General features: G+C 55.3%; 1 protein-coding gene across 2 annotated transcripts; it reads left to right on the forward strand.

Moving 5' to 3' along the window:
* The first annotated feature begins 1,304 nt into the window (after window positions 1-1,304).
* On the forward strand, window positions 1,305-59,348 carry Wscd2 (WSC domain containing 2). 2 transcript variants are annotated; one of them, XM_048342757.1, is made up of 9 exons: window positions 1,305-1,701; window positions 34,002-34,873; window positions 39,760-39,874; window positions 41,509-41,693; window positions 48,470-48,591; window positions 49,683-49,857; window positions 52,697-52,861; window positions 53,274-53,474; window positions 57,562-59,348. In XM_048342757.1, exons 2-9 carry the CDS (start codon window positions 34,492-34,494, stop codon window positions 57,912-57,914), a joined length of 1,698 nt encoding a protein of 565 aa, XP_048198714.1. In that variant the 5' UTR covers window positions 1,305-1,701; window positions 34,002-34,491; the 3' UTR covers window positions 57,915-59,348. The 2 variants fall into 2 exon arrangements, with proteins under 2 accessions (XP_048198714.1, XP_048198715.1); XM_048342758.1 differs by lacking the exon at window positions 52,697-52,861.
* The last annotated feature ends 2,835 nt before the right edge of the window (window positions 59,349-62,183 follow it).

Genomic DNA, 62,183 nt, shown 5'->3' on the forward strand with positions numbered 1-62,183 from the left:
GTCATCTTAGCTACTCAGGAGGCTGAGCTCAGAGGATCAGGGTTCAAAGCCAGCCCGGGTAAGACTCTTTATCACCAACAAACCACCAGAAAACCAGAGGTGGAGCTGTGTCCAAAGTGGTAGAGCCTTAGCCTTGAGCAAAAGAGCTCAGGGACAGCACCCAGGCCCAGAGTTCAAGCCCCAAGACCGACAAAATAGAAAAGTAAAGTAGGCATCCTACATTTTACCTGTGAGTCTCCCTGAAGGTTCAGCTCATCTTCCCCTGGTTTGTTCCTTCCTCCCTCCCTCCTTTCCTTCCTTCTTGGGCTTGAACTAGGGACCTGAGCATTGTCCCTGGCTACTTTTTGCTCAAGGTTAGCACTCTACCATTTGAGTCACAGCGCCACTTTGGCCTTTTCTGTGTATGTGGTGCTGAGTCGAACCCAGGGCTTCACCCATGCTAGGCGAGCACCCTACCACTGAACCACATTCCTAGCCGTCGTTATCCTTATATGTCCTGGGTCGGGCGCATGGGGCACGCAGTGGTGGCTGAGCCGGGCCTCGAGCTTCCCACAGACCAAGCTGCCGCCAGCGCCGCCCGAGGGCCCAGCCCGCGCGGGCACCTGCTGTTTTGTGGGAGAGACAAGAAGGCTCACCTAGAGAGGGTAACCTGGGCTCTGGCACAGCCAGGGTGGCTGAGGTCGAGTTTGAACTCACTTCTGCCTTGCACAAGGATTACCACGAGGAAAGTTTGCAGAGGCGTTGATCGGTAGCCTCGCAGAGCGCCTCACCCGTGTATCTGGAGGACGGGCGGAGAAGGAAACGAACCCCCCTGTGTTTTCCAGGAGGCCCCCCGCCACCATGAGACGACCTCCATCCCCAGAGGCCCTCGAGGGTGAGCAGCCCGTGCCCTCCCCAGCTGACGGAGGGCAGCACAGCGATTCGGAAAAGCCAGCCAGCGCAGAGAGGGCAAGCGACCGCGCAGAGGTCACAGGGCTGAGACCCGCGCAGGCCGCCACCGCCCTCGGGTGGGCTCTGCTGTTCCCCGAGCCCACGGCGATGCCAGGCGCGCCGGCACGGGGCGCAGTCACTCCGATAATTCTCCCCGCAACCCCCTCCGCGTGGCCTGAGCCCGTTTTGCAGAGGAGGAGGCGAGGCAGGGCGGCGGCGGCCTCCGCCGAGGGAGACCGGCGAGGCCCGGCGGCGGCGCGGAAGGAGTTAAGCGCAGGCGGCGCGGAGCCTGGCGAGGAGAGGAGCGCGCGGGGCCGGGCGCGCTGCTGGCGGCGGAGGCGGCCGCGGGGGCGCGGGGGAAGCCGGGGCTGGAGACGCCGCGTCCCCAGAGCGGTCGGGGCCGCTGCGAGGACCTCGAGCCGCAGGCGATCGCGCGCTGAGCCGCGGCGTCGCGCCGGGCCGGGCGTCCCCGGCGTGGGGGCCTGGGTGGCGCGGGCACCGCAGTGTCGTCCGCAGCGCGCCCGGGCTCGCGGATCCCCGCGTCCTCCGCCGCCCCCGGCTCCGCGGCCCCAGCCTCCCCGGGGCCACGCGCGGCTCCCCCGGGAAGTCGCCGCCCCGGGCCCGGCGCGGCGCGCAGCCAGGGCGGCGGGCGCCAACGCCGCGCTCGGCTCCCGCGTCCCCGGATGGCACTGCAGCGGCCGGCGCGGCGCGCGGACCCCGGCGCCCGCCCCGATCGGCCCGCGGGGCTGCCTGGCGCCCGACACCCCGCAGGTAAGGACGGGGGCCCCGGCGGGGAGAGCCGCGCGGCCGGGCGGCTTCGAGGGGCCGCGCGCCCCAGACCGGCGCTTCTGGCCCCACTGCCATCCTGCGGGGATGTCGGCTGCGGGGGCGCACGGTACCCCAAACCCAGTGCGGGGAGGACCGGGGTGGCGACAGCTGCCTCCCGGGCCAGCGACAAACTTTGCTATGGTGTGCCGGAGACGGACCCGCGGTTCATCCTACCGGTGACTGGGAGTCGGGCCATCCCTCTGCCCCGAGAAGCATGCGATGCACTCCCTGGCTGGGGTGGGGGAAGGCGGGGGTCCTGCCCTCTTGATGGACGATGCTAGGGGGCAAGCGGGGGAGGGGCTGCCCTATTGATTGATGTGGCCAGGGGGTAGGTGGGGGTCTCCTGCTCTCTAGATGAACACGGCCAGGGGGCGGGGTGGGGGAGCTCCCCTGCCTTCTTAATGGTCGCGGCCCCCTTCTGGCAGCTCGGAGTTCTGAGGGACACAGCGACAGTGAGAGTTACAAGTTGGCTTTCCAAGGTGCTGGTTGCTGAGTACCGCTGTGGGACGAGAAGCAGGCGGGGGAGGAGGACACGGGGGGGGGGGGGCGTCCTGGGGCTGCGCTTCGGGCCGGCCCGTGCACGCTGCAGGCTCATCCCGACCCCATCCAGGGTGTGTGGGATGAGGAGAGAAATGGGGGGGTGTGGACACGTGGAGCCATGGTTGCAGGGCTCAGAGTGAGCCCAAGAGCCCCATCTCCTCCTCGGCTGGACCCCAAAGGGTTTGGAAGCCTTGTAGCTGCCATGCAAAACAGGGGGTGCTGAACTGCTCAATGAGATCCTCCAAACTCCGTCCCCCAGAGGCCCAATTCCCCCCCCCCAAAAAAATCCTATTGGAGGGGGCGTTGTGCAGGGCCTCTCCTCAGCTCTGGGGCCTCCTGTCCTCCCCTCTCCAGGCCCAGGAGGCCGTGTGGAGCTGGGCGCACAGTGTATGAATGTGGCGGGTTTGCTCCAGACCTGGCAGGGGCTAGCCTGGCCCGCAGTTCCCCCTGGAGCCCCGGTCGCTGCAGTCCATCTTGCCCCCTTGTCCTAGGCACGTGGTGCTTGCTGGAATTAAGTTCCTAGAGCCCAGGGAGCCAGGTGCAAATGTGGACCATGACTGAGGGATCCTGGAACAACCCCTCTCCCCCACCTCATCAGGGGTGGGCACCCACCGCTAGCCAATGTTCCACATATGGTGGGCTTCAGAGGCCCTGTCATCCTTGCTTGCCATACTAGTCTGGGCCCAGGTTAGGAACTCCTTCCTAAGGCTTCCAGAGCCAGGAATTCCTCCCTGGTGTCAGAAATCACTGCTTGGTGGTGGGGTGGGGGCGCTAGGAACTCCCCAGCTCTGGGTCAGGAGGCTGAGCATCTGCCCTCCATTTACTGTGTGGCTTTGGGCAATGCACTCGACAGTCCTGGGCTCTGGTGGCTGCTTCTCTGAAATGAAGAGGTTTCTACTTGGATACTCTCCGAGCCCTGAGCAGGGTCTCAGGGGAGAGTTTCAGCGTCTGGGGTGGGATAAGGGGGGTGAGGTTAATGCAGTTTGGTGCTGAAGAGCCCTACGTCCCAGATCCATGAAAGTTTGGCCAGAGGCTTCATTCCCTCACCCTCCAGGAAAAGTGGGACTGTACGGGCCACAGCGCATGCGCCCTGCGTGCCAGGACTTGGTGTAGTCAAGGCAAAGTGTGGTAGCAGCAGGACTATCTGTTTGGGGGTCTTGAGTGTGGACATGGAAGGGGGCTTTTTCCCCCTGAAAGGGGAGCACCGTGTCTCCCCAGCATCAGGTGACCCGCGGCAGCTGGGCCCTTGTCCCACCAATCACCTGACACCTGCAGTCCCCGCCCCCCTCATCTTTCTCATAAAAGCACCCCTGGAGCAGCGCGGTTCCAGTGGGGAGCCCAGGGCAGTCTGGGAGGGCTGGAGGCATCCTGCTGCTGCGTCGCCATGACGACGGGCAGAGCAGTAAGGTAAGCTGTCTCCATGGCTCCAACTTCGCAGGGCTGAGGAGGAGTTCCATCCACCTTCCTGGGCCTGGCGTCCAGACCGACCAGCGGCTGGTGTGAAGCCTGGCTGGGGGAAGAGGAAAGACTGGGGCTTGGAGGGGGGTGGATACAGTGCATACTCTAGCTTCTCTTCTGGTTCTGATTACTGGGGCCCCCCAGATCCCTGCTGACACCAGTGGGGAGGGCAGTGCTGCCTCTGGTGTGGGCTGGCGGGGGGGGGGGGGCGCGGGGAGGGGAGGGAGCACAGGAGGCTGGGACGGAGCAGAGCTACTGAGTCTGCAAACGTCTGCACTTGGATCCCAGGACTGAGATGGACAGTTCACTCCCCAGGGGAAGGGGAGTCGCACACACGGGCCATTTGTGCACATGTGCTCGTTCCCCAGAGTATGGCTCCCATGGGGCCTTTGAGTGTGTGCCACACGTGTGTGAATTGTGTTCATATAACTTGGCTTCTGCAGGTGCATGTGTAGGCATGTGCATGTGTGTGCGGCACTGTGTTCCATGTGTGCATGAATACGTGCGTGTGTGTGCATATGTGTGACCACACAGTTGTGTGTGCTGGCAGGACCTGCGTTTGAGAAGCTGTGTGTGTCTGCCAGGGGTGGCGGCGGTGTTTTAGTAGTGTCTGTGCTGTCCCATGTGTCTCGGGGGCGTTCCTGTGCACCGTGTGAGTGTGCAGGTGTGTGCAATGATGTGTGACTTCACACTTGGTTTTGTGTGTACTCTGTGCATCTCTGTAGTGTGTGTGCATTGCTCTGGGTGAGCGTGTACACCTGTCAGTGTGGCAGTGAGACTCTCCTGCGTGTCCCGTGTGTGTGTGTGTGTGAGAGAGAGAGAGAGAGAGAGAGATCATGCCCTGTGTGTGTGTGTGTGATTGTGTGGACTCATCCTGGAGGATGCTTTCGAGCAGAAGCTGGCCCAGAGCCCCAGAACGAGGATGGCACTGCCCCTGGCTCTCTGGGTCTCCACCAGCTCTGGCCTTTCCTCCCCAGGTTGCCTTCACCCCGACCTCTGTGCTCACCCCACTCTCAAGCCCTGGGGATTCCCAGCCTCTCTGGCCCTCTGGCCCCCTGCCCAGCCTGTGTTTCTCTCACTCAAGACCATTGCTGACCCAACTCCCAGATGTTACAAAGCTCAGGTATCATTTTTAGGCAGAAGGACTGAAAATAGGCAGGCTGGGATGTGCCAAACAGCCCGACAGCAGTGTTTCTAATTAGGAGCAACTTGTTTTCCTTAAATAAACAAATCAAGTGAGGGAAGAAATTGCTGGAGATTAATGGCTCCCCGGAGCAGGCCCAGATGTTAGGAGAGGAGAACTGGGGTAGGGTGGGCGGGCGAGAGGGACTGGCGCCCAGGGTCCTTCCAGATGCAGACGGAGGGCGTAGGGGTGGTGCTGATGAGGAAGGCATCACGGCCCTTGCCAGGTGGGGGCGCAGTTGATGGCTGGTGATGCCCCGACTGTGGGAAGTGGCCATTCTTGACCTCAGAGGACAATGGGGCGTATGCTCTTGCTCTGAGAACAGCCGTGTAACACGTGCTGGCTCCCACATGTGCAGGCGACAATACTCCTGGCCTGTGCTTAGCTCTTGGGGGGCCTACTGAGTTTCTACTGAGGCCGAGAAGAGCTGCTCTTGGGGCACTGTTACCTCAGAGACGGGCTTGAGAATGAGCCCAAATCTCAATGAAGAGCTGAGCCCAGCCTAGATCAGCAGAACTCCAGCTGGACATAGGTAGATTAGCTAAACCATTGGTTTTTTCTTCCCTATCTCTGGCATTGGGGCCTGGTCCTTATGCACCACTAGCATGGCATAGCTAACTGATGCATTTACCTGTAAACCATCTTCACCTCCTTCTTCTGCTTGGCCTTGGTGCTCATTCGGGGCCACATGTCGAACACTGGTATCACACTCCATTGCCATCCTACCCTTCCCATGCTTTCTTCCCCTCCCCAAACAAATGATAACAGTAGTGGAGGCCAACACACAAAGCCATCAGCTTCACACGTGTGTGTGTGTGCACGTGCACGTGCACATGAGATACATGTGAGATAGATGATAGATAGATGGATGGATAATGGATAGGTAGATAGATAATATATGGATAGACAGTAGATGATGGATGATCGATGGTGGGTGGGTAGATAAATAAACCATAAATAGATAATGGATGGATAGCTATAGATGATAGATGGATGGTAGATAGATGTCACTCATAGTAATCCTGTGAGGCAGTTTCTGTTATCATCTCAGAGGTTCAGGGATGAATAGATTTACCTGGGTCTCACAGCTTAATGTTACAAACCATGCTTTTTAAAAACTTAGCATGTAGGGGCTGGGAATATGGCCTAGTGGCAAGAGCGCTTGCCTTGTATACATGAAGCCCTGGGTTCGATTCCCCAGCACCACATATATAGAAAATGGCCAGAAGTGGCGCTGTGGCTCAAGTGGCAGAGTGCTAGCCTTGAGCAAAAAGAAGCCAGGGACAGTGCTCAGGCTCTGAGTCCAAGGCCCAGGACTGGCAAAAAAAAAAAAAAATAGCATGCATCAGTTATATGAGGGAGGGGCATTTCCTTGGAGATGTTTCTGAGCCATGATGTCATGTTGCATTCCCCCTGCTGGCAGATATGCATGAATGGAAGTCCCAGTTCATACCCCATACCTGCCCCTTAGCTCACCTGGACATTGTGAGGTCAGGAGTGTCATACTATAGGAGGGGGGGAGTGTGTGTGAAAGTGGGAAGCTTTGCTCAAGTGTTCATGAACTCATCCACTCACCCATCCAACCACCCACCCATCCATCCACCTACCCATCCATCCATCTACTACCCACTTATCCATCCACTCATCCATCCAGCCAGCCATTCATCTATCCATCCATCGACTTACCACCCATCCACTCACCCACCCACCCACTCATCTATCCATCCATCCATCCACTACCCATCCACCCACCCATCCATCGACTCACCCATTCATTTATCCATCCACTCACCACCCATCCTTCTACTAACTACCCACACATTCATCCACCCACCCGCTCATCTGTTCATCCATCCATCCACTACCCACCCATCCACCCATCCCTCCATCCATCCATCCGCCCATCCATTCATCAATCTATCCATCACCTATCAATCCATCCATCTATTCACTCACCATCCATCCATCAACCTATTTGTTCACCTACTTATCTGTCCACATCCACACATCAGTCTTTCCATCCATCCTTCCATCTACCCATTGATTCATCAATCCAGCCATCACCCCACCTACCCATCCAGCCACCTACCCATCCAGCCATCCATTATGCCACATACCTACCCATCACCTACCTGCCACCTCCACCCACCCGTCACTCCTTCTGGCCCTCCATCTATCATCTATCCATCATCCATCCACTCACATTCATCAATTCAGCACCAGTAGGGGCTGTAACTGGTGTTTTTGCAGAGTCTGAAAAAGTGGTGTGCTCTGTGTTTTCAATAACTCTTGGTCTGGAGAGGAACAGGGGGCCTGGGCTCTGGGAGTACCCTGGATGATGCCCATTCCAGCCCTTGCCCCTTGCTAGGGTCAGCTTCAGTCCTCACTGGGCTGCGAGGATTGCAACAAAGTCCTTCGCAGTGGCTGGAACAGTGGGAGCCCCAGTGGGTGTCAGCCCCCCTCCTCCTGTCCCCTCCTAAGGAGGGGACAGTTCAAGGTCAGAGCCAGGCAAAGCTGCCACAGGAGAAGCCGAGGCCTGGGGATCGTCAAGCAATGTGGCCTGCCCAGTTTGTCTGAAACCAAGGAGGATTTTCTCAGATGCAGAGCTGCCCAGGGCAAACCCCGGAGAGTTTTACTCCAAGTAGGACAGGCTGGTCACCTGAATCCCAGAGGCCAGGCCCAGACCATGAGGACTGAGAAGTGGCCAATCTGGCTCCCTTTATACCTGCTTTTGTCAATAAAGTTTTATTGTTACAACACCACACCCACTTGTTTGCTCACTGCCCAAAGGCGGGGTGAGGTAGCTGTGATTCTCAGTGTTCAGGCTGGCCCAGAGACAGCAGGGAGACTGAGGCAAAAAGTCACTGATTGGTTTGAATCCCTGGATCAGGTGAGATGTCTAGGAGTTCCCGAGGTGATGAGCTGAAGAATTCTTAATGGGGATGCAGGGAGGTAGGCGATGCGACGGCCTAGGAGCTGGATGTCGGGAGGACAAGTGTCCCCTGCTGGCCCTAATTCCAAGAAATGCATGCTGGAAGCTGTGGGCAGCGGGGCCCAGCTCAGCACGGTATGTTCCGGCTCTAAATGGTCGTGTGTCTGGCTTGGCTGTACTGCTTGCCAATTTCTGTGTGTGTGTGTGTGTGTGTGTGTGTGTGTGTATACGTGCGTGCATGCTGGGGCTTAAACTTGGGGCCTGTGTGCCATTCCTGAGCTCAAGGCTGGCACTGTACCACTTGAGCCATAGTCCCACTTCTGGCTTTTTGGTGGTGAATTGAATACAAGAGCCTCACAGAGTTTTCTGCCTAGACTGGCTTCCGTGTTGAAGATGACAGCCCAAGGCTCAGAGAGGTTTATCCACTTCCCTAGGGCACATAGCCAGCTGGTAATGGAGCTAAGATTTGAACTCAGGTCTGTCTGAGCCCAAAGCCTGCATCCCAGCTGTTCCTCTCTGCCTTGATGCTGTTGTCTAGCAGGGAGGATGTGGTGGAGGGCATCCTTCCCTCGTGCAGCAGCGGGAGATGGCCAGGGATGGCCGGCTTGGGTGGCTGCCATCAGCAAGTGCCAGGTGATGTGGGGTGGGGAGTGGAGGCTGAGCTTTTTGCAGGTTGTGGCCACCCCACCCCTCATCCCCGGGACCCCAGGGGGCCGGAGCCACCGCTGGCCACCATTTCCTGCCATCCTCCAGGCCGGGAAGCGATTGGCTCAGGTCTTAGGGCCGCCTCCCGGGCCGAGCTCACTGTGCCCACATGGCACCATGTCCAAAGCAGAAGCCATCTATCCTGGAAGTTCCAAAAGGCAGGACCAGCCAGGAACTGGTGCCCCCTCCCCGGCCCGGCTCCCAGCCGCTCCTGCCTCTCCTACATGGCTGCTCCCTAGAGCTCCATGACCTGATTTCCCAGGATGGTAACACACAGAAGGAGCAAGCAAGCGAACGAGCAAGGAGTGTGTGGGACGCTGGAGAGAGAGAGAGAGAGAGAGAGAGAGAAGCACTGACAGCCTGAGGACCCAGGGGCTTAGAGGAAGAGCTGTGGGCAGGGCGTGGTGGCTCAAGCCTGTAACCCCACGTTCTCCAGAGGCTGAGATCTGGGTAGGACTGGGGGTCTCAGACGCAGCACAGGGAAGGTCCCATGTGTTCAATCATGTGATATCCTCGATCTCCCCACCCATCCAGCTTGGCCCACTTCCTTCCTCAACACATTTTTTATTGAGTCCCTAGTATATGCCTAAAGCCCTGTTAAAGGTGGGTCTGTCTGTAATTACAACTTGGGAACCTGCTCCAGGAAAAGGAATGTACATGAGGTTAGGACATTTGAAAAGCAAATCACCCAGAAAGGAGGGGGAAAAAAACAAGCAAGCTGAGGTCTGAAGGATGAATAAATAGGTTTAAGCAGGTGAAGAAAGATGGGAAGAAAAACATCAGAGGGACCAGCCTATGCAAAGGCCCTGAGGTAGGTGAGTAGGCATGAGCCATAAAGCCAAGGACATGGGGTTGGAAAGAGCTGGGGTCTCGTGGGGTTCTGGTGGTGGGAACCTACCCAAGGAGCCTGAATCCATGGGCAGAAATGATCCTTCTAGAGCCTGCCCAGGGTAAGAGCTGGTCACCAGTAGCCACCCTGGCCATGTCCATCTCCTTATGCAGAGCACTGGGCCAGGAGCCTGGCAGAGTGGGCACCTGGCTTCCCACACGCCTGACATTTCTCAAATGCCCGGCCTCTTCCACCACCGCCACTGAATGGTCTGGAGCGATTTTAACTTGGATTCGGGGTCTCATTCATTCATTTATCCATTCATTCATTCATTTATTAGAGGAACGTTTTTTTCTTCCTTGCTTTCTTCTCATTCTCGAAAAACGAATTCCAGCTGTGTTTTGATAAGACCGAATCAGAAGTGACACTGGGAAAATGCCACCAAATGCTTTGATTTTTTTTCTTTTCTCCTTATGGCATCAAGACTGATTTTAAACAATAATTATAGATTTTCTCTCAATGTGCCCTCCCTCCTTCCCTCCCTCCCTTTCCAGCCTCCCAAGTACAACCCAAGGCTTGGGTGTTTGTGAGTGTACACGATGTTTTCTAAATACCCACCTCTCAGCTTCTGGACATAGAACCCTGGAGACTAAGGTTTCTAACCTCACCGTTTTGGGGGAAAGGGGGTGAGGGTGGGGGCTTTCAAGGCTGTGATTTGCAGCTGGGTGGTTTTCAGTCCTTCAAAGGCCTAAACCCCTGTCTGGATTCTCTGGGTCATGAGCGATAGAAAACTCCACTTGAATATCATCACATTGTTTTGTTCTCAGGCAGAGAAAGGAATGTATTGGCTTATGTTACCAGCAATCTAAACTTCAGGTGTGGCTGGATCCAGGAGCTTGAGGATATAGATCTCGCCGCCCCCCCCCCCCCACACCATCCTGTGTTCTCTCTCTCCCTACCCCTTTCCTCTTTATCATCTCTTTGGCTCTTTTCTCTGGTGGCCCCCCTCATTTCTGGGGGGCCTCTTTCCTCTGGTGGCTGGATGCCCAGGCAGCATGGGGCGTGGAGTTCCCGGGAGACTTTGGCCCAGTGAGTCAACTCTGCAGCTCAGCAGACAGAGCTCTTTTTGTTTCCTGAGGTGATTCGGGGTCTCTGATTCCAGTCTTCACCTCACTGATTATCTTGCATAGGTGAGTTGTGAGTTCCCATAAGGGTTCCTGTCTCCCCAGATTCCTCACCTCCGCCCTCTCTGGCTCCCTGTGCATCTGACTTGTGGCTGGAAGGGCTATCCGGGGCTTGTTTATTCCTTGGAGCTCAGACTAACTCCCCACCTCTTGACACAGGCACCACCAGGCTGCCGTTTCATGTCTTGTTTCCCCACCAGATGGAGGGTGGCAAAGTCTCCTGAAGGGTAGCCCCCTTCTATCTGGTGAGACCCCAGGATCCAGACATGAGGACCCTGGCACTGGCTGCCTTGAGGCCTTGGGTTCAGCTCCCACAACCTGCCCTTCTTCCAGAAGGTGATAAGACTGAGGGGCCGGTCGTTCCAGAACAAAGAAGGAAGGAGGGAAGGGAAGGGAAGGGGAAGGAAGGAAGGAAGGAGTCAAGTCCCCGCTTCCATGGGCTCAGGGGATAGTATATACACTGTCTGGGGGAGGAGGGGGGGTCAAGTGACAGGCCAGGCAGGGCTTGAGTGAGGACCTGGGCCCTGGGGTGGGGCAGAAACTCCCGCCTGGGAGACCTGAGGCTTGGGGCTCCCGGGTTGCTTCTCCCCCACCGGGACCCAGGCCCCTCATCTCTAGAAGATGGGAGAGAGGGGTCTGGGCTCTGAGCTCTGGGGTCTGAGGCCTGAGCTCAGGCCAGGCAGCACAGTTTGCATAGATTCTCATAGCTTGGTTCATGCAGGATTGGAGCTGGAGTCTTGCTGAGATTTCCAGAAGGCTGGCTACCCAGTGAGCCATCCAGGAAACAGCTCTCGACTGGCACCATAGTTCACATCTACAATCCCAGCTGCTTGGGGTGGGGGGAGCCAGAGGACCATGAGTTCCAGGGTAGTCTGGTAAAGGTAGCCAGATCCTGGCTCAAAGAGTGCAGAGAGGGTCTCCGTGGTGGAGGGATCACCTGCCGTGTGTGAGTGAAGGAAGGGGGAAAGGAGGAGGGGAGGGAGGAGGGAGGGCTTCTCAACCTCTGGTCTCTGTTTGTGTTCATTGTGAGCTGGCTCCTGCACAGCCTCCGGTGTAATTGGAGGAACCATCTGGTTTGGGCTGGTCTGTCATTTCCCTAGTCTTAATTCTGAGTGGTGAGTGGGGTGCTCTGCCACCCAGCCCCACAGCCTGGCGAGAAGGCAGGAACCCGCACAGCAGCCCGGCTAGCTTCACGGCTGGGGGGCCCAGAAAACCCACGACACCGAGGCCAAGTTGAGCAGCTGCAAGATGCTGGCCACTGGCACCAGCCATGTCCACTGTTCTGGCTGTGCCGCTGCCGTGTGTCAGCCGGGCTCAGAGGTTCCAGCGCAGTCCACTAGCAAGCATGGGGACATCGTGACACAGGTGTTGGGGTGTCCCTGTTTGCAGAGGGTGAAAGGTCAGCTCTGGTGCTCCATCCTTCTGTGCCCCTTGACTCCGTGCCAGCTCTTAATCTTCATCTGCGTTCTGGGCAGCGCCCCAGCTGCCCTGCCATCCAGCCTCAGAACATGGGCCTTGAGGCCAGGGTGGGTGCCCTCCAGGTGTCAGAGGTCTCCAGGCTCACCCCACTTCCTAGAGGCTGTCTACAGGAGGCTGGCATATGGAGGCCAGCCAGCTCACCCCCTCCCCTGCCCAAAGCACAGAGCCGAGGAGAAGCAAAGCATGAATTCAGATCTGAGCCTAAGCTCCGCCCTCTGCCTCCAAGCAGCCCTCCAGGCACCACCTCCCAGAATGCCTCATACACAGAAGCCCCCATAACTAGGCCAGCTGGGCGTCCCCCCCCCCCCGTCCCTGTTCCCCCCCCCCCCCGCCCCACCGCGGCTGCAGCCCAGGACAGCCCACTTCCCTCTGGTCTCAGGGAGCTGTTAGAGATGAAAACCTACTCCGGAGGGTAATGGCCAATTAATTGCTCTCCTTGGTGAGATCATACTTCTGGTTTTCTTGAGTGTGTTTGGCCCCCTGAGGTCAGGCCTGCTCCTCAGCAGTGCTCTCCGCCCGCCTGTCTCCGGGCCTCCCTCCCACCCGCACAGGGCCAGATAAGAGGCCATTGATCGCTGGCCCTGGCTTTGATGCCCTCCTGGGTTTGTCTCAAGGTGGCAGCCACTCGGGTTAGTCTCACAATGAGAGCATTTAGCAGAGCCAAGGGAAAAAAAGATTTTTTGGGGGGTGGCGGTGGGGAGGAGGTGGGGAAAACAGGCGCCCCAGCCAGCTCTGGTTTCACAGATGTCAGAAGGCTCCCTGAGTGGCTCCACTTCCCCCCAGAGGGGGAGGCCAAGAGCAGAGGATGGCCAAGAAGGGAAACCTTAGAGTCCCATGGAGCCCGAGGCGCGGCTCCAGACGGAGCAGGGCAGGCAAGGTGGGAGGCAGGAGGACACAGGCCCAGCCTTCCCATGGGCAGATGCAGCCCTAGACGTGGCCTCTCAAGGCTGCAGCCAGGCACTGGCTGAGATCGGGGTCGGTGGTGTGGGCAGAGGAACGTGGGTGGGTGGCTGCTGGGGCTGCAGAATTGAGCCTAGATGGGGCCTGGGGAGGATGAGCCACACATGTGGGGTGAAGATAAAAGAGCCTTTAGGGTGGCCGAGCCCCAGAAGGGGCTGCACGCTGGAGGCTTCGAGGGTCCAGGCTGAATGTCATAGGGTTTTGTCACATAACCTTTAGGGGGTGCAGACACCCCGGACTGAGCCAAAAGCTTAGGGAATCAGCCCGCTCTTTCCGCCTTAGGGACCTCACTTGCTAGCTGAGGCAAGTCATTCCAGCTTTGTGCCTCAGTCTCTCCATTTTTTGGCGCATGTCCTGGGGCTTGAACTCAGAGCCTAAGCGCTGTCCCTGAGCTCTTTTGTTCTAGGCTAGAACTCTACCACTTTGAGCCACAGTGCCACTTCTGGTTTGCTGGTGGTTCATTGGACATAAGAGTCTCTTGGACTTTCCTGCTGGGGCTGGCTTTGAACCATGACCCTCAGATCTCAGCCTGAGTAGCTAGGATGACAGGTGTGAGCCACCAGTGCCTGGCTATGTTTTCCATACGTAAAATGGACATTGTGCTAGGTTTACCTTGTAGAGTTCCTGAGAGAGCACAGGATTTGATCGTCAAAGCTCTCAGAACTGCACCGGGTCACTGGACTGAGATTCTGGGTTTGGGTTGAAAATCTCCCAATGCCTCCATGTTAGCAATGGATCCAATATAAAAATCAACCACTGGCATGGTGCCCTACAGATACCAATCACGTTTTGGTGAGCTCCGGGCAGGACCACGTCTTTCTGGAGGCTTCTGGGGAAGACTGTGTTTTTGCCTTTCCCAGCTTCTAGGAGTTTGCCACACTGCTGGGCTGAAGACCCCATCTCTAGCTCTAATCTCCATCTCCGGAGCTGGAAGCAACCTTTGTCTAGTCCCTGTTTCTTCTCATTCGGACCTCAGGGCCTCCTTTTCCCTTCAGAGGCTTTGCGATGGCTGGGAGCCTGGGCCAGGCTCCCTGATCTCAAGTCCCTGGGCTCAGTCATGCCTCCACAGTTCCGGTTGTGTGGAAGGTAACACAATTGCAGGTTATGGGAATTAATTCGGAAATGACAAGGGGGTGCCAGGAAGCCTCTGGAGTGGGAGCAGGACATCCTTAGGTATGTGCTACGGAGCCTGGACCGTCGCTTGGATTCAAGATGCCCCCCGGCCCTGGCACTCTGTGAGCTGCCATCAAGGTTCCCAGAGCTCTGTGTTGTTCCTTAAATGGATCTTAAGTCAGCCCGCTCTATAACTCAGCCACTCTGCTTCTAAGTGTTGACCCGTGTCAGGTGGAGGCCTCATGCTCACCTGCTTGCTCACAACCACCATTAAAAATCACTGTGCATGCCCGCCCCCCCCCCCCGGGCCTGAACAGCCTCGGCAGCCCCTGAGCCCAGATGCGTGGATCCTGCCGGGAGGGGTGGGGAGAGGGAGGAGGAGGAGGAGGAAGAGGAGGAGGAGGAGGAAGAGGAGGAGGAGGAGGAGGAAGGGAAGGAGGAGGAGGAAGAGGAGGAGGAGGAGGAGGAGGAGAGGCGGGGCTAAACAGAAGAATCGGGAAAGCAGATAAGGGGAAGTGGCTGCCAAAATTAAATCACAGATACCTGGGCAGCCAGAAGAATTCAAAAGAGAGGCTGACCAAAAGAGTGAGAGGAAATGATGAGGAACATGCAGGACAGAAGAGAGGTCATCAACAGAGCAACGGAGCACAAGGAAGCACGAAGAACTCACACTTGAAAGCACAGACCACCTGGTAAGAGGAGTTGAAAATGGGCCCTGGGAGTAGGAGATAAAAAGCTGAGGAATAAGAACCAACCATCCAAAGCGTTGGAAAAACACTCAGAAAATGTCCAGAGGGACGTTAAAAGAATGAGCAGACTTGGCCCAGAGACCAAATCTACATTTAATTGGAGTAGACGAGGGAGAAGAATTCAACACAAAAAGCATTAAAAACCTAGTCACCAAAATAATAACCAAAAACTTCCTCTGCCTCAAGAAAGAATCTCATCCACCCGACAGAGGCATTCAAACTCCTAGCAGACAGGACCAGAGAAGAAACACTCACAGACACATCGTCATGAAAACTCGGGACCTAAATAAACAAGGAATTAGTTTTAAAAGGAGTAAAATCGAAGAAGGAACAAAACCACACCAAGAAGACGAGAATAACTGGATTTGCATGCAAGCAGAGCCTGGGGAAGTGTAATTCGAGTTCCGAATTACAACGGTTGACAGCCTGAGCTAGTGCACCCAGCAGAAGCCATCACTCACAACTGATGGAGACTCTAAAACCCTCCAGGATAAGCAAATTCCCTGCACAGCCATTGACGTCTAAGGCTGGCAGGCCAGGCACCACCCAGGAAGTTTGTGTGTGTAAACTGAGGATGTGGACACCACCGCCCAACAGAGGCGATGCACCCCAAGCCCCGGCCTGCAGCTGTAGGGTGCAGTTGTGGACTCCTGAGAGGAGGACTGGAAGCTGACCCACGCCTCTTGATTCTGCACCGGCCCTGGGACCTCAGCCATGCCATTTTCTTCCCTAGGCCTCGGCATCCCTCCTTTCCTCTGAAGCTCAGATGTGATGTAATTTTACCAGTTGCCCATTTGGGTATCAGTCATGAGAGGCAGGGCCACGGCTCAGGTGGGTTTTGATGGCAGCTAGCCTATGAGCCCCCAGTCAGAAGCAGATGAGGACCCACCTCACCCCCCAAACCAGGATCAATAGTATTCTTCCCAGTATATAACTAGCACCATATGCATATGCCGGGCTCGGGTCGCCTCCCCTGGCGCGAGGATACAGGCTCTGCTCTGCTCTAACAGCTCCCTTTCTCACCCTCTCCCCTGGTCACCCGACCCACAGGTAAGGCCAGAGTGGAGTGGAGGGCTCAGGAAAGACCTCAGGTGCACGTGGCCTACGAAATCACTTTACCCCCTCCTTACCCATTAAGAAAGCCAGGCGTACGAGGATCTCGGAGACACTTCAAGAGCAAATCTGATTTAATAAGGGAGGGGCTAAGGCTGATATGGTAGAAGGTGACGAGAGAAGGGGTCATCGACCAGAGAGCTGACGATAGGCTGGGAGCTTGTCATAGGACCCCCTCATGAGCTAACGCCACCTGGATAGCGCCACCCCGGGGGCGAAAGCCCACGAGACTGGGGGGCACATGGGCTGGCAAGAAAGTTTGGGGGCTGGTTGCAAAGCCAGTTCTTCTGGTTCCGGACCCAGAGAATTGTGGCCTGCTTCCGCATTCCCCAGGGCTGGGGGAAGGGTGGCGTGTCGGGCACGCTCTCCAATGCCCTTCCCCCTCAAGGCCAAAGCTGAACCCCAACATCCATATGCCACACAGGGGTCTTTGGCAGAGGCTGAATAAAGCTCAGCCTCAGCGTCATACACCAATCCTAGAATAAGGGCCACACCTATTATCTGGTTGTTGAGCGACTGGTTGACCAGCAAACAGATGGTATTCTGATCTACATGGTAATCCTAGAGGTCAAAGCTAACAGCCTACTACTAGAAGGCCTAGGAAACAGTAATAGAAATAGTATTTATGAAGTAATTATGAATTCATGGCCATAGGAAGTGACATGTCGGGATTTTCTTGAAATGTATATTTGAAATACACATTGGCCCTCTCCATTCTCTCTCTGTCTCTGTCTCTCTGTCTTTGTCTCTCTTTCTCTCTCTCTCTAATCTGTAGCAACAAACCACATGCTTCAGCTCAATTACATGTCCCCCTGTAATATTTTCAAACTGTTTAGAGATGCTTCCTGGATGTTTGTCAAAATATGGAAAGTTTCACACACAAAGAAAATATAGATTTTTCTTTTTTAATTGTCTTTGGGTTGTGTGCTGGGTTGTCGGACGGGAAGGAAATGAAGGTGGCAGAGTTGATTCATTATCCAGAGGGGAGGGAACCAGGAAGGCCTGTGTCGCCTCCTGGCCCTGCCACTAGCCAGCAGACAACTGAGTTCAAGAAAAGAGCACTTGGGGCTGGGAATATGGCCTAGTGGCAAGAGTGCTTGACTCATATACATGAAGCCCTGCGTTCGATTCCCCAGCACCACATATATAGAAAATGGCCAGAAGTGGCGCTGTGGCTCAAGTGGCAGAGTGCTAGCCTTGAGCAAAAAAAGAAGCCAGGGACAGTGCTCAGGCCCCGAGTCCATGGCCCAGGACTGGCAAAAAAAAAAAAAAAAAAAAGAAAGAAAGAAAGAAAAGAGCACTTGGGCACCAGGCTTCTGTGGCTTGTGTCTGTAATCCTTGTTCTTCAGGAGACTGAGGTCTGATGGATCACAATTGGAGGCCAGCTCAGGGAGAAAAGTTCTTTAAGACCCTCTCTAAACTAACCAGCAAAAGAAAGAGAAAGGAAGGAATGAAGGAAGGAAGGAAGGAAGGAAGAAAAGAGGCCATAACCAGTGGGGAGGCTCATGTGATAGAGTGCCAGCCAGTGGGTATGAGGCTCTGAGTTAAAGCACCAGCACCACCTCCTAAAGCAAACAAACAAACAAAAAAAACTTTCACATAAAAGCCAAGATGTGTAACATCTTGCTGGTGGATTGTGGGCATCTGAGCTTGTGCCCCTGCCTGGCTCCCACAGAGGCCAGAGCAGCCTGCTCTGTCTTCTGTCCCACAAATGTGGTTGCTAGTGACAAAATGTTGAGTCACCTGTTTACCATTGGAAAGAGAGACATTCGGAGTATATATGCACAAATTACTTTCCCCGTGGCTGGTGGGGGGCTCAGAGAGGCCTCCTGATCACCCCGCCAATGGCCCAGGCTGAGGCTGCAGCCTCACAGGCTGCCCTCCGGGGCTCGGAGGGGGCCTCCTGTGTTCTCCACATGGCCTGGAATGGGCCCCAGGTCTCCTGAGCCTCAGCATGGGCCACTCAATGCCTCTGCTGGCCACCGCAGCTCTGGGTCAATAATTCATGCTAAAGCTACAGTTTCACCCCACTGACCCCATTTCTGGAGTGAGCAGAGAATCAGACACCCAGGGATCAAATTGCTCCCCTAAATGGGAGGGCAGGTGGTGGTGGCCACAGAGGGACATAGGAGGGGCTCAAGGCTGGAGCATAGTGTCCAGACACAGCCACAAAAATGCATGACATGGTGTGGCTATACTGAGACCATCCCCATCTCCCTCCCCCGGAGACACGACCCTGCTGGACCTGTGGCTCAGAGCTCTGGGCCAGGCATACAGTGGCCCAAAGATCCCACTAGAGGCTGAGACCAGCCGTGGCCCCTTCCATGCTGTGTGACCTGGGAGGCAGGCGGGTACTTTGTCTCTCTAAGTCTCCATTTCAGCCTCCAGGAGATCCACCGTCCACCTCTAAGACAAAGAGACCCCGGGTCTCTCAGAGGCATGGCCATGGAGCTGGAGGCTGTGGGAAGGAGGGAGGGAATGCGTAGTCATTCTATGCTGGACGTTCCTTATCACTTTTGTCAAATACTACCCCCCACACATTTGCTTATTTCTCTTTAAATCATTTTAATTCATTTTGATTGGTTGCTTTGAGTTGATTTTTTTTTTTTACTGAAAATTGTTTATTTGGGGAGTTTAATTTACCTGCGAATAGGAAATCAATAGTACCCTTCCCTAAATAGGTGTTTCAAATAGCCACCAACACTCAGAACCAAACTGATCAATTATTCCGGCCAGACACTGTCAGGTGCTGGGCTCTGGGCCTGAGACTAAGTCACGGAGGCAAATTAGCTACTTGTGAGGAGGCACTGGGAATCTATTAGCATGAAAGAGGACATTTTCTCTGATGGAATGGGGGGTGGGGGGTTTCAGAGCAAGCAGCTTCTCACTGTGATTGAATGGTTTTGTGGTTTGGCCTGGAATCACTCTGGGTCAAGATGACCTTTGGGAGAAGTCTTCAAACTTAGCCTTCATCTTTGTGTATGAGTTCTGCTGGCTCTGAAACATTGGACCAGCAGTTCTTCTTCTCTGAGCCTCCACTCTGCCATGTATAGGTTGGGATCCATCACCACAGCTCCTGCCTTTAGTGCTCAGGCAAGGATTTGGCATAGGGCATGTGTGTGACAGCGCTACCTAATGATTCCTGTGCCTGAGGACTGAGGCAGGAGGTGAAGAATGAACTACTGGGCCATTTCTCACATTGCAATCTGTCAGGGCTCCTTTGCTTCCCAGAAAATCCCTGGTCTTTCCCAGGGAGTGTTGATTGTCTTCAAGGATTCTGCCAAAGGAAAGTGCAGAAAATGGCCCAGGTGAATCTGCCCACTTTGTCTTTCTGTGAATCAGAAACACTGGTGGGTCATCAGAACCTTCCAGAACACCTGAAGTCGGGAGGTGGCGGGGGGAGCAGGGGTCTGCAGGTCCTCACTCAGCTCCACTGTCCACCCGCTATGTGTCCTCAGAGGCCTGGTCTCCCCTCTAGGCTTAGGCTCGCTGGTGCGCAGACACGATGACTCTCCAGCCTCCTCAGATGGGGAGAGAGACACAGTGAGATGCGATGAGATGCGGTGTGCTGTGTTATTTTGGTTGCTCTTTCTGGAGGAAGCCGTGGGATGCAGCCAAGTACACCGGAGCTCTGACTCCACTCCCAAAACGCTCGATGAGCTAAAATCTTCCTTTTCAAACTTCCTTCTGTTTCTAGAGCTTGTGCGCACCCCAAAGCCTAGTCCGCATACACCTGTCACAGACTTGGGTTTGACTCCTATAACCTGTTGCATCTTGAGAGTAGCCAAAACACAACTCAAATGGGCATCTTAAGAAGTCATTTACCCTGGCTCACAGATGTCAAGATCTGGTAGCTGGATCACTGGTAGCTTATACCTGTTATCCTAACTACTCAGATCTAAGGATTGCAGTTCAAGGTGGGCAGGAACGTCTGTAAGGCCCTGAGTACAAGCTCCAAGTATAAGGATTGAAACACATAAAAGATTTTTAGAAGGGAGGGAAGGAAGGAAGGAAGGGAGGGAGGGAGGGAGGGAGGGAGGGAGGGAGAGAGAGAGAGAGATCTACTGGCGTTTCACTTCAAATATGGTCAGATCCAGTCACTGGCTTTCAGTTTCTCTCACCTCTGCCTTTCCCTTAGGCTTCAGGCCCAGGAACCCATGTTCACTTCTCACACATGCCCAGATCCCTGAAAAGCCAGAAGCAGTCTCTAAAGTCTCATTAGTTGTGATGATGTGTCTGGTTCTGAGCCAATCAGCATGGCAGGTAAGGGAGATATGCTGCTGATTGGCTGAAGTAAGGCAGGACCTAATTTTGGAGCTGAGTGTGGTATCAGCCCTTCTCAGACCCCATTGCTTAGATGAGGTGTGGGTTCCCAGAGGGGAATTCATGCTTGCAGAAGAAGGGTGCAAGGAGACAGGCTGCAAGACCCTGAAGTGTCCGTCCTTTTCCCAGAGAAAGAAGAAATAGATTTCCCAAGAAATCCAGTCCCCCCCCACCCCCACCAACTCATTCCCAGTGCCAAGTCCCTTGAAGATAACAAGGCTGAAGCTGGAATGATAAATGGAATGGCACTGTGGGCATTAATGTTGCCTGGAAGCTGTAGCTATTTCGGGCTTCCGCCCAGCCTTGGCCTGGCTTAGCTGGTTAAAGAGTGGGGCTATTGAGATGGAGGGTGTAATGCAGGAAGGAGAGATCCCCAGTCCTGGTTACACTCTGTGCTGTCTGTGGAGCCACACGGCTCTCGGCTCTATCTGTGTCTCTTCCTCACTTCTCATCATGTCCTTGGCCCTCACGCCCTCACCCCTACCCCCCTCTCACGGGGCCACTACGAGGCCTTCACCTCCTAACCGTACAGGATTCCCCCCAGGGAGGCCAGCTTCGCTGTCACAATCCAGAGTTCAGGGGACTCAGCCGGGTGTCCACCCTGCCTCGGGGCCTCCCTGGACAGCCCAGCTGCTCTGTCCATCTCTGCACATTGAGAGCGTCAACAGCGGCAGGCAGAATTCTGGAACCTTCCGGTGGAACAGCCAGCCAGCTTCTGCCACCAGACTGTGCACTAGGCCCAGGGGCTGGGCTTCCCACCGGGGTCCTATGCCTCTCCCCGGCCGGCCTGGCACCTGGCGTGCAGGCAGCAGACACTCAGAGAAACTGGCTGATAGGTGCCCCAGTTCTGTGTGTTCTAGGGCATTCTACCGGCTCTGCTGGAGCAACAAAAGGAGGTTGTCACCCTCCTTGAAATGCCAGTCTCTCTGTGCCCTCTCCCTCTCCCTCTCCCCCACCCCCTCCCCCAGCTCTTTAGGTTGAGGAAGGCTCTCAGGCGGGTGAACAGAAATCCATGATCACCTTCCTGTCATTACCTCTGAAGAAGTCATTGGGGAAGTCCAGCGTGGCAGAGCAGGGCGGAGCTGGGCAGGGCCGGGAGGGGTGAGGTAGGGCAGAGCGTAAAGTAAAGAGGGGCTGGGTGGGGAGGCAGGCGGGGTGGGGCAGGGCATAGGGACTAAGCATGGGAGGGCATAGCATGGAGGGGCGTGGCATGGGAGGGGTGGGAGGGGTGGAGCGTAGGCGGGGCAGGGCATAGGAGGAGCAGGGTCTGGAAGGGTGTTGGAGGGGTAGGAGCGATGGGGGGGGGGGTCCCAGTGTATGGGGCAGAGTAGGTTGGGTGGGGCAGGCAGGGCAGGGCAGGGTGGGTGGGGCGGGTGGGGGCGGGAGTAGTAAGGGGTGAGTGTAGGAGGGGCGGGCATGGGAGCGGGGCCTGGGGTGGGGCCTGGGAGGGGCGGGACAGGGCTGTCCAGCAATGGGGCAGAGAGGAAGAAGTCTGGGCAGGCCGCCTTCCTGGGCTGCACCATACAGAACTGGAATCACAGCACCTCTCCTGGCCGGGTCGGTGGGGCTGAGCGGCCAGGAGGCCTGGAACAAGACGCCCTCAGGGCCGACAGGACATTACAGCCCCAGGGAGGCCATTTTCCTTGGCTGATTCCTGGAGGGGCAGTTGGTGGAGAAGCCCAGTTCGAGGCTGCTCTGCGGAGCTGCGGCCCCGGTGGGATGTGTGCCCGGGACGGAGGCGCCCCTGCATGTGTGCCCGACCGCTGTTCTGAGCACAGGAAACCTCCCCAGATGTGGGTGCCCCAGCAGGTACTGCGCCTTCCAAGCAAGGAATGGTCTTCCTGAGTTAGCTTGGCTCATCGTTGTTAACACAGCTCAGTTTAGCTAGAACGCGCGATTCTTCATGGTTCGCGCTCACAGCACCGAGGGCGGGCAGGGTGAGGGTGGCGAAGACGATGAGGATAAGGATGACAACAGTGGTGACAAAGAGGACAATGGGGATGTGGATGACAGCGGTGGTGAGATGTTGGAGATGATGGTGGTGATGACAATGGTGATGGTAATGATGAAGGAGATGGTGATCGTGCTGAAGGGGATGACGATGGTGGGATGATCATGGTGACAATGTTGTTGACAAGGATGACAATAAGGGTCCACTGATCAACTTTCCCCTAAGTGCTTGAATTTGATTTACTGATGTATTTCAGCCTCACAAGCCCTTGTGAAAAGGCCACTGAGCTTGCCCCTGGCTGGTTATACAGTGCTGGACAAGTTACTTCCTCTCTCCGGGGGCCTCAGTGAGTGTCCTTGTCTGCCAAGTGGAGACAAAATGGCAGCCTCCGTGTCCCAGGCTCACTCGATACCTGGCTCAATGCAAGTGCTTACGGCAAAAAGTGGCTCTTGTAGGCCTGCTGCAGCCCTGCTATTGACCCCACTGACCTGGAGAAAGCCAATATTGTTATGATGTTACGGAACAACAGGCAAGTCTTCCCAGTGAGCCATGGCTAGCTGGGATGCAAAGCCAGCCATGGCCTGGCAGTCCCGCTGGCCATCTCCTCAGAGTTGCTTCAGATCCTCAGGACTGAGACTAGGCTCCGAAGCTCACAGGAGCCCCCTGCTGGGGAGCTGCCTGAAGCCACCCATGGGGGAGCCTCAGAGCCTGTTTTGACAGTGCTTAAGGAACTTGGAGAATCCCCTCTGGTTCCAGGCCTCCGGAGCAGCTGCTGCTGCCTCCATTAGTCCCAGGCCCTGGGCTGGGGCCCGGGGGGGGGGGGGGGGGGAGGGGAGTATGCACGGCACTGGCATGGTTTGCTACTGGAAATGGCTATTGCCCATGGGAAAGAGGTTCTGGGTGCTCTTGGCTCTGGGCAGGAGACCTGAATGGTCTGAATTGATGGAGAAGCGGGATCTTCTTCTATGGAGGGTAGCCAGGGCCCCAATGTCCCCCTGCTTTGGCCCTGCCCCTGCATGATGTCAAGGAGGGATGGTGGGCTTCAGGGTGACCAGCCAGTGTGTCTGCTGAGAGGGGTGGAGGGACGCTGAAGCGAGGGAACAACGCCATCTGATTCCCTTAGACCATCACACATGGGGAAGGGGGCGGGTGTGCAGGTGAACCCCAGTGTCCACACTTGGGGAGGGGGATGGGCATGCAGGTGGACCCCAGCATCCACACTTGGGGAAGGGGGATGAGCGTGCGGGTGGACCGCAGCATCCTGACATGCATGGTCACTCCTTCCCCAGCAGAGAAGCTCTGAGCCCCAGAGGTCAGCCTCACCCAGGCTGTGGGAGGCTGGAGAGACTCTTGTTACCTCTGCAGGAGAGCCTGGGTGGCCTCCAGCTCCCTCCTTCTCCCTTCAGCTGCTTGGAGTCTCAGGATCTGGCTCTCACAGGACTCAGGCCTTCAGAACAAATGCAAACACAAACCTGAGCAAATGTGTTTTTATGTAAACACAGCAGGGGGTGATGGCTGCCTGCAGAGGAAAGAGCCTGTGGCTGGTTCTCCCAGCCAAAAAAACACAAAACCCAAACTCTGAGTACCCCCCTCTCAGAGGCAGGGAGGCAAAGCCAGAGGTGGCAGAGCTGGGCCCCTGCCCTGCCTGGTGTCCCCTCCCTCCAGGCAAGAGTGCCAGGGGACTGGAGGGTACAAAGAGTGGGGGCTCCTTGTGTTAGAAGCCTCCTTCCTCCAGGAGGCAGCCAGCCTGCTGTAAATAAAGCTCAGCCAATCCAGTCTGCACTTGTGATCAATGCAAGCAGCCCCCTCCAGAACCAAGATACTCAGAGGCCGGGTACTCGTGGCTCACACCTATAATCCTAGCCACTCAGGAGGCTGAGATCTGAGGGTCACAGTTTAAAGCCGGCCCAGGCAGAAAAGTCCCTGCGAGACTCTTATCTCCAATGAACCACTCAAAAACTGGAAGTGGCGCTCTGGCTCAGAGTGATAGAGCACTAGCCTTGAGCAAAAGATCTCGGGCCTGAGTTCAAGCCTCACAACTGACAAGAAGAAGATGAAGAGGAAGAAGAGGAAGGAGAGGAGGAGGAGGAGGAAGAGGAAGAAGGAGGAGAAGGAGAAGGAGAAGCTGCTGCCTCTGGCAGTTCCTAGCAGCTCCTGGGATGGCCTGGGCCAGCCAGGTTGGGTGTGCGCAATGGCCCCTGTGGGTTCTGCTTGCCTCTCACCCTCCCCACACTTGGGTGGGTTGGTTGATTGGTTGGTATGTGGCCCTTCCAGCAGTGAGTGGCTCCATCCCATTAAGGTTTCCATTGAAGCACCGGCTGCTGAGTCCGGCTGTCCAGGCCAGGGCTGTCCATCCACAAGAGTGGCTGACAGCAGTGGTCCAGGGACTTCCTGTGTATGCGGCCATGTTCTGTGCCAGCCAGGCCTCTCCAAGTCTCATTACCTTGGCTCGAAGAAGGGAGCCTGGCAACCTTAATGACACAAGGTGGCACATGGGGCCTGTATTGGAACTGATGGGTCTCACCACTCTAAGAGCCCCTGGTTGGGGCATAGGCTGGCACTTGGTGGCTGTTTGTTGAGTGAATGAGTGAGCAAGTGAAGGACAGCTTGACTGTTGATGGTAAGAAGGAAGTAGAAAAAAATGTCAAGGTAGTTTGTGTTGCTGGGTTTTACTAGGCAGACCCAGGGGAGCAGGGAGGGCCGTCCACCTGCTCAGCTCACACAGCCGTAGAACAGCCTGGAAAGGTAGGGCCGGAGGACAGAAGGTGGGGCTGCCATTGGGACCCTGTGAGGAGCTTGAGCCTCACACAGCTCCCAGCTGCCTGGATCCACCTTCATGGTTAGCATCTCCCAGAGAGAACATGAAAGGGTAGAACCCCTTGTCCACGCCTCATGATGAGTGTCCAGACCACAGCAGTGGTCCACGTGCAAAGCCAGGCCCAGGCACCTCAAGCCGCAGCCAGTGGGAATGCACAGGTCTGGGAAAGGCACAGAGAAGCAGGCAGTGACCATTACAGAAATGGGTGCTGCTCTGGAGCCTGGGGGATCGCTGGGCCTCCTGGGAGTCACGTGTGGCCAGCACCCAGGCCCCAAGGTCAGAGGTCAGTCCTCGTCAGCAACTCCCCACGTCAGCTGTGTCTGGCACTGGCTGGCCTCCCTGCCCTGCAGGCCTCCCCTGCCCAGGAGAGGGAAGCTAGCCTGGAAGGCAACACAGAGCAACCTGAGAGAGGCTGCTGGACCCTGCACACGGGGAGTGCCACCAAGAACGGCCTCTGGTTTTCTTCCTTCCCATGGGGGGGGGGGCGGTTCCAGGAGGCATTGTGCATCCATGGGGAACCTCTAGGCTTGGGCCTCAGTTTCCCCAAATGCCAAGGGAAAAGCTAGCCAAGCGCCGGCAGGCTGTGAGCTCAACTTTGCCCCCTCTGAGTGGAGCAGACCAGAGCAAAGAGAGCCTGATTACAGAGCCAGGCGGGGTGCCACACCCCCATAACACATCTCGATTGGACTGGAAGACTGGGCTCTGGTGGAGTGAGGCGGGGTGGGGTGGGGGACAGCCATTCCTATTGGGGTCACTCTGGGTGGAAATTCCTCCCCCTGATAAGAATGTTTCCTAAACTAGAGCCAAGTCCTTTGTGGTCAGTCTGGGAACCCCAGGGCAGCGATCTGCTTGTGGCTGGGTCTGTGAGGCCAAGGGCTGTCCGGGCTCCTGGTCTCACTGGGAAGAGACTCAGGGGCAGCAGGTCCTGGATGTAGCTCAGCTCTGCCTGACTGTGTGACCTGTGGTCACTCTGTCCACCTCTCTGACCCCCAGCTCTCCATTGGTAAACCATCCTACCACTTGTTCTAGCAGCTTCCTAGGGAACTCTGGGAGGCAGCCAATGAGGGGACCATGGCAAGGATGAAAGCTGAAGTTTCTTGAACACTTGCTTGGCCCAAGCCCATGCCGGGCATTTCATACAAACAGAGGGGCAGAAATGATCTCATTCAGGTTGCTCAGGGCCTCAGGTCCCTCCTCGCCATGTGTAGGACAGCGACCCTTCAAGGTGGTGGCTCTCCAGGCTGCCTTCTGGCCTTGTCACTAGCTCTCGGGGAAGGTGCTGAGTGGCAGGAGTGAGGTCTCGGGAGAGAGGTCTCGGGAGGGGGGTCTCCTGGCTGGGGAGACAGGCAGGCAGCTCCCCCCGCCCCACCCCCACCCACGGCTCGGCACAGCCATTCCAATCGCTAGAGATCAAGGTCAGTGTGCACATTCTACCAAAGGCCCAACCATCACTATTTTAGGCCCTGAGGCCCCTGTGTCCCTGAGGCCCCAGAAAGAAACTCGAGAGTCGTCTGCACCCAGCATGGACCTGGCCTGGCAACCTGGCTTCAGCCTTTGCATGAACATATGGACACAGGGTCCCCTGAGACATGACGGGGTCCCCTGAGAAATGACGGGGTCCTCTGAGGCGCCTCTCAGGGCTCCCTCCAATAAGCCCTGCCCACTTCAGGAGACAGAGGTCACATCATGCTGCAGTTCAGGAGCAGCCTGAGCACCAGTCACAGAGCAGCATCCCTGCAGGAAGCTGCGTACCCTGTCTCGCCTCCCATCTCCTCAGCCTGTCCCATTCAGCCACCACCAGTGGGCTTCTCACCCAGCACCCTCACATGGTGCATGTCACAAATCAGAGGCTCATCCCCCTCCCAACTGTCCTCCCCACCCCCACCTCTCTCCCTTGGGACTGTGTCCCCACCCTGAGACAGAAGCCATCTGTTATCTCCCAGACAGCCCGAAGCCTATGCAAGTGAGCACTCATTGGCCCAGGACCATTCTGGGAGGGGCGGGCACCCTCCAGAAGGCTTCCTTTTGCCCAGGGCCTTTGGGGGTGGGGTGTCCTCTTCTTGGAGAACAGTGATCTGGAGTCAGCAGCTGCCTTGCGGGTGGGGTGGGGACACACCCTGAGTCCTGGGCCCCTCCCATCACACCACTGGGCCAGAGAAGCAGGGAGCAATCTCAGTTCACTCCTCTGTCCCTTTCCTGGAGCCCAGATTCGGCAAGACAGTCACCCAGACAGTCAGCACAGGACCCTGGCCTCTCACATCCATGAGTTTCCTTCTTCCAGGAGAAGCTATTCAGATATTTGTAAATTCACACAGAATAACTGTACATATTTATAGGGTGATGTGTGATGTTTTGACGCATGCATGAGGCCTGTACATGAGCAGATCCTCTCAGAGTAATTGGCATAGTCATCACCTCAAACACTTGTGACTTCTTTGTGATGGGGGAAAATATAGTGTTTCTCTCTCTCTCTCTCTCTCTCTCTCTCTCTCTCTCTCTCTCTCTCTCAGGTCCTTGTGCCCTCATTTGTCTTTTCTGTCCTCAAGGCTGGTATTCTACCACTTGAGCCACACCTCCACTTTCAGCTTTTTACTGGTTGGTTGGCAATGAGTCTCTGTGATTTTCTTTGCCCAGGATGGTTTTGAACTGCAATCCTCAGATCTCAGCCCCCTGAGGAGCTAGGATGACAGACCTGAGCCACCAGCACCTGGATACTAGCTGTTTTGAAATAATTATCATCTATGATAGTTATCTTTTTAAGCCTTTAAAAACTTTTTCTGGTGGTCCTGAAGTTTGAACTCAGGACTTTACACTTGACCAGCAGAGGCTCTCCCGCGTGAGCCACTCCAGGGCCTGTGGTTTCCTCATGCCCAGAACACTTTGTTTTCCTAGGAAGTTCCAGGTTTGCAAGAATTTCCCAGAAAGTACCAAGATTTCCCCATACCCTGGGCCCGCACCCACTCTGCCTCCCCTTACCAGCACCGACACTAGAGGCGCCGCATGAATCCAAGCGCCCACCGGACTCCTCCCTGTCTCCCCAACTCCACATCAACTCTAGGGTTTGCTCTGGGGATTGTATGTTGGTGGGCTTGGATATGATGGTGGACGCCCGCCATTCTAGGCTCATACAGAACATTATCCTGACGCCAAGCTCATCCCTCCTCCTCCTGCCTGTCCTCCCCCCCCCGCCCCGCCTCCTCTTCCTCCTCCTCCCCTCCCCATGGCTAGTGCCCTGCAGGCCTGTCTGGCTTGGACTCCTTTGTGCCCAGGTCACAGAGAGTGAAGGAGTAAAGCTTGCTCTTAGAGCAAGAGGACCTGTCATTATCCAGGAAGTGGAATTGTGATATTTATTTATAATGGGCACCATATGCTCTCTGTGATGGTTATTTTTAAAATTTCATTACATCATAGCAGATGGCTGGGTGTCAAAGGCCAGGTTGCTAATGGTATCCTGGGCCAGGAGAGGGGTGTGTGTGTGTGTGTGTGTGTGCGCGCGCGCGCGCGTGCGCGCATGCACACGCTCATGAACCCTTGTCCTGGGAGCAGAGGGAAGTGGGGAGTGGATGTCAGGGATTCTGCCAGGCTGTGCACACACATGTGTCCAAATGCACACAGGTACAGATGCGGCCATCCCACCTTCCCGGCTGAGGAAAGGCATCTGTGCGTGCAGAACCGCCATGCTAGTCTTTCCCAGAACCTCCAGTGCCTCTGTGGTAGGCATCCTCACATCCTTAAACAGCACCCCGGGGAAGCCTGCGGCCTCATCGCCACCACCCCCCTACCTCAGAGTCGGCTAGGTTACTGGAATTTGAGGCTGCTAAAGACCATGACTGAAGGCCACAAGATGACTTTTGTTTGTTGTTCCTTAAGCAGAGTCCACTACATAACCCTTGAACTCAGGATCCTCCTGTCTCAGCCTCCTGAGGCTGGGATTACAGGTGTGAGCCACCAGGCCCAGTAAGACCAATTTTTCTAGAAGCATTTCTTCTCAAAGCATTTCCATTAACTGCTTATTTGGAGTACGTTCAGAATCTGCTATGATAGGCAAAAATAAAATTTAAAAAAACAAAACAAAACAAAACACCAGGTGCTGGTGGCTCATGCCTATCATCCTAGCCCCTCAGGAAATGGAGATTTGAGGATTGAAATTTAAAGCCAGTCCGAGCAGGAACGTCCATGAGACTCTTCTCTCTCCAAGTCACCAGCACAAAGCTGCAAGAGATGTGGCTCTAGAGTGCCGGCCTTGAGTGACAAAGTGACAAAGCTCTACCCAGGCAATGGCATCTCAGCTCCCATGGGAAAACAAACCATTTGCACGTCTTAGGATACTGATGAGATGTGCACCCAGCAAGGCCTAGCAACCTTATTCCTAGTCTCCCACGTGGCCCACAAATCAGCCTCTGTGGGTCTTGGAAGATGAACGTGAGCATGCGTGGTGCACCTGGGGAAGGGGACTCATCCCACCCATACTACGGGAGCTGAGAACAGGTGAGGGAGAAGCTCTGAGAAGGAAAACGGGCTCCTTTTATTGAAATTGCATGTGCTGTGCTGGAACTTGAGCTCAGGGCCTGGGTGCTGTCCCTAAGCTCTTCACTCAAGACTTGAGTTGTATGCTTCTACCCCAGCTGGCCTCAATTGTAGATCTTCACTTCTCAGCCTCCTGATTAGCTTGGATTACGGATGTGAACCACCAGTGCTTGGCTATGGGCTCCTTAGACCAGAAAAGAGAAAGGGGTACTGAGCAGGCACCCCCCCCAATATCCTCAGTAAATGTGTTAACCAGGGGAGACGTCTGCACATAATATGTGTTAATATAACATTACACACTTGTATATACTTAGCTCATCAACTAACATTTCCCCAGTCTAGAAGGGAAAGTGAAGCACGGAGAGGCCAATGACCCCCTCCAAAGGCCCCATGGAGGCATAGAGTAGTATAGTACCTGGTTCCCAGTAAGTGCCCCACCAGCCTGGTAGTTTCTGGTATTTTCTTTCCAGGCTGGGCCTGAGCTTTCGCCTCTGAGGTTTTCTGGATACTCCACAGACATCTGTCCTTCCCAGCACTGACATCAAACCCTCAGCAGCTTTTATTTGGCCCAGCTCGGGAGAGGGGTCAACTGTCAGCTGGGCCTGTCCTGTCCACCTCATGCTGGGGCTGGAGCCTCAAGACTCTGCCGCTTTCACCCCAGGAGAGGCAGCACCTGGACCCTGGGCCTCTCATTTCCTTTCCTGCAGGAGGCTCTACCCAGTCTGGCTTCTCCTTGGCAGCTCAACCCATGAGGTTGGTGCCGGTGCTAAAAATAGGCTGTGTTTAGCCAGTCGGAGGCTACTGCAAACTGCAAACACCCAGAGCTGCAAATACCCAAAATACAGACTGCAGACACCCAGAGCTGCCGTCTCACCAAGGACGCCCTCAGCCTCATCTCTGTAGACGGGGGCGGGGGATGCCGCCACCTCCAACAGAGGAGACACTGAGGCTCAGAAGCGTCAAGCAAAGTAAAAGGGTTGAAGAGGGAGAAGATAGAATTGGGGGCACATGGCTAGCACATATGGAAATGATGTGTCTTTGGGGTTTCTTTGAGGATGGTGGACTGCCCTGCGTAGGACCTCTGAGGGTTCCAGAACCATCCAGCACTGACTAAAGTGGGCACCACAGATCTCTGAATCTGCAGCTCCCTGGGGCTGCCACCCAGTGTGTGGGCATCAGGCATGAGGCCGTGTTTCATGTGTAGGCCCTGGTGTCAGGGGTGGGGACGTCCACTCTCTTTATTTGCTCCTCTCCTCCCAGAGGTTTCTTGGGGTCCTACTGTGTGATGGGTGCCGGGGATAAAGCTGCAGCTGTGTGCACACTGTCCCGCCTGTACAGGGCTTCAGTTCCAAGATGCCACCATCATCCACTTGGCCTTACAGAGTGGTGTGGATGGCATCAGCAGGGTCCTTTGAATGTGGGGGTGGCCCAGGCCCTCCTGCCTGTCCCTCTCCCTGCTGGCCACTCCCCACCCTCACCCCCCCCCCAGCGCTCAGTCTCTTTCTGTCCTCTGCCACCTGCGATTGAGCTGTGCCCCCCTTGCCCATTAGCACCCCCTAGAGGACAGATGCGTGGGCATGAAGTAGAAGGAGAACAGAGATGTGGCGTCTGAAAGGAAAAAGGCACCAGGTCCTTGCTGTCCCCACCACAGCCTTCAGGCTGCTCACAGGGGTCTAGGAGGGGGGTGGGGAGCAGGGCTCCCCTCAAGCCTTGCCTGAACCCCAGACACTCTCCCTACACTACTTAACTGGATCCCTTATCTCATGAGGCCATTGGCTTCTTGTCATCCTTGTCCGGCTGCAGAAACATCAAGCCGATGCATGTTCTGCAGAGAACATCTTCCTAAAGGGTCAGCATGGCCATGCAGCATCATGGGGTCCCATGTGAGCCACTGGAACATGGTCTGGATGGCCAAGCTTGGTGAGCCAGGCTCTCTGGGCCAGACTCTGGCCCCATGTCCTACTCCCACTTCCAGGCCTGTTTCGCTGCTGTTCTTTCACTCTGAGCTTTTGCTCTGGCCAATCCCAGGACCCCACCCTGGAGGCAGTCCCCCATGTAGTCCCCACAAGCAGTTGCAGACCCTCGATGCCTGGGCTACCAACTCTCAAGAACTCACACACCAGAGTCCCAGGCCTCCTGATGCCTGAAACCAAAGGCTGGGAACTTACTGTGAGTGTGTTGGTAGTCACCACAATTGCAAAGGAACACAAGACCAGGATAGAGGCATGGCTTGGCATATGGGCTTTATGGGCATCTGGTCCTAGATTGGCAGCACACCTGCTATTTGTGAGTTGCAACTTTCAACTGGCTATTTAACTGCAACTCTAGAAAAGGAGACAGGTCTCCACCATAGAACTGCCATGAGAATTAAACCACAGTGTGGATGTGTAGGGAAGGAATGGTGTCCAGCGTATGTCAAGTGCTATATAAACATTATTCATATTCCTTTCCTATGTGTGTGTGTGTGTGTGTGTGTGTGTGTGTGTGTGTGTACATCTACTATGGATTTTGTTGTTGTCTGGTGTAGTTGCTGTTTGCATTACTTTCTCCCTTGGTTGACTCTGAATTCCCTGAAAGCAGAGATGTGATTGTTCTTGCATTCCTAGCACACACACATTATACAGCCAGCACGTGTTTTTAGGCTAATGGGGAAATGCATGGGTGGAGAGTTGGTTGGATTAATGAACTCAGAACCGTTCAGATGTTTGTTGTATATATTATGTATGTACAGATGGATGGGTATAAATATGGATGGGTGGGTGGGTGGCCAGATGACCTGTCTTAATAGATGGGTAGTGGACTAAGGGATGGATGGATGACAGATGGGTGGATGCTTCATGAATGGTTAGACAGGTAGGCTGATGGATGGATGGCCATATGGATGATTTGGGACTGAGGGATGGATGGATGACAGATGAATGGCTTCATGAATGGATGGACAGGGAGACTGAAGGATGAAGGACAGACAGGCTGTCTGGAGGGACGGACAGACAGACGGATGGATGGATGGATGGATGGTTGGTTTGATTCCATAGGGGCATGGATTTGTCTCTGTTTTGCTCATTTGTGTCTTTCAAGTTCCTGTAGATGATTGGTGCATAGTAGGCGCTTAGTACGAGTTCCTGAAAGAGTGGATGGCAGACTGCACCCTGACTACCGTTAAGCTCCCATGCTGCTCTGAGGGCTGAGGAGGGCTGTCACAATGCAGTGCTCCCATTGGCTGAGGATGGCCGTGGCACCCCCTGCTGGCAGGAATAAGAAACAGCACTGCCCCAGTGGAGTTGGGCTATTTTCAAATCTGCATTCCATGTCAGGAAGCAGAGGTTCTCAGCCCATCTTCACATCTCCCGGGGGTACCGTGCTCCACCTACGGGTTTCCTGCACCAAGAGACGCTGAATGACGAGGGCAACAGTCCACATTGGCCTGCCCCTGGACCATCTTAACCTGGTGATCCTCAGACTTCTCACAGACCCAGAGTGGGGTGGGCAAGTAGCAATGGCACAGGAGCTATGGTGGCCACCCACTCTCCAGCCATGTGACTTCCATTTCCTCATCTGCCAAGTGGGAACAGTTCCCTCCTGTGCCAATGAGAGCCCTTCCCTCCCCTTTGCTTCCCCTGCCTGGAAGTGACAAGGACCCGTGGGTTTCATTTCCGTGAAGCCAGGGGTTTGGGTCTGGTTAACAGCTGTGTTGCCAGCACTGGGACAGCACCACGTGTGTGGAAGATTTTATGAAATATTTATTGGAGGAGGGAACAGATGGATTTGAGAAAATTTGGAGTCCACATGGTCTAGGGGGAATGGGTGGGGTTTTCAGCCTGACTTTGAAGTACTTTCTGGACTTAAGGAACCCTCAACATCACTGGGTTGGATGAGTGTTTAGGGAGGGTGATAGTTGCTCCTCAGTACCTGCAGGGTTTGCAGGAAATACTAAATTACATCTGCACTGAACATGCACAGAATTTTGTTTTCTTCCTGCAAGTCCCTAAATCATAGCATTTACATACTACTGTGTGCTGTGGGATCTGTGTGCGGTGCGCATAGGTTTTGGCAAACACTGTGTTGTGTGTCGGGGACTGGAGCAACTGAGGGCTTGGGACTCATCCCCCAGGGATACTGAGGGCCAGCCCACGAAACCCCAGGCTAGAGCCCAGTGTGACCCAAGCCCCGAATTCTGTTTTGCTTGAAAGAAAAGCAGAGTTCTGAAGGGCTCTGGCTTGGACTTTTGTACAGTGAGCTCCCCAGAGCTTTTGTGCCATTCATGGTCTCCTCTCCTTTCTGGGCCTCAACACCCCCCAAAAAAGAAATTTTTCTCAGGACCCCTTCAGAATCTGTGCTTCCACGAGCGGCTCCTCAAGTCTGCACCTTCTGTCTTGCAGGTAGCTTGATGCTTGGCCTAACAGAGGCTCTCCAGATCCTGTTCCCAGAAGACAGGTGCTCCCAGCTTGCTCCCCAACTGTAGAGGAGAACGAATCTGCAGGCCTGAGAAGCTGAGAAAGGGCTGAGAGTGACCTGCAGCTGCCTGGGAGGGGGGACACTGGAACTTTCCACCAGTTGCAATCTTCAGAATTCTCTGGGAACTGGGACACCAAGAGCAAGATGTAAGGGGACTGGGATGCCTTGCTGTGTGCTTCCTTTTCTGGGCCCCTGGAAGTTCGGCTTGAGCCGGGAGGCCAGTGAGCCGTGTCCTGAGCCACGCCCAGGACCTGCCTCCTTCCTCTGGCCCTGACAATTCCCTCTGCAGTGGAATTCAGACTCAACACCTTACAGGGGTTCCATCTGGAAGGGCAGTTGGGGACATCAAGGCCCCTCCATCTTCTTGCCAGCCCTCAGCTCGGCCCTGGCCAGCCAGTCCGGAATGACCCTGCTATGGCCAAGCTCTGGTTCAAAGTCCAGCGGTACTTCCGCCGGAAGCCCGTGCGCTTTTTCACCTTCCTGGCTCTCTACCTGACCGCTGGGAGCCTCGTTTTCTTGCACTCTGGTTTCGGGGGTCAACCTGCCATCTCACAGAGCCAGGCCAGCCCCGCGGTGGGGGGCCCGGCAGAGGTCGCTGCTGAGCTGCCCTTCCTGGGGGATTTGCATCTGGCCAGAGGTTTTCGGGATGTGGGTGAAGCTTCGAGCATTGCCCGCAGGTATGGCCCCTCATTCAAGAGCAAGGACACCAACGAGAGAGCCAAGCTGGGCGATTATGGAGGGGCCTGGAGCCGAGCCCTCAAGGGAAGAGCCGTCCGGGAGAAAGAGGAGGAGCGAGGTAAGAGCTGGGGGTGGAGGGGGGTTGGCAGAGGAACTGGGGAAATGCAGGGTTGTGGCAGCAATACAAAGAACAGCTGTCTGTCTGCAGCACTGAACAGGAGTGAGCCAGCTTTGCTGTAGTGACGCTACCTGTGTAGCTCCCATTCAGGGAGAAAAATGAAGCTCAGAGATGTCACGTGGCTGGCACAAGGTCACACAGCTTATCTCACAGAACCTTGGGATCTAAACTCCAAGCCTGTGATGGGGTCTCCAGCTTGAACTTCCCCCCATTTCCTCTGCAGCCTTTTTTTTGTTCATTCACTAACCCGTGTGAGGGTCCATATACCCAGCCTGGCTGAGGATGGCCTGCATGGGGCCCTGCCGTCTGCACCTCTGCAGGTGTCAAATCACCACCATTCTTTGGGCTGCTGCACTGCTGAGGAAACAGAGTGTTCCCTGAGCCCTAGGTTACGCGATGACTGAGTGGCACTGCTCTGGGCTCCCCCTAACTGCCCCTGGGCCCTCCCACCCTCGCCGGTGGTCCCCTGGTGAAGGTCCTACAGGAGGCAGCACAGACATGGGCATATTTTGTTGTATTTCTCAGCCTTTTGTGATCAAGAAATGCTGTCACCAAGTTCTGCAGGCTTGGATCCTGTGCCAAGTTAACAGACAAAGAGAACAAGGCCCGCAGGAGTAGTAGTTTGACTCAGACCCTGGGTATCTGTCCATCTGAACTGCCTGTTGGAGAGGAAGCCAAGGTCCCCATAATCCATGACATGAGTACAGATGGGTGCCTCTAGGATCCAGGCAGGATGGCTGAGGAGATAGGGAAAACCCCATGCCAGGGGGCACATCCCCACCCCCGTCCACATGTACTTGGCCTGGGAACCCTCTGAAAGACCCTCTCTGGACCTCCTAGCCTTCCACCCCTCCAAGAACCAAGGGCCCACAGAGGGAGAGGTGAGGGACAGGGAGACAAAGGACTTGGGTTCACAATCTACTTCTGCTCCCAGCCAGTCATGAGAACCAGACAAATGGCTTCCTCTCCTCATGCCTCAGTTTTGAAATCTGTAAAATGGAGCTAATGATGTCCCCCACACAGATGGTCCTGCAAGGCCAGGGCAGCCTGGTCAGTAGAGCACCTGTCCCTGGATCTCGCCCCGGGCAGGAGGTGGGGGGCACTTAGGGGAAGTTGGCACAAGGGGCTGCCTGGAGGAAGATGATGCTTCTGTCCACCGCACCTGCCATCCAGCTCCACCCTGGACACTCCACGCTCAAGCTACTCCTTCAAAAACTCCGAAGTCTTCACAACTCTGGGACTTCACATATGCTCCTTGTTATATTCAGGACAGACCCCAGACTGTCCCATCTCCCTCATGGCGTGGCGTGTGCACATGTGCACATCTGCTCTCCTGCTTCACTTGGTGGCCCACGCCGGGCCAACTCCTGCCGCTGGTGCTGCTCTCCCCCCACGCCCTGGCATGGCTCCCTCTTCTTCCCACGGGTGCTTCCCTGGGTGTCCTGACTCATCCCATCTCCTCCTTGGTTACAGCCCTAGTCCTCAGATTTCCTTCCTTTGTAGCATTTGTCACCGTCTGAAAGCAGTGTGTGCGCGCATGCGTGTATGTTCACATGTGTGCATTGCGCGCATGTGTGTCCGGTGTGTGTGTCCCTGAAGGTTCGGCTCTGCTTCTTCAGCACCAAGGACAGCTCTGCTGCAAAGATGGGGCCTTGGCGCCCATGGCTGAGTGGTGAGGGAGCAGGGGCCGCCTCCGCCACCTGGAAGACCTCCGGGGAGGAACCCCCGCGGCACCGTCTCCCCACCCTCTGCCCCCCCAGCTCTGAGCAAACACTCCTCTGTGCTCCAGGCCTGGGCCCCTGGACGCACACAAGAGATGATTCCGTGGAGAACACAGCTTCTCGTGTGGCAGCAGCAATGGCCCCCACATGTCCGAGACCCTCTGCCCAAGGGTTCCACGCAGCACAGATGGAGAAGAATCAGGGGAAAAAAGGACCTCTATGCTGAGCTTGCAGAAGCTTTTTTATTTCTTGTCAGATTCCCTAGACAATACGCTGTAACCACTGTCTACTGGGCCCTCACATTGCACAGTGTATGGGGTGTGATCCGGGGTGATCTGAGGCATGCAGAGGGTGGAGGGTCTCCTGTAAACCCCACAGCCTCACAGAACACCCACGAGCATCTTCCAGACTTGGTATTCATGGGAGATCCTCTACCAATCCCCTTCCCCCAGAGAATGGAGGACTCCTGCTGCTGATAATAACAATTAACACGCACGTGTGTGTGTGTGCATGTATGCCAGGCCTGAGGCTTGAACTCAGGGCCTGGGCACTGGCCTGTTTTGCTCAAGGCTAGCACTCTAGTGCATGAGCCACACCTCTACCTCTGGCTTTTGGGCTGGCTAATTGAAGATAAAAATCTACAGCCTGGGCTGCCTTTGAACTGTGATCCTCAGCTCTCAGCCTCCTGAGTAGCTAGGGTTTATATGCGTTGGTTTGATTTTCATATATTACAGTGAAATGATACATGTAAAACACTTATCCCCTCTGGTTCACAGCCTGTAGCCATTGCTGCCATTAGCAGTAGAGCTGATCAATATTAGGCAATCCTTATAGGTCCATGTTATCAGTGACTCGCTGTCTAATCCAGTGATCACAACTCCATAAAGGCACAGCCTTCACTGTCCCATTTCACAGTCTCCATGAGAAAGCCCTCGTGCCAACATACACAGGTAACCACTGGAGAAACAGACATGAAGTACAGAGTATTTTGTTGTGACATTTGAAAAAGCCTTTGAGACTCTGGGTATGCCATGCCAATTGCCCTTCCCCCCCCCCACCCACCACCACACACACACACTCCACAGCTCAGCAAGCTTTGCATTCTGTTTTCTTTTCTTTTCTTTTTATTTTTTTTTTTATTTTGCCAGTCCTGGGCTTTGGACTCGGGGCCTGAGCGCTGTCCCTGGCTTCTTTTTGCTCAAAGCTAGCAGCACTCTGGCAATTGAGCCACAGCACCACTTCTGGCCGTTTTCTATATATGTGGTGCTGGGGAATCGAACCCAGGACTTCATGTATATGAGGCAAGCACTCTTTGCCACTAGGCCATTTCCCTAGCTCCAAGCTCCAAGTTTTGCATTCTGTACAATGCAAGGGGAAAAGAAAAGGCAGCTGGCAATGTAACCTGAGCTCTCGAGGCTGTTAGCAGCAGCTGTGGGACCAAGCAGGGTTCCTGAGAAAGCACACACGCAGCCGTTTGGTGGTGAACCTGCTCAGAGTTTGGCAAGGAAAGACAACATATTACATTCGCACTCATAAAAGAAAGATTCACTTCTGGCCAGATGCTAACTACGTCTGGCCGGCTCCTAAGCTGGCCAAGACATGTGGAATGATGATGTAGAAACATCAGCGTCTGTCCTGGGTCAGGAGCAGGGAGGAGAAAAGCTACATTCAGGTCAGGCTGGCTCTGGGCAGGAAGTTCAGAGCTCTGTGCTTTAATGTGCACCTTGCCTTGAGCCCACTCAGCGTGAGCCCTGAGCAAGCTTCAAATCTCAGTGTGCAAATGGCTGGCGGTGCAGCCCTGGTCAGAGCCCCATGACTCTCCCAGCCTCAGTTTCCTCCTGCAGACAAAACATGCTTTGCAGGTGACAAGAGTAATGATTACACAAGAGAGATGCATGTGTGCCCCTCACAGGGAAGGCACAGCTCTGAGCACCATCCACATTTGCTTACCATAGTCCGCAGAAGAGTCCAGACAGGGAGCTGGTCAAGCCCACCTCATCACGTAGGCAGAAACTCGAGCACAGAGAGACAGAGTCCCATTCTCATGAGTTAGATTGCACGGTGCTCACGTGGCATCTTCACAGCTGGCTCTCGCCTGTCATCCTAGCTACACAAGAGGTGGAGACCCTGGAGGACCAAAGTGCAGAACCAGCCTGGGTAGAAACGTCCAAGAAGAGACTCTATCTCCAGTTTAACCAGCAAAAGACTGGACTGGAAGCATGGGTCATGTGGTAGAGCACCAGCCCTGAGCCAAGTGAGAGTCCCTGAGTTCAAGCCTTGGTACCAGCACCCCCCCCCCAAAAAATAAATAAAAGCACAGATCCATATCATACTAATTCTTGAAATGGGAAGAGACTGTACATAACTATAGGGTAGCATTATAACGTGTCACTTTTCCCATGGAGACCAAGAAAACATTCACAGCTTTGAGAAACTAAATGTGTGGTTTATCGCTGAGTGGTTGTGGTCCTAATTTGATATTGGGTGAAAATCATTGCCTTGGTGACACACTATTCAGTACTGTCTCCAGCACTGTGAAAGGCCTGTTTCCTGTTTCACTTCCCTGCATTTCCAGCTTGATATACACAGGACACGGTGGTAGAAACATTGACCCAGACCTGGCGTTTTCATGGTCACTTCAGGAAGATGAGGCTGTCAGTAGCTCACCTGCCTGTCATCCCTAAGCGTGACACAGCCACTGAGACAAAGAGTCATCCTGTCCCCGTGCAGAAGCATAAAACCCTGGAGATGGCCATCAGAGGCTGACATTGTCCTCTAAAGCTGTCTGTAGGGCTTAGTGAGGGGGCTCTGCTTGGGTCATGTGGGGCTCAGATGTTGCCGGGAGGCCCTAAGCCTGGACTGCAGCCATGCCCACAGATCCCGCCCTCCTGCCCCCTGTGGGTCACCAGGGCTGACAGCCTCACCCCTGCCCCTCCACTGCCCCAGCTGGACCAGGCTCCACCACGGCCCATGGCTTCCGTCTCCTGTTTGTACCCAGAGGCACACACATTGGCGCCAAAGCCACAGAGCTGGGGGGTACCTGGTGCCTTCTTCCCCTAACAGCTTTATCCCCAGCGGCTTCTGACATTTTTCCTCTTCCCAAAGCCAAGTACATGGGCTGCTACCTGGATGACACCCAGAGCCGGGCCCTGCGAGGCGTGTCCTTTTTTGACTACAAAAAGATGACCGTCTTCCGTTGCCAGGACAACTGTGCCGAACGGTAGGACCCCAGATGTGCCCCATGGCTGCCACCTATTCCCTGGAGGGCCCCCCTCACTCCGACTGGTGACCTTGGCCTTGTGGTGCGAGGAGGAGCAGGAGGGCCAGAAGGGGAATGTGAGGAGAGGGTGATTCAAGGGCGTGTGTGCATGTGTGTGAATGAGCAGGAGTGTCCAAAGCTTGTGGAGTTCAGGTTGTGCCATGGCCTGAGGTGGTGGCAGGAGTGAGTTAGTGGAGTGTGTGTGTGTGTGTGTGAGAGAGAGAGAGAGAGAGAGAGAGAGAGAGAGCTCACAGGGATACACTCGGACCTGTAAGGAACAGGGGCCTTGTGTGAGGAGCACGTCAATGCGTGTGCAAGCATCCAGATTTGAGCACGAGCCACTGGTGCCCCGCTGGGAGGGCTCTGCCTCTGAAAGGAAGGACTAAATGTCCTGGGAAACACATTTTAGAAGCACAGCCCTCCAGATCGAAAACTTCCCTGGAATCTTTGTTCTTCCCCTGGCTCAGAGCTGCCAGTGGTGGAATGCCCTCCTCCTCCCTGCCCCACCCTCCCTCCTGCCCTCCTCCTTCCCCCCTCCTGGGGATGGCGGCTGGGCTACAATGGCTTTACAATGAGTGGGTCCTGTTCAAGGTGCCTAGGGCACGGACACAGGGTCTCCCCTGCCACACCTGGGGCTGTGGGGAGTTGTGAGTCAGGCTGAGTCTGTCTGTCTGTCTAGCCAGCGTCTTGGATGACAGCCGGGTGGATAGTTCCCCACGGAGCTGTTTTGCAGGCGGTAGCACTCTGCTCCGTGGGTCACCTGGGGTGAAGGAACAGACAGCTCAGTCTCAAGGCCCCACCTAGCGCCTGCCTGCGTCACTGGCTACGGGTGTGCTGAGCACTGAGTGGCCTTTTTAGGAAAGGAAGTCATCAGACCCCACCAGGGGCCTGGATCGGCTCATCCCTTTCAGGGGAAGGAATTGTTTACTTGGCAAGAATGTTGGCTCAGTTTTGCCATCTTGTGAAGTGCTAACAAGACTCCCTGCCTCCTTCTCTCACCCCAGCTCCTCTGGGGAACACAGAGACCTCACCCCAGAAAGGAGGGGTGGAGTCTGCAGAGGTGACTGTCTCTCAACCACAACATGGAGCAGCAAGAGGGTGGGGTAGGGCACAGGACACCCCAGGGACTGGTGTACTTGTATGTGCACTGGTGTGTGTGTGTGTGTGTGTGTGTGTGTGTGTGTGTGTGTGAAAAGCAATAGGAGAGAGAGAAACAGAGAAAAAGATGTTGTGTGGTGAAGGAGTGCCAGGTACAAGTGAGTGCGAACAGTGTGTCTGTGTTGGCAGATGTGTGTAACACACACACACCAGACACATCAACCTCCCTGCACCATTGGAGTTTCCTTATCCCTCCTCTTGCCTTCCATGGTATGCCTGTCCCAAAGACCCCCAGAATGTTCCTGCCCCTGTGGTGTCCTGGGAGCCTGTTCCTGGCTTCCCTCCTTGCCCTGGGCCCCTGTCAGCCTGGCCTCCGTGTTGGGTGGGTCTCCCTGGTCCCTGGCCTCCTCTCACGAGGAGTCTTCCTGCCCTGGATCCCCCTCCCCTCCCCGTTCCGCGTGGTCCCCACCACCCTGCCTGACGGCCGCCTCCCACAGGGGCTACTTGTACGCTGGGCTGGAGTTCGGTGCCGAGTGCTACTGCGGCCACAAGATCCAGGCAGCAAACGTGAGCGAGGCAGAGTGCGACATGGGGTGCAAGGGTGAGCGGGGCAGCGTGTGCGGTGGTGCCAACCGCCTCTCCGTCTACCGGCTGCAGCTCGCCCAGGAATCGGCCCGCAGGTGTACGTGAGTTGGCCCTGCTCGTCTGCTGCCTGGCATTCTGCAACACCCACCCACCCCCGAGTCTGCCCTGCACCCTCCATGGATCCCTCTTCCTTAGAGGCCACCACTGGCCTCCCAGCCCTGCCTTGCTAAGCTGTGTTCAGCATCCCCACCTCCCACGGTTCCTCCCTGGGCTTTGCACTGGTGACTGCTCATTGGTTGAGTGGGAGCCCAAGGCATTATGGGAAGAGGATGCATTTGAGAGGAAGCCTGAGGCATTATGGGAAGAAGCATTTGAGTGGGAACCCAGGGCATTATGGGAAGAAGAAGCATTTGAGTGGGAACCCAGGACATTATGGGAAGAAGCATTTAAATGAGGTTCTAGAGCATTATGGGCCACTTGTCTGCCTCATGTTAAGTCCACCATTGTTTATCCCTGTCTACTTAACCAAGGCCTAACTCTCCCTCATTGCAAAAAACCTCCAGCTTCCAAGGAGGAGGTGGATAGAGGGGTCAGGAGCCAGCCCCGCTCCCGTGGGCACTGTCCTGCCATTGCCCCCTTCCTGTAGGAGGTGGAGTCTGGGAACAGTTTGCAACTATGGAGTGCCAGGCCCTGAACCCAGGCGTGATAAGGCAGATTTTGTGTATCCTCCTTGGAGCCACTGGTAATTATCCCCATTTTCATGAGATTTAATGAATGCGAGCCAACCTGCTAAAGGGAGCAGGCTTGTTCCAGGCACCCTTTAGACCGCTGAGAAGGGAGAAGCTTAGTGAAGGGTCGAGCTCTCTGGAGGCTGCTATCACGTCAGTTCCCAAGCAGGGACAGAAACCCATACCCACCTTCAGTGCGCCTGAGACACCCTAGGAAGCTGGCTACCATGTGGGCTCTGGTTCTGTCCACACCTAGAGCTGAAGTACTGAGGTGCCCTCGGGTAATGGCAGGCTGCTGGTCCTTGAACCATACTTGAGTTAGACCCCACAGATCTCTTCTAGAACACAATTCTGCCCACACAAGTGGGTTTGACAGAAAGTTAATGCTGGTTTATGGGTCAAGAAAGGCCTCTTCTATACAAATGTCATTGTTAAGAGAAGATTCGAAAAAAGGTGTTGGGGTGCAGGCCTGTAATCCCAGCTACTCAGGAGGTGGAGATAGGACAATCTCCAGGCCAGCCAGGGTAAAAGCACAAGAACCTATCCAGAAAACAGACTAAAGCAAAAGGGGCTTTGGGTATGGCTTAAGTGGTAAAGGCCTTGAGTTCAAAACCTAGTACTGCCATAAATAATTCATTGCTTGACAATGTGCGCAGGGTTTCAGAGCCTGTGTTTGAAGCCACGTACACACTTTGCTCAGCAGTCAATACAGTTGCGAATGTTAGCATCTTGCCAAGACATTTTCCCCAACTAGATTTCCCTGGCCACCTGGGTTCGGGCTTGGCTTGAGGAGGGCAGAGGTGTGCGTGTGAACTCCACACGGAGGCACAGCCACATGGTGGGCTTCTGACCGCCGGTGCGATGGATTTTCAACTTGACGGTACAGCCACTGTCTTCAGAATGGGTCCCCTTTGTGCCCATAGTTAGGTGATTGGTTGGGGACCCTTTGACCATCTGAAGAGAGGGCCTCAAAATACTGGGGGCATCTGAGAGGCAGCTGCTGCCACAGAGCAGAGCTCCGGATGTGGTGGAGGCTGATAAGATTTGGCTGGGGTGTGTTGTTAGCCAGACATTAGCCAGACTTCTCTGTGGATAATGTTCTGTTGGCTGGAGAATCTGGACATTCTCTTAAGCGCTCTCTCTCTCTCTCTCTCTCTCTCTCTCTCTCACACACACACACACACACACACACACACACACACACACACACACACACCATTGGAATCTGCCATGATAGGCATCCTGTGGATGTCTTTGTGGGTGGGATGGGAGGTTGCTGGCCGGTTAGTGGCAGGGGAGCAGCCCACCGAGGCTGGCAGGGAGGCTGCTGTGCCCCTCAGAATGCCCACCTCTGTGTGAGAAGCACCGTGGGTGGGACACTGTAGCACTGTGGTCCTTCCTTCAGCAAGTGGAAACCTAGATTCTGCATATCCACCACAGCTGTTCTGAATTGTCACCGTATAAGGTTCGAGGCCTGGGCACATGCCTCCCAGAGACTCTAGAAGGCAAACTCACAGTTATTTTGGCTAGAACAAGACCAGAGATAGCGTAGATGGGAAGATAGGAGGTTGGCACCTCAGAAACCCTCCCAACGCCGCATGTGGTAAGAGGGCTGGTATCTTTTATGGACCCAGAGTGCCTGGTGAGGAAGGCTGAGCAGGGGACAAAACACAGTCCCCATGGGTACCGGGTGAGCAGCACTAGAACTGAACCTCACTGCAAGGTGATTTCAGGAGAAGCAGAAAGCCAGGTGGTCCAGCTGTGAGTCAGCCAAGGCCACGGGCTGAGTCCACGCTCAAAGCACCTCCCTTGGCCACAGCTTCATTTCACTCGGCACAGGGAGGAGGATGGCTGGTTGGACACCCCAGGGGAGGCACCCAGGAGGAAGGCAATTTCATAATTAAGAGCCTTGACAGGTGCCTGGAAGAGAAGGGAAGGGTTCCCATACTCGAGACAAGCAGCCAAGGAATTGGATTGAAATCTAGGCAACTTTAGGTTGCTGGTGACAAAGCACCCTGGGAAATTCAGAAAATAATTAGCTGCATGATTTATCCTTGTCCATCGTGGAGCTGGAGCTCTGGGCCTGGGCGCTGTCCCTGAGCTCTTTTACTCAAGGCCAGCACTCTACCACGTGAGCCCCAATGCCACCTCTGGTTTTCTGGTGGTTCATTGGAGAGAAGAGGCTCATGGACTTTCCAGCCCTGGCTGGCTTTGAACCGTGATTGTCAGATCTCAACCTCCTGAGCAGCTAGGATTGCAGGTGTGAGCCGGGGGCCCCTGTTCAGCTGTGATTCCCTACCCCACCCCCACCAGGGCCACATGCATCTTAGGAACTGAGTGGAGATTTGAACCCAGGTCTCTGGCTCCCAGCTTGGAGGCTCAGCACACTACAGCACTGGACACACATTGGCTCCCTGAACCGGATTCAGAAGCCCATCTCCTCTTTGGGGGGAGGGAGTTGCTTGTTTCCTCCCTTCTCTGACCCCTGACCCCACCCACCTTGGCTGCTGACTGGAAGCAATCTCAACTCTCCAAGATCTTCGCTGTGATGACTCTGGTGCCCTTGGCTTCCTGAACCTGGGGTCTGTCTCAGACGTAAATAAATCAGAACAAGCATGCCCTCTAGGCTAGTGGCATATGGCCCTAGCACGTGGTACAGCGGGCAGAGCAAAGGAGCAAGCCCTCCAGGAAGCCAGTATGGTGCAAACTATTCCATTTGTGCAGCCATTAGCTGGAAGGAACGCTGTCTGCTAGTGCTGCTTCCCTGAGCACCAGCATGGAACTTGGCCGGATCACAAACACCAAAGGAGGCTTCTTGTCTCCCAAGCACAGCATGGGAGGTGGGGGGGGGGGGTGGTGGCAGGCATCGACCCTGGGTGTGAAGCCGGCCCACAGACCCTGGAAGCCATGAAATGGTCCACTGGGAGCCAGGGTATGAAGAAGTTGGCAGAGGGAATGTCTGCACACAGGAGCCGCTGCTTTGCCTCGACACCACCTGCGTGACTGGGGACTCTCGGATCTCATTGAAAAAGAACCAAAAAGTGGGCTCCCTTCCTGGCTAGAACTTACTAAATATATCTGACTCCAGGGTGGGTGGGGAAGTGTCCTGCTAGTGATCGGTGGACTTGATAACTCTATGGTGACTCTATAGAATGCCACAAACAGCTCATTTCACACATACACACACCCCTACACTGAGCTCCGCATCCTCCCTCTGGTGGCTGTCCAGGGTGCTGGCTGCCCCATGGAGAGGCAGAAACCTTACATGATGGCAAACCAGCCTCTCCCAGGACCCAGCTCAGCTTCCTGCTTCCGCATTAGTTTGTTTACTGCCCTACCTTGATGAGGACATCATGAAACTTACACTAAAAGAAATACAGCCCCCAATTTGAGCTTCACAGTGGATGTGATGGGCTTGGTGCCCAATGGCTAGTTCTGGTCATTTTTGTCTTGGAAATTTGAGGGAGAATTTGTTCAATGTTTGTGCTTTGTGCTCACTGATGCCTCACTCCAGCCTCTGAGAAAGGCTGCAAAACACCCAGGAAGATCGTGAATCCTACAGTATATCCTAGTTTGTTGTTTTTTAAGGAAATGGGGTCTTATGCTTTTTACTTGAGGCTGTGACTCTACTACCTCTGCCTTCTACACAGATGGGATGACAAGCAGATGCCACCATGCCTGATTTGTTTATTGAGATGGGGGGGGTCTCCATAAATTTTAACCCTATCTGTCTTCACACTGCCATCTTCCCCTCTCTCCATTTTCCCCATAACGGGGCTGACGCATGTGACCACCATGCCAGGCCTTGATTTTCTTATTCCATACAAAACTCCATCAGCTCTCTGTGTGGGGTCCAGTGGGGTGACAGTTAGAAGCACTGTTTCCTTTGGCATCCTAGAAGGCAGGAAGCCTTCGCCCGATGCGGGCGGGCTGCAGGCCAGGCAGGTCTTGCTCTTATGCATCCCCTTTGGGGGCTGTGTCACCTCTCTCTGAGCCTCGGGGATCTCAGCCATAACATGGGGACAATTCTCCTGCCCTGCCCATCCTATAGGGATTCTCTGAGAAGCCAATTCATGCTCTCCAATATCCAACAGTGCGAGGGAGACTTCAGTGGTGTCTAAAAATAGGCTGCTTGAATGCTCCTCTGTGGTGGAGGCCTCTGTGCAGGCCAGGCCTTGACCGCAGGAGGTGAGTGGCTGTGAACCAGCTCACCCCCAAGCCCCTCCCTGGCGTCTTTCACACAGTCAAGCTTCTCCTAATTACCCCAGGGGCAGATGGCCGCTTTCAAACGGGCCTCTGAGCCAGCGCATGCTGACATTTACCTCAGGGTTTTTGTGTGTGAAGCAGCAGAACAAAGGCATGATAGGACTCCAGAGACCTTTGAAGCCACTTCCAGACTGTTCTTCAGCTGTCTCCTCCAGCGAAGAGAGTCCATGAACACATGTGCTGCTGGCCTCCTGCCAATGAAAGGTACAAGCTGCTCTGGTCACTGCTGTCCCCAAGAAAAGCTGACATCTGTGTGGCTTCTGCCAGCCCCTCGCTCCCACCGGAGGGCACCAGGGAGGTCCTGAGAAACTCACGTGACTGGCACCGAGGGTCAGGGCAGGCCGCCCGAGGAACAGTGGAGAAAGCTGAGTGGTGCTGGCTCACACCTGTCATCCTAGCTACTCAGGAGGCTGATATCTGAGGATTGCAGTTCAAAGCCAGCCTGGGCAGGAAAGTCCATGAGACTCTTGTCTCCAATGAATCACCAGGAAATTAAGAGTGGCGCTGTGGCTCAAGTGGTGGAGCACTAGCCTCGAGCTGAAGAGCCCAGAGCTCAGGCCCTGAGTTCAAGCCCCATGACCACCATCAACAGCAACCACAAACATTGAAAGTATCATTTGTAGCCCCCACCCCAGGATTCTACTAAGGGGGCAATCCCTTGGGGCTTCCTTGACACATAAATATGCAAGTGCTGAGTCCCACACCTACCAGACCCCAGTGAGAGAGAAGCCCTGGCGTCGGCAGTTCCTGAACTGTAACCTCCTAAGTGTGCCCACGGCTGGCAAGGTTTTTCTGGAATCTGAGGTGCTGGCAGCCGAGGCCTGGTGCGTGGTTCCACCTCACACCTGGACACCAGCAGCGTCCTTTGTCTTGTGTGACAGGGGAGGGGCAGAAGCTGAGTTCAACAGGAGCCTTGTGATGCATGCAACAGGGGCTACTTTTATTTTTAGGTTTGTTTTCTTTGTGCAGTACTGAGATCTGAACCCAGGGCCTCCCAGCATGCTCTCTACCCTCTGAGCCATGCCCCGGTCCTGCTTGGTTTTGTTATTCTTTTTAAATATATGGTTTCATGCCTTCTGCTCAGATTGACCTTTACCCCCCATCTACCCTCTCCTCTGTGGTTGGGATTCCAGCCTCTCCTTAAGGACAACTACACCGTCCAGTTTTGTATGCACACGTGTGTACATGTGCGCACGTGCATACACACGCTCACACACAGAGCTCCCCATGGAGCTGGACGAAGGTGGGCCCAAGCAGAGGCTCCCTCCCCTGCCCCATCCCCTTCTCATCTTTCTCCATACCCAGAGCTGGCTTTCAACACTAACACTTGACGCAGGCTCTGCCTGAGACCTGCCACAGCTCAGGGCAACTGCTAAGGACTAGGACGGTGGCTCCGTGGCAGAGCCCTGGCCCAGCACATGCAAGGGTCTTGGGTTCAATCCATTAGAGAGACAGCAATGGCCTCTGAATTTCCTATGTTGCTACTGTGAAGCTGGGGCTTTGCAGGTTAAATTATCTTAAAGAGTCCTTGCACCACATCCCGTGCACACTGTAGGTGAGGTGCTAGGTGCTCAGTCTTGAGCAGGCAAGAGCCCTCCCCCCCCAGATCCAGAACAGGAGGAGGGCAGTAGTACTGGGCCCTTTGCTCCCTTCTGTCCTCAAGTGCTCAGAATCAACATGAGACCCTGCCAGAGGAAAGGGGCTGGCGTGGCCGGGGACCCTATTGAAGAACAGAGTGATTTGCTCTTTCTGCATGTGCTTTGCTGTGGCGCCCTGTGCGGCCGTGGGCAAGTCGCTTGTCTCCTCTGAGCTTCCACCCCCAGCACTTTCCTCCAGCAGGGGCAGGTCGTCTCATGGGTCCTTTTCCCTCTGGTTTCAGATGGCAGTGCGGTGTTCCGAGGCTGTTTCCGCAGGCCCAACAACCTCTCCCTGGCCTTACCTGTGACTGTGGCCATGTCCAACATGTCGGTGGACAAGTGCGTGGATCTCTGCACAGAGAAGGTGCTCTTGGGGGTAGGGGAGGAGCCGGGGTGAGGCTAGGATTGAGAGGAGGTGAGGATAGACAGGTGAAGCCTGGGCTGTGGTAGACAGCAGGGTGGAGCTACACAGGTGGACATCACTGCCCCTGAGGGAGCTGCCAGAGCAAAGCTCGGGCTGAGGAGCCTGTGCAGGGGACAGCCGTGGCATGCGGATCGGGGCCTGGTCCCTGCAGGCAGTGTGGGGAACGTGTCTAGGTGACCAGTCACTGGATGAGGGCTGCGCTGAAGGCCCCATGCGTCCTTCACCCTGTCCAGCATCCCCGATGGGTATCTAGCCTTCCCCCCCTAATCAGACTGGGAGCGATGGAGGGGAGAGGCTTCGCAGCTGTCCCTCAGCGATGTCTGAGCCATGCCTGCCATGCCCCATGATGAGCTCACAGGCAGGGAGGACAAAAGACAACCCCCTCCCCTGCCACCACACTTCCCTTTCATTCCCACACTGCCAGTACTGAATGGCAGTTTTCGAGGCACCGGGCTTCCGGCTTGGTCGAATGAGAGCCTGGCTCATCTCTGGAACGAGGACGTGTCAAGGGGCTCCAGAATGGATGCCCTACAACACCAAGGCCCAGCGCTGCCCAGGGGCTCCATGATGGATGCCCCACAATGCCAAGGGTGAGGGCTGCTTGAGTCCTTGATCCTCTGGCTCACTTAGCATCTGGATGCATCGAGAGTGCTGTGTGCACAGTTATTCTCCTGTGCCATTTAGGGAAAGGAAGTCTGCATGTTCCTGGAGATGCAGATTTCTTTCCCTGGATATTCTCAGCCTGCTATTGGCTGGATCCAGACACAAAACCACGGACAGAGTGCAGACGGCGCCTGGCGCCAGTTCTACGGGACAGCATGGAACGTACAGGAGGTTTCCTTACACAAGGGCTTCCTCTATCTAGCAGCAGTGTAGAAGTGTCCTTTGAATGCAAGAATTGCGTTGAGAGCCAGGCGCCGGTGGCTAGTCAGGAGGCTGAGGTCTGAGGACGGAGGTTCAGATCCACAATGTGCTTCGCCTGCTTCCCATCTCCAGTCCGGGGCTCACTCCTTCTCTCCCTCGGCCTCCAGGAGTTCCCCCTGGCAGCTCTGGCGGGCACCGCCTGCCACTGTGGGTTCCCCACCACACGGTTCCCCCTGCACGAGCGAGAGGACGAGCAGCTGTGTGCGCAGAGGTGCAGCGCGGAGGAGTTTGAGAGCTGCGGGACCTCCAGTCACTTCATTGTGTACCAGACCCAGGTCCAAGGTCAGCCATGGCAGCCAGCGCTCTCGGGAGCTCCCGGCTCCCCCAGACGAGCAGGGAGGGGAGGGCGGCCATCTAGGCTCAGAGTCCAGGGGTGGGTTGGGGGGACGACAGGACCTGTCTGTACCCTTCTGCAAGGGGAGTGTCTGGCTCTTCCCTGGGCAGCAGTGGGTGGGGAGAGAGGCCCGGCTCACTCTTGGCTCAAACACAGCTGTGTTCCTGGGCGGGTTATGCTCCCCCACCCCTGCCTCAGTTTCTCCATCTGCACAATGAACCTATAGGTTGACTTCCAAAATCCCAGTTTTAGAACTCTGCAAATGTAGCTGGAACCTCTGTTCCTCTCTCCCTGAGTCCCCTCTTTCCCTCCCGTTCGTTCTTCTGCCTTTCCTCCTAGTGCTTCCCACACCTGCTTCTCTCCTCTGCTGTCTCTTGTGGCTTTCAGGGCTGGTAATGGCGACTTGTGGCTTCTTCTTGTGGTAGTGGTGGTGATGGTGGTGATGGTGGTGATGATGGTAGTGATGACAGTGGTGACAGTGATGGTGGTGGGAATGATGGCTATGGCGCTGGAGATGCTGTGGCAGTAGCCCCTGGATTTCTGGAAGGTCTTATTCTGTGACAGACCCAGTGCTGAGTCCTTCAAATGCATTTTCTCACTGACTGCCTCAGCTCCCCCAGGAGGCAGGAGTGGGCATCGCACCCACAGGAGGGAGGGGGGCATCACACCCGCGTCACAGGAGGGGCTGGAGGCTGCAAGCAGCTGAGGGACTTGTCTGGAGTAAGATTGTTTATCAACCTGTTCTCCTGACTGAGCCTCACAAAGGGCTGCTGGCACTCAGGTGGTGTTGGCGGGGGGGGGGGGGGGGGGGAGGAGGGGTATGGTTTGTGGGAATACTCAAGCCAAAGGAAGTCCCTGCAGGCTACCCCAGGATCTGCCACACTCACCACCATCTGTGCCACGTCTCACCCCACTGATGTAAACGTGTCACACACACACACACACACCAACCCCGAACCAAGGTCCCAGGGCTTGGAGACAAGTTACTCATCTATGTATGAGCGCAATTTGCTCTCAGGTCTCAGGTCCAAAGCCCCTTCTAGAAACTTATACCCACAAGGGCCTCTGTCCACCCAGGGCCTGTGGAGAACACAGAGCCAACACCACACCTTGGGGCTGGACCTCTTCCTGCAGCCAGTACCTAGGCACAGATGGGCAGCGGGGCACTGTGTCTGCCGGGCCTGCAACACAAGTCCTGCCTGCAGACTGGCCTGGGCTCTGTCATAGCACACACCCCAGCTGGCAGCACATCCATCCGGAGGAAGAGGCAGCTGATGGCAGGGTCCCAGTGGTGACTGCTTGCTGCTGCTGTCTTGCCTAGAACATAGACTCAGGGCTCTGTTTGCCCTCCAGTGGGGAAGGATGCACAGTTGCTGGTTTTCTGGGAGATGTCAGGCAGTCCGGAGAAAGCCCTCCAGTTCCGGCCTGGAGGGGACAGTCACACACGGACTAACTATCCTGTGAGCACTCAGTGTCGTGTTGAAGCAGCCAGGGCTAGATTAGATGCCAGAAGCTCGCCACCACAGACTGTCGCCGATTGGTCTGCACATCCTCGTGCCCTGTCCCCAGGTTGACCCCATATCCTGAGCTTTCCACATCACCCTGCAGGTCCTACACCCTGGGAAGGTTTGACTCTTGTGTGGTTTGGCCAAGAGCATGGTCTGATGCAACTGCCATTTATTGGGCAGGCGAAGCCCTGGCGTTTCTGGCAGGAACTAGATGGTTACTGAGCATTTCCTATGTGCACTGAGCCCTTTCTTCCTGCCTGCACACATCTGATCCTCTAATGTCCTACACAATACTCTCAACATACTTGGGAGTCATGACCATTTCTGTACCGAGGGATAGAGTGGCTTTACCAGCATAACAAGGCTAGGAGAGGACTGAGTTGAGATTCAAATGCAGGCAACTGGGGAGCTTCTCAAGACTGAACTTTTTTTTTTTTTTTTAATTTGGTTGGCTGTGAGGCCGGAACTCTGGGCCTGAATGCTGTCCTTGAGCCTCTTTCTGCTCACGGCTAACCCTGTACTACTTGAGACACAGCACCACTTCCAGTTTATGAGTGGTTAGTTGGAGATAAGAGTCTCACGGGGACTTTTCTGCCCAGGCTGGCTTCGAACCACCATCCTCAGATCTCAGCCTCCTGAGTTGGTAGGATGCCAGGTATGAGCCACTGGTGCCCCCATCAAGACTGCACTTGTAAGCACAGCTTCTCCACAGATGTTGCAAATGCTTCACATTCATTCTCCTACTTGCTGAACCCTGGGAGGTGCCTTGGCTCCACTGTAGGAAACTCAGGGGGCAGAAGGGTGTGGCATTCACGGCAGAAGCCAGGAGAGGTGGTCACCAGTACAGTCTGCTTGGATCTGTGTGGCGTTAGAACCAAATAAATTTGCTCTTCAGTGATGAGATCCATAGCCTTCACCTCAGGGTGTGCCTTGGGCTTCTGGGGTAGAAGTTGGGGGGTGGGGGGCCAAGGGGAAAAACGCTGCTCTGCTGGGGAGAAGCTGAGGCTGAGGAGAACACGCATTCCTCCTCTTCCCTGACTCTTAGTGAAACTGGGCAGCACAGTGCTCCTTTCTCACACGTATCTCACTTCATCCTGGGAGGGAGAGGAAGGGAAGAACTCCTCTCTCCTCCCATTTGCACAGCTGGGGGAAACTGAGGCCCATGGATGTTTGTTTTCATCATGGGCGCAGAGTCACAGCTGAGGAGTGGGAGTCTGGCCTGGTCCTTTCTGGCTGTGTGTGGCTGACCCCTGCATGTCCCCCCCCCCACGCTTCGCAGACAACCGGTGCATGGACAGAAGATTCCTGCCCGCCAAGTCCAAGCAGCTCATTGCTCTGGCCAGCTTCCCCGGTGCAGGCAACACGTGGGCCCGCCACCTCATTGAACTGGCCACTGGCTTCTACACCGGCAGCTACTACTTCGATGGCTCCTTATACAATAAAGGTGAGGGGACCGAGGGCCCTACTGGAATAGCCCCCTCCCGGCCCGCAGCACCTACTAGGGGCCACTCGGCTTGCCTGGGCCTAGGGTTTGAGTCCTACTCTGTGCTTCGTACCTTGCTTTCTTTTATACCTGACGACCATGGCTGCATCTCATGCTTTAGACCCTGGGCTACATCGGCTTGGGGTACCTGGCGATTTCTCCAGTACCCCACATGTGCCCAGCATCACATCCAGGCCTGCAGCTCCCGCCAGCAGCCCCCCTCCCCAACCCAGGCCTCGAAGCCCCCCTTGTGGCACCAACCACGGAGCCCTGCACAAAGCAGGTGCTCGACCAAGGCACGGTGGATAACCGAGCTCCCCAGCACTCCTGGGGCGTCCCAGCCTCCCTAACCTCTGTCCTGCGGTCCTAAAAGGGTTCAAAGGCGAGCGGGACCACTGGCGTAGCGGGCGGACTATCTGTATCAAGACGCACGAGAGCGGCCAGAAGGAGATCGAGGCCTTCGACGCCGCCATCCTGCTCATCCGCAACCCCTACAAGGCGCTCATGGCCGAATTCAACCGCAAGTACGGCGGCCACATTGGCTTCGCCGCGCACGCGCACTGGAAGGGCAAAGGTAAGGGTGGGCGTGGTTTGTGGCGGGGAGGCGGGGCTTGTGGGGCGGGGCTTCTGTAAAGGCGTGGATGGAGAGGGGGCTGTAGGGAGCCCGGCGGAGCCACCACAAGCGCCAGCATCCGTCCCAGCTGGCCGCAGGAGACAGGATAAAGAATGAGATTCCGAAGATGGAGTCCCAGCCTCCCACTTCCTAGAAAAGCTGCTCAACCTCCCTGAGGTGAGGTCCACCCTCCCCATAAGAGGGGAATGTAAGCCTGCAGAGAGGTGAGGGGGGTCCAAGATCTGGCTGCCTCCGCCTCCTGAGGGCTGGGATTACAGGCCTGCGCCACCACGCCTGGCAAGGGTTAACTTCTTTAACACCCGCAAGAATGATACCCACTTAACAGCTGGGACAAAACCAGAGTCACACCCCATCTTGCCCTTGGCCCTTCCCAGTTAGAACTGAGTTGACGCTCCCCCCCACACACACACACATTTACACCCCCACTTTGTTCTATCACATTAGTTTTATGACCTCCCTGGAGGAAGTCCAAAGCAAAATTTTATGTCATATGATTACACAAGGTGAATTGTTCTGGATCTGTTTAATGAAATAGATACCATGCTTAATGATTCCGTGGGGGAATGAGGGACAGCATGGCCATTAATCAGGTTCCTGTCCCTGAGAAGCTGGCGCAGAGGCTGGCCAGCCTGTGCCCAGCCAGCCAGCACACCTGTGGGACAGTTCCAGGAAAGTCCACCATGTGTTACCCATGTGTGGTAGCTCCATGTGCCTTTATCACTGCATCTGAGGCACTTATCAATTACCAGGAAGCCTGGGCTAATTGAGGGCTTTTGTCTTGATTTTTATTCTTCTTTCCAGTGAGGTAATTTTAACAGCTTAGCTGAGGGGGAGAGGGGCAGAACGGGCAAACACCTGCGACTAAACAGCTTGGAAGTCTGTGATGCTTTGGGAGGGGCTCAGGCCCAGCTGATGGGGTGCATGGGGTGTCTCAGGTGAAGCTGGTGACCCGTGGGAGCCTGAAACGTTAGGAAAGTGGCCATCGTTCATCCATCCTCTTCCAGGCTCGGTGCCAGCATCTCTGCACACAACCCACACAGCATCCGTAGGAGAGGGATCTTGACAGGTTTTGCCCATAGGCAGACTGAGTCTCAGAGACATCAACAAATATCTCCAAGGTCACACAGTAAGCAGAGAGGAATGGAGGCTTTGAACCCCACCATCAGACTGTAGAGTAGTCATCTAGGAACTTCTATGTGGGGAGAGGGGAGAGAAGGGGGTGAAGATTGGATAGAGGTTCAAGGCCAACTTGGTCAAGAAGTTAGCAAGACCTCCATCTCAAGTACCCAGTTGGGAGTGGCAGTGAACTCTTGTGAGACATACATAGGATCACAGTCTAGGCCAGCCCAGGCCCAAAAACTCACAACAAATATGAAAAATAAAGCCAGAAAGGGCTGGGGGGTTATGGTTCAAATGGCAGAGCACCCACAGAGCAGCAAGCATGAGGCTTTGAGTTCAAACCCCAGTACCATGGAAACATAAAACAAGGGAGGCACAAGCCAGGGACCGATGGCTCATGCCTGTCATCCCAGCTACTCCTGAGTCTGAGATCTGAGGATCATAGGTTGAAGCCAGCCCAGGCAGGAAAGTCCATGAGACTATTAGCTCCAATTAACCACCAAAAAGCCAGAAGTATAGCTGTGGTTCAAGTGGTCAATTGCTAGCCTTGAACAACAAAATAACTCAGGGACAGCACCTAGATCCTGAGTTCAAGTCCCCAGGCCGGCACCAAAGAGCCAGAGGTAAGGTGGGGCCAGCTGATGGATCAAGTGTTGTGGGATTTTTTTTAAGACCTCATTTTGTAGCCCTGCTTGGTCTCAAACTCAGTAGTCCTTACCTCTGCTTCCCAAGTGCCGGGACTATAAGTATGCACCATCACACCTGGCCTAGATAAGGTGCAGTTAGAGGGTTATTGGGAGAAAAGGAGGCCAGCTCCACCTGAAATAGACATGGCAGTGGGTTTGAACTCTGCCTTGAGCACCCACTGTGAACTTTAGGCCAGTTGCTCCATGTCTGTGAACCTTACTTTCCCTGTCAGAAACATGGGGCAGAAATTCTTCCTCGCTGGGTGAGACTCCGTGTAAAGTGCTCAGCACACCACTAACATCTAGCGGATGTCCCAGCAGGCAGTGGGGTACTGGCTTACTCCTCAGACAAAGTAGCCATATCCTTCCGGTGAGGTGTCCCCACCTACGCCAGAGGCCTGGCAGTTGAACATACCCCAAGGACCCCAGCCACCCTACACAGGGCCCCTCGAGTACCACCTGGCGCCCTTTCCCCCCAGAGGTTAGGCATGGCCACCATCTTGGTCAGCTGGGCTTTTCCTGTGACTGTAGCCAGGGAGTTGTCCTGAATCCCAAGGGTGCTGCAAGGTGACAGAGGTGGGGAGACATTCTGGAAAGTAGAACAGACTGGTACATTGGTACAATGTTCCTAGTCACCCAGATACAGCGGTTCTCAGCTCGTCCTAACAATGTGGGCCAGTGAGTCTGATCAATCATAAATAGTGCAATCTGGGCTGGGGATATGGCCTAGTGGCAAGAGAGCTTGCCTCGTATACATGAAGCCCTGGGTTCAATTCCCCAGCACCACATATACAGAAAACGGCCAGAAGTGGCGCTGTGGCTCAAGTGGCAGAGTGCTAGCCTTGAGCAAAAGGAAGCCAGGGACAGTGCTCAGGCCCTGAGTCCAAGGCCAGGACTGGCCAAAAATAAATAAATAAATAAATAAATAGTGCAATCTGAGAAGTAAAATAATCATAATGTCACGAACATCAATATTTCCCCAGCAGCTGTGGGATTCTGGGAGGGGCTAGGGGAGCAGGACTCTCAGCAAGGACAGAAACCAGAGATCATGTTTCAATTTGGCAGCTGGGAATTTCAATTTAGTTCAATGGCCCTTCATGGAGCCCCTGCTGTGTGCAAGGTGATAAGGGCCCGGGAGGGGGGACAGCTGGCTGCAGGTGGCTGGAAAAGAGCAGATTCTAGGATCAGGGTGCTCTTTTCTGTCTGTGGCCTCCAGCATGTGGCTGGCCTCTCTGTCTCCTCGCTGGTGAGAAGGGACCAGGAGTCCCTTCTTTTCAGGGTAGCTGTGAAGATTGAAGGCGATAATTTGCCTCCATCACCCAATGACGAATTAGGACGTCTTTGTTTTGGGTGGCACTGAGGTTTGAACTCAGGACCTGGAACTTGCCTGGCAGGTGCACTGAGACTCTACCGCTTGAGCTATGTCTCCAGGCCTTTTTTGAGCTGGTTAGAGTAGCCTATATATGTTAGGGTACCATATATTTCTGTGTTAGGGTAGCACACATTTCTATGTTGGGGTGCCATATATTTCTATATTAAGGTACCATTTATTTCTGTGTTAGGGTGGGGTATATTTATATGTTGGGGTACCATATGTTTTTATCTTGGGGTACCATATATATCTATGTTGGGATACCATATATTTTTTGTTGAACTATCATATATTTCTGTGTTGGGGTGATATAGATAGATAGATAGATAGATAGATAGATAGATAGATAGATAGATAGATGATAGATGGATGTTACGGTGCGATACAGTTCTATGTTGGAAACCATATTGCTCCATGTTGGGGTACCATATATTTCTGTGTTGGGGTACCATATAGTTCCATGTTGGGATACCATATATTTCTGCCAGGGTATCATACATTTCTGTGTTGGGGTACCATATGTTTTTTGATGGAGTACCATATATTTCCATGTTAGGGCATCATATATTTCCATGTTGGGATGCCATATATATCTTTGTTGGGGTACCACATGTTTCCATGTTGGGGTAGCACTCACTTCCATGTTCGAGGGCCTTCATCTGTATATTGTTAGCGCACAGATCGTCAGGGCTCTGCCTGGCCCCGGGTGAACTTTCCTGTTCCCAGAGGAGAGAGGCAGCGGGGCCCGGCGGGAGGCGCGGGCACAGGCAGCTCGGGCATGTGGAAGGCGTGGGCCAGGGGCCCTTGGGAATCCACCCCTCCCCACCGCCCCGTCCCGTGTCCCCCGCAGAGTGGCCGGAGTTCGTGCGCAACTACGCGCCGTGGTGGGCCACGCACACGCTGGACTGGCTGAAGTTCGGCAAGCGGGTGCTGGTGGTGCACTTCGAGGACCTGAAGCGGGACCTGTTCGCGCAGCTGGGCCGCATGGTGCGCCTGCTGGGCGCGGCGGCGCGCGAGGACCGGCTGCTGTGCGTGGAGAGCCAGAAGGACGGCAACTTCAAGCGCTCGGGGCTGCGCAAGCTCGAGTTCGACCCCTACACGCCCGACATGCGCAGGACCATCGCCGCCTACATCCGCATGGTGGACGCCGCGCTCCGGGCGCGCAACCTCACCGGGGTGCCCGACGACTACTGCCCGAGATGACGCCCCCACCCCACCCCGGCTCCCGCCAAGCCCTGGCATCCCACATGACAGAGGGGGCTCCTGGAGGGACGGGATCCCAGGCCTCGGACGTGGACCCTTGGTCTGTCCCCCCCGACCCAGTCCCCACCGCTCTGGGGTCCACTGGTGGAAGGGAGGGGTCCTTGTCCTCCAGGAGACGAGCTGGGTCCCCTCCCTCGCGTGGGTGACAGCAGGGGGGTGCTGTCACAGACACACGTGATGCCTCTGGGAGCCCTTCTCCTCCCCACTCAGGAAGTCCGGGCATTTTTGCCTGGTTCAGGCCACCCTCTGTGTGGACGGGCCTGGGGATCTGACCCTTGGGGCTGGGGTGGGGAAGGCACAACGGTGCTCAGGGTCGATCTCTTGGCACCACCTGAGGGCGGCAGGCGTTGGTCAAGCTGCGCCGGGGACGAGGCTGGGTGTCCTTCTCCTCTAGGGCTGGAGGCCTGCCCTTCCCTCCCATCGTGCACCTGGGGGCGGGAGGAGAGAGAGGTCTTGGGGTCTCTCCAGGCATCGACTAACCGAACATGCAGGGACACAGCTCTTTATCGCAGGACCCAACACATCCACCTGACCCTTCACAGGGCATCGTCTGCCACCGAGGGCTCCACACCAGAGGGGCTCGCAGACCCCTCACCACCTGCCCAGACCCCAAGCCTCCCTTCAATGGCAGCCCGGCACAGCCCTCTTCCCCACCGAGGCCTCGTAGGAGCCAGGAGACAACCGCCTCCTCCTCACAACCATCCCACCATGGTCTTGATGCCGAGACACCAAACCAAAGGATTTCTGAGGATCTGAATCACTAATTGTCTATTACCAAAAAAAAAAAAAAGCATCAATCCAGAACCCCATCTGTGTGATTCCCACCTCGGGTACCTGTGGCTCCCACCATGTACATACAAAAGCCATAGTCACAGCCTTTGCTCCTGTGGAGTGCCCCCCAGGCCCTCATGTGGTCCTTCTGGGGTGCAAAGGGAGCCTCCAGCTAGCCAAGGGACTCTGGAGAAGGCAAGTGAGAAGAGATTTATTTTTTTAAGAGAAATATGACTAATACATTCGGCCCCCTGGATCCTGGCCAAGCAAAGAGAAAGGACTCAGGCCTGTACCTGTGTCTCCTCTCGAATGCCCTCGTCTATAGGGTTTGGGCCAGCCCAGGACTCAGCCAGTGGGCTCTGAATGCAGTTTGTACCGTGTTTCTCCCACCCACACCCCTGGGCTACTTTCTAGCCTTCTTTTTATGGGTGGTGGGGGCCCCTGGCCTCCCTGCCTGCTAGGAGGTGGGCTCTCGCTGGGAGAAGCTTGGTCCAGGACCCTGGGGCCTGGTCTTCGCTAGTGGTGACCTCCAACCACAACTTCTGTCTGAAGAACCCTCAGGCCTGTGACTATCATTAAAGACGAGTTTTGTTGACAATTTGACCATGTGGTGGAGTGTTGTGTGAGGGGCTTTGCAGGAGGGGCTATTTCTTGTGTGTGGGGGGGGGTGCCCATGAGGATGGATTATGTGGTGGCTGAAGGAGACGTCTGCAGCAGAGTCAAGTATCCTGCTTGGTTTTGTACAAGAGTATGGGAAGGGGTTATCTATGGGAGGGGGTCCCTGTCAGTGTGTGAGAGAGAGAAACAGGTGGACAGAGAGACAAAGACAGAGACAGAAAACGGGGCGGGGCGCGGGGGGAGGCTGGCAATATGGCCTAGTGGCAAGAGTGCTTGCCTCGAATGCATGAAGCCAGCACCACATACACAGAAAACGGCCAGAAGTGGCGCTGTGGCTCAAGTGGCAGAGTGCTAGCCTTGAGCAAAAAGAAGCCAGGGACAGTGCCCAGGCCCTGAGTTCAAGGCCCAGAACTGGCAAAGGAGGAGGAGGAGGAGGAGGAGGAGGAGGAGGAGGAGGAGGAGGAGGAGGAGGAGGAGGAGGAGGAGGAGGAGGGAAGGGAGGGAGGGAGGGAGGGAGGGAGGGAGGGAGGGAGGGAGGGAGGGAGGGAGGGAGGGAGGGAGGGAGGGAGGGAACGGAGGGGGGGAGGAGATGCTGAGTCCATATCTATGGAATGGAGAGGCCAGTGCTGGGCCTGGCCTGGAATCAGGGACACACCGGCTCTCATGCTGCTCCAATCTCACAGTGGCTGCTGACTGCTGGAGTTTCTTCCAGATCTCTCCAGCAAGCCTAGAGGTGGCCATGAGGTGGCCAGTAGACAAGGTGGGAGGAGAAAGGAGAAGGGCAAAGAAGAGGCAAAGCAGGTCCTGGTGGATCCATCCTCCACTCCCCTGCTGCCCCACAGGGCCCAGCCCTCTCCCAGTCCTATCTCTGCACTACCACCTTCCTCCTCACACACACACACACCCATGGCACCTCTTGCTTGTCTTTCTGCCTCCTTGTTCCTTCCTCTTCCCTTCCAGTCAGTCACCCACGCTCTGTCACCTCTTTCTTGATTGCTGTGTGAGTTTGTGCTAATCTAGTGTCATTGCACTCTCGGTCCTTCCCTCCCATCCTCTCCCATTGTCCCTCCTTTCTTCTCATCCTGGGGAGCGGGGGCGACATAGTGAGACAAATGGTACCCAGGCTGGTAACCAAGGAAGTGGTTGCCTTAGTAACAGAGTCTGCAGGCACATGCTGCCCTGCCCCATCCCTTCCAGTGGCGGAGAGAATGGCTGGGATGGGTGGGGTGTGATCATTGAGCCAGTAAGACACTGTTGTAGTCACATTTACAAGAGGGAACTGATGTCATGCCAGCTCAGTGCCTGGCACTGTGGTGACTTGAGGAAGTATCCTGAGGGCTTGGTGGTGGGCTGTGTGTGTGGAGGACAGGAGGACCCCAGGGGCTCATCTGGCATCTTGGGGAGGAGGGCCCTGCACCTGAGATGCTGACACATGGAAGATGAGGAAGTGGGGAGAGAGGAGGCTGAGATGAAAGTGCTCTCCCCCCAGGAGCTCATCTCTGTGGCAGGGTGGCAGAGATGACAGCAGGAAGCACCTTCACCTCATCCCCACAAAATGGCAAGGGACAGCTAGAGACACCCAGGTGCTTCTCCAGTTCAGATAAATAATTCGCCTTAGACGCAAGAGTTGAAAATGTGGGAGTGAGACAATGCCTATCCAAGGGGATGGGGAGGGCAGAGGAGAAAGAGGAGAGGCAAGGGGAGAGGAGAGGGGAGGGAGGGGAGGAGAGGAGAGGGGAGGAGAGGAGAGGGGAGGAGAGGAGGGAGAAAGAGATGGAGAAGAGAAACAGAGAGAGAGAGAGAAGGAGGAGGAGGAGGAGGAGGAGGAGGAGGAGGAGGAGGAAGAGGAGGAGGAAGAAGAGGAGGAGGAAAATAAGAGGGAGAAAAGGAAGCTGGACACTGGTGGCTCACACCTGTGATCCTAGCTACACAGGAGGCAATGATCTGAGGATCACAGTTGGAAGCCAGCCCAGGAAAGGACAGTCTGTGAGACTCTTATCTCCAATAAACTTCTCAGAAAAGGCTGGAAGTGGCTCAAGTGGTAGAGCACCAGCCTTGAGCAAAAGGAAGCTCAGGGACAGCACCCAAGCCCTGAGTTCAAGCTCAGGACCAGCATCAAAAGGGGGTGGGAGAGTGGAGGGAAAAGAAGGAGAAATAGAGAAGGAGGGAGAGGAGGAGAAAGAAGAGGAGGGAGAGGGAAAAAAAGAAGAGAAAAGGAGAGGGGAAAACAGAGGAGAGAGTGAAATTTAAATCATAGTTCTGTCCCTTTTTCCCACTGATGGTGGGGGGGGAAGAGATCAATTTTGGGGATGTGACAGAAGAGGAGGAAGGAGAGGGAGCACTACTCCCACGGCCATAAACAACTGCCCCCCAAGAAAACGTCTGTTGAGATGCATCCCTCTGAGAGAGAAGACCCACGCCCCCACTCCATGCTGGTCTTCAGGTGATCGGGCAGAGAGGACCAGGGGAGGGGGGCAGGGGACTAAGGGCAGAAATCTGATCAATGGAAGACAACACCTGGCTCACCCCTCCCCCCAAAAAGCAAGAAAACATATGAGAGCGTGAGGACCCTGAGGATCTGCACCATGTTGATGTCTGTCCTCTACAAAGCCACCTGTTTATTTATCACGTCTACGGGATCACTGCTTCCCTCAGATTTATCGTCTGCAATGTGGCGGCTCGCAGGCATGCAGGGAAGAGGAAGGTGAGGACAAGCCGGGTCAAGGGAAGAAATGACACAGCTCATTCCCTCACCCCACCCCACCCTGCTGCCTTACATCCAGTTGGGAAGGCACTGGTGATATGTGGGGGCGCAGGACA

This window comes from Perognathus longimembris, chromosome 3, assembly GCF_023159225.1.
Source record: "Perognathus longimembris pacificus isolate PPM17 chromosome 3, ASM2315922v1, whole genome shotgun sequence".
In the NCBI taxonomy this organism is placed as follows: Eukaryota; Metazoa; Chordata; class Mammalia; order Rodentia; family Heteromyidae; genus Perognathus; species Perognathus longimembris.

Excerpts from the sequence above, each read along its gene's own strand:
- Wscd2 (XM_048342757.1), top strand. The coding sequence starts at position 34,492 with ATGGCCAAGCTCTGGTTCAAAGTCCAGCGGTACTTCCGCCGGAAGCCC. Across the intron at positions 34,874-39,759 it reads GGAGAAAGAGGAGGAGCGAG|CCAAGTACATGGGCTGCTAC; the intron begins GTAAGAGCTGGG and ends CTCTTCCCAAAG. Across the intron at positions 41,694-48,469 it reads CCAGGAATCGGCCCGCAGGT|ATGGCAGTGCGGTGTTCCGA; the intron begins GTACGTGAGTTG and ends CTCTGGTTTCAG.